Here is a 70747-nt window from a genome sequence, read left to right as displayed (position 1 = left end):
CCATAATACAGTTTCCCAAGCCCAACCAACTGTGTCAGCCAGGTGTCAGTGTGTGGTGGTTAATATATAACCTTGCAGTATGTGATGGTGGTGGCCTAGGCCTATCAAGCACAATCCAAGACTTTGAATATACAATAATGAATAGGGTGAATTCGGGAAAGAGTGGGACATTATATAAACTGTGACAGCTTAATCCTGACATGTTTATTTATTGGTCTGACAAGAGAACATCTAACCTATTATTACCCTTGCAGAGAAACCACATTATCAAAATCCCATCACTTTATTGGTGTGACATCATAGAGGAGGGCAGAGCAAGCTTCATCATAGAGGGGGGCAAAGCAAGCTTCAAACAGGAAACTCACCCCGCAAAGCACACAGTAAGATCAGTGACATAGCTTTTTTTCTGTTTTGATGTAAAGGTTATAAAATTGTCATAAATAATGCACTGTGCCAAATTGTGATGTAATATTATGTTTAAAGGTGGTACAAATAGAATTTCTCCACTATGTGGAAGCTAGGGGAATTGCAACAGCAATAGGCTACATTCAAAACAAATACACTTGAGCCTTTTACATTCAGTTTTGGTCCACCAGCTTCAAGCAGCTGTAAGAACTATATTTTTTGTTATTAAAAATATATTTCACAGTGATTTAGATCATACAATGATTCCCTACACACTATTCAGTGATTGTTTTCTCACATAAAATGAAATTGATCGAACAGTGTAGAATTTTAGCAACAGGAAATGAAAGAGCGATTTCTACATCCCTGGTTTCCACTAGATAATACGGCCAAATAGCTTTCCTATTTTGACAAAAGAAGCTGGCCCAGTGGGTGAAATTAATAGGCGAATATCACAGCCAATCACAACACTGGCAGGTAAGTAGTATTGTGAAACAAGGCCTTCCGGGTGGTGCAGTGGTTAAGGGTGCTGTACTGCAGCGCCAGCTGTGCCATCAGAGACCCTGGGTTCGCGCACAGGCTCTGTCGTAACCGGGATGTCGGGATGTCCGTTGGGTGACGCACAATTGGCCTAGCGTCATCTGGGTTAGGGAGGGCTTGGTCGGTAGGGATGTCTCATTGCACACCAGTGACTCCTGTGGCGGGCCGTGTGCAGTGCGCGCTAACCAAGGTTGCCAGGTGCACGGTGTTTCCTCCGACACATTGGTGCAGCTGGCTTCCGGGTTGGATGGTGCTGTGTTAAGAAGCAGTGCGGCTAGGTTGGGTTGTGTGTCGGAGGATGCATGACTTTCAACCTTCGTCTCTCCCGAGCCCGTACGGGAGTTGTAGCGATGAGACAAGATAGTAGCTACTACAACAATTGGACACTATGAAATTGGGGAGAAAAAGGGGTAAAATGGTTGGTAAAGCAACAACAAAAAAGAAGACAATTACAACACGTAAAGGTGCTACACATTCATTTTGTTGTTGCTGAATTTTTACATTGTTCTCCCATCTCCACATGGCAGATATATTAATGTCCATAATATATCTGCAGTAATAGTTGAGTAATCTCTTGGAGTTTGCCAAAAGACACCTATAGGGACTATAGAGACTATCTTGTCTCTCAGATCATGAAAACAAGATTCTCTGGTCTGATTAAACCAAGCACTCTTTGGCCTGAATGCCAAGCATCATGTCTGGAGGAAACCAGGCACCGCTCATCACCGGGCCAATACCATCCCTACAGTGGATCATGGTGGTGGAAGCATCATACTGTGGGGATGTTTTTCAGTGGCAGGGACTGGGAGAGGAGTCAGGATTGAGGGAAAGATGAACGGAGCAAAGTACAGAGAGGCCTTTGATGAAAACCTGGTCCAGAGTGCTCAGGACCTTTCACCTTCCAACAGGACAACGAGCCTAAGCACACAGCCAAGACAATGCAGGTATGGCTTCGGGACAAGTCTCTGAATGTCCATGAGTGGCTCATCCAGAACCCGCTCGAACATCTCTGGAGAGACCTGAAAATAGCTGTGCAGCAACATTCCCCATCTAACCTGACAGAGCTTGAGAGGATCTGCAGAGAAGAATGGGAGAAACTCCCCAAATACAGATGTGACAAGCTTGTAGCATCGTACCCAAAAAGACTCAAGGCTGTAATCGCTGCCAAAGGTGCTTCAACAAAGTACTGAGTAAAGGGTCTGAATACTTATGTAAAGGTGATTTCAAGTTTTTATTTTTAATACATTTGCAAAAATGTCTAAAAACCTGTTTTTGCTTTGTCATTATGGAGTATTGTGTGTAGATTCGTGAGGGATTATTATTTTTATTTTTTTGATGAAAATGTGGAAAAGGTCAAAGGGGCTGAATACGTTCCGAATGCACTGTATGTTGAATAGATGTCGAAAGAGGTTACAGAAGACGAAAATGCAAAAAGTGCCCACTTATTACGAATTCACCCTCAATGTTATTTTGGCTCAATGTCATATTATGTCTTGAAGAGAAGTAGCCTATATGGGATAATATAATATAGCCTTTTTAGACCACATTAAAGTGCTCCTTTCAAGTGGCTGTGCAAGCAAGACCGTATTCAAGTCTAATCATTTGACCTCTGCAAGGTTAGTACGTTTTCCATCAGCCATCATAACTGCTTATATTTTGTGTTAAGGTTTGATACATTTGTCAAATCAAATTGTATCGGTCACATACACATGGTTAGCAGATGTTATTGCCAGTGTAGCGAAATGGTTGTGCTTCTAGTTCTGACAGTGCAGTAATATCTAACATGTAATCTAACAATTCCTCAACAACTTCATAATACACACACATCTAAGTAAAGGAATGGAATAAGAATATATACATATAAATGTATGGATGAGCATTGACAGAGTGGCATAGGCAAGATGCAGTAGATGGTATAAAATACAGTATATGCATTACATATATACATTTATGTTTGTAAGGTCATGGTCAATGTTTTCCTGCATTGATTTTTACACAGTCCTGGGGTCCTGGTGGCTTAAAGAGACACTGGAGAAATGCTGAAGTGAAGTACACACCATAGTTTCACTGCACAGCTGTACATTCCTCAGCATGCAACAAGGTGCCAATAGATACTAATGACCAAACCACAGAACTGTCTCAGGGACAGAAATGCAGTGCACTGGGTTTGAAGCCAGAGTGTGAGAATACCATTAACGTGCTGCTGATATACAATAAGTGGAAAAGCAAAAACCATAGTCTTAGTTAGTTTATCATTCTGAATTGACAGCTTTTGATATATTTTTTTTTTGTGTAGCTTTACATCCTCCTCCAACTTGTCAACATTATGAGGGCATGCTACAATAATGTTCAAAACCTCACACACCTTTGAAGGACGTACTCAGGTTGGCATTTCAGAAATCAGTTCTGCAGCTTAACAAAGAGATTCATTCACAATGTATTCGTTTGGTCCGCCTGCAGGCTTTCCAAGAAAAAGAGTCTGAACTTGAACTTGAACTCATTCTTCTTGAGTATGTGCTGTGTGCATGTAAGTGCAATTTCAGCAACCAAATCATGATAACATTCCACAGCTGTTTGTAGGGAAACCTCAGTGGTTTTATATCTTAGTCTTTGCTGCCTATTTTCTGATCATTAAAGCTATAGACGGGTTGGTTGTTTAGCAACAAAACCAACTTGTGCGCAACTATGGTGAAAAACAGACGGGGTTGGCTTAGAATAGATTGTTGAAAACATATACTATATTTAGTCTCCAATGTTTATTGAAACCATAAAAACAATGAGCAATTGTTGTCTCTCAAAAACATTATTACAGTTGTTGGTTTGCTAGCTAGCAAATGTTTTGCCATATTAGCATAGAAGTGACAACAGTCAAAACACCTCAAAACAAGACATGGTATCAAGAACAAGCTAGAACTAGCTGAAATGAGCCATCTACGATTCCCCACATGGCAGCTTCTTGTCATTGTTGCCACTTATCCAGAATCACAACAACGCAGGAACTTCTGCCCCATTGAAACGCGCGCACCGTTTTCGTGACATTGTCAGCAAACCCATCTATAGCCCTCTCCCTTCCTTTACACGTAACATCATCCAGTCACTGATGAAATCGTACCATCAGAAATATTCACCCATATCTTAATAACCGCCGGAGGTCTTGGGGTTGTGATTTTGAAAGACTCATCCTTTGAACGAACGCAGCCACATGCTGCAGAACTGTATCTGTTTGATGTTTCTGGGGGTTCTGTGTGGATGTCCATCCATCATATTATTAACCAGGACTTGAATATGATTGAATAAGAAGGTTTGCTTTCTCAGGAACCAAACAAACTGTAACAGCCGTTGTTGGAAGAAGAGGAGGACCAAAGCGCAGCGTGGTATGTGTACATGATGTAAATATTTAATGAATCAAACTGAACACTGAAATACAAAACAACAAAGTGAAAGAACGAAACGACAAGGAACCAGTCCTGTCTGGTGAAGACACACAACAGAAAATAATCACCCACAACTCAAGGGTGAAAACAGGCTGCCTAAGTATGGTTCTCAATCAGGGACAACGATTGACAGCTGCCTCTGATTGAGAACCATGCCAGGCCAAACACAGAAATCCCAAATCATAGAAAAAATAACATAGACTGCCCACCCCAACTCACGTCCTGACCATACTAAAACAAAGACAAAACAAAGGAACTATGGTCACGTGACATAAACGTGCCATAAACATATTTAATTTATTTTCCTTCGACCCCACAATGGTTGAAACAACATCAAAACTAACACAATGTATCTAGGCTTGGTACCTGAAATGCATCTTCTTGCTTCTCTTCCCCTTGTGTATGTGTGGTAGTTATAGCGATATTGTGATTATTATGTCAACACAAGGGTTTGTCAGAGCTGGCACACACTGGGTCTGATAGTACAACAGCTGTTCTCTGTCCTTTCACAGTCCAGGGCAGCGAGAGGGTGTGGAAGTAAAGACAAAGAGAAGCCATTTTCTGGATAGTGCAGCTGGTGTTGGCAGCAGGTTCCCTCAGCCTAACCGACAGGTTCCCTCAGCCAAGCGCCGTAGGGTAGTTTGAGTAGTGGTAGCTGACTCCCACATCTATTTACTTAAGAAAACATCAAGCAGTTGCACAATAGCCTAATCAAATCTAATCAAATGTTATTGGTCACATAGACATGGTTAGCAGTTGTTAATGCGAGTGTAGAGAAACACTTGTGCTTCTAGTTCCAACCTTGCAGTAATATCTAACAAGTAATCTAACAATTTCACAACAACTACCTTATACACACAAGTGTAAAGGAATGAATGAGAATATGTACATATAAATATATGGATGAGCGATGGCTGAACGGCATAGGCAAGATGCAGTCGATGGTATAGAGTACAGTATATACATATGAAATGAGTAATGTAGGGTATGTAAGCATTATATCAAGTTGCATTGTTTAAAGTGACTAGTGATACATTTATTACATCCAATTTTTAATTATTAAAGTGGCTAGAGATTTGAGTCAGTATGTTGGCAGCAGCCACTCAATGTTACTGATGGCTATTTAACAGTCTGATGGCCTTGAGATAGAAGCTGTTTTTCAGTCTCTCGGTCCCAGCTTTGATGCACCTGCACTGACCTCGCCTTCTGGATGATAACAGGGTGAACAGGCAGTGGCTCGTGTGGTTGTTGTCCTTGATGATCTTTTTAGCCTACCTGTGACATCGGGGGGTATAGGTGTCCTGGAGGGCAGATAGTTTGCCCCCAGTGATGCGTTGTGCAGACCTCACTATCCTTTGGAGAGCCTTACAGTTGTGGGCGGAGCAGTTGCAGTACCAGGTGGTAATACAGCCCGACAGGATGCTCTCGATTGTGCATCTGCAAAAGTTTGTGAGTGTTTTTGGTGACAAGCAAAATTTCTTCAGCCTTCTGAGGTTGAAGAGGCACTGTTGCTGTTGCGCCTTCTTCACCATGCTCTCTGTGTGGGTGGACCATTTCAGTTTGCCCGTGATGTGTACGCCGAGGAAGTTAAAACTTTCCACCTTCTCCACTGCTGTCCCTCTGCTGTTTCCTGAAGTCCACGATCATCTCCTTTGTTTTGTTTACGTCGAGTGTGAGGTTATTTTCCTGACAACACACTCTGAGGGCCCTCACCTGTAGGCCTTGTCGTCGTTGTTGTTGGTAATCAAGCCTACCACTGTAGTGTCGTCTGCAAACTTGATGATTGAGTTGGAGGTGTGCATGGCCATGCAGTCATAGGTGAACAGGGAGTATAGGAGCGGGCTGAGAATGCACCCTCGTGGGGATGTTGGTGATCAGCGGGGTGGAGATGTTGTTTCCTACCCTCACCACCTGGGGGCGGCTAGAGATGCCGTCTTGTCCCGCAGCCTTGTGAGGGTTAACATTTAAATGTTTTACTCACATTGGCTGCGGTGAAGGAGAGCCCACAGGGTTTGTTAGCGGGCCGTGTCAGTGGCACTGTAATGTCCTCAAAGCGAGCAATGAAGTTGTTTAGTTTGTCTGGGAGCACGACATCGGTGTCCTCAACGTGGCTGGTTTTCTTTTTGTAGTCCGTGATTGTTTGTAGACACTGCCACATACGTCTCGTGTCTGAGCCATTGAATTGCAACTCTACTTTGTCTCTTTACTAACGCTTAGCTTGTTTGATTGCCTTGCTACACTGTTTTACATTTTTTTTAACCTTTATTTAACTAGGTAAGTCAGTTAAGAACAAATTCTTATTTTCAATGACGGCCTAGGAACAGCGGGTTAACGGCCTTGTTCAGGGGCAGAATGACAGATTTGTGCCTTGTCAGCTCAGGGGTTTGAACTTGCAACCTTCCGGTTAACTAGTCCAACACTTTAACCACTAGGCTACCCTGCCACCCCTTTAGCCATGTTTCCGGGTTGCCTTGGCATGATTAAAAGCAGTGGTTCGCGCTTTCAGTTTTGCGCGAATGCTGCCATCAATCCACGGTTTCTGGTTGGGGAAGATTTTAATAGTCACCATGGATACAACATCACCGATGTACTTGCTCATAAACTCGCTCACCGAATCAGCACATACATCAATGTTGTTGTCCGATGCGATCCGGAACATATCCCAGTCCACGTGATCAAAGCAATCTTGAAGCGTGGCATCAGATTGGTCGGACCAGCGTTGAACAGACCTGAGCACGGGCGTTTCCTGTTTTAGCTCTGTCAATAGGCTGGGAGCAACAAAATGTAGTTGTGGTCAGATTTCCCGAAAGGAGGGAGAGGGAGGGCTTTGTATGCGTCGCGGAAGTTAGAGTAGCAATGATCCAGAATTTTGCCAGCCCGGGTCACGCATTCAATATGCTGATAAAATGTAGGGATTCTTGTTTTCAGATTAGCCTTGTTAAAATCCCTAGCTACAATAAATACAGCCTCAGGACAAGACAGAGGTGTGAAAACAATGCTTGTGGGGATGGGAAGTGGCATGCCAGTCTGCCTTATTGTCATGTGCCATGCTGTAATAGAAGACCAATGGTGCCAGTGGATTTATGGGGTGGCACAGGTATAATGGGTCTGGCTGGGATTGTGCAGTTGTCAGCCATCATTAAGGTCCACTCTAACACATACCTCTTCTAAATCACTGTCATCAGCCTTACAAGGTGCAGACAGCATAGACACTCTGGGGGCAGAGAGGAGGCTTTGTGTGGTTTTGGCATGGTCCAGTCTTCACTGGGAATTGTTTTTGTGTGATGTGAATACGTGGTGTCATGCAAGCAGCACAGCTACTCCTTTCCATAAAAACTTTGAGTAATCTCATCCACCATCTGGCTCTCCCTAGCAATTGAGCCTGACAACGAGGTTAGATTCATGGTGAAGGTGTTTGATGGTGAATGTTTTGTCTGGAGCTTAGTTTGCAACAGCCATTGAAGTATAAGAGTAAGAGGAATGGGGCCACAACCAGATTGCCCCAAATTATCCAGGTATAAAAAATGTAAAAAATAGCATGAGCAAAAATTTGCAGATTTCTGTTCAAGTGTTCTGTATCTGATAAATGACTGGAACGAATTGCAAAAATCTCTGAAGCTGGAGACTCACATCTCCCTCACTAGCTTTAAGCACCAGCTGTCAGAGCATTTTACAGATCACTGCACCTGTACTTAGCCTATCTGTAAACAGCCCATCTATCTACCTACCTCATCCCCATACTGGTATTTATTTATTTATTTTGCTCCTTTGCACCCCAGTATCTCTACCTGCACATTCATCTTCTGCCGATCTACCATTCCAGTGTTTAATTGCTATATTGTAATTACTTCGCCACCATGGCCTATTTATTTCCTTGACTTACCTCATTTGCATTCACTGTATATAGACTTTTTGTTTTCTTTTGTTCTACTGTATTATTGACTGTATGTACTCACTATGTACTCAAAAGCACTCACAAACTTCTACAGATGCACAATCGAGAGCATCCTGGCGGGCTGTATCACCGCCTGGTATGGCAACTGCACCGCCCTCAACCGTAAGGCTCTCCAGAGGGTAGTGAGGTCTGCACAACGCATCACCGGGGGCAAACTACCTGCCCTCCAGGACACCTACACCACCCGATGCTACAGGAAGGCCATAAAGATCATCAAGGACACCAACCACCCGAGCCACTGCCTGTTCACCCCGCTGCCATCCAGAAGGCGAGGTCAGTACAGGTGCATCAAAGCTGGGACCGAGAGACTGAAAAACAGCTTCTATCTCAAGGCCATCAGACTGTTAAACAGCCACCACTAACATTGAGTGGCTACTGCCAACACACTGTCAATGACACTGACTCTACTCCAGCCACTTTAATCATGGGAATTGATGGGAAATGATGTAAATATATCACTAGCCACTTTAAACAATGCTACCTTATATAATGTTACTTACCCTACATTGTTCATCTCATATGCATACGTTGATACTGTACTCTATATCATCGACTGCATCCTTATGTAATACATGTATCACTAGCCACTTTAACTATGCCACTTGGTTTACATACTTATCTCATATGTATATACTGTACTCGATATCATCTACTGTATCTTGCCTATGCTGCTCTGTACCATCACTCATTCATATATCCTTATGTACATATTCTTTATCCCCTTACACTGTGTATGACAGTAGTTTTTTTTGGAATTGTTAGTTAGATTACTTGCTCGTTATTACTGCATTGTCGGAACTAGAAGCACAAGCATTTCGCTACACTCGCATTAACATCTGCTAACCATGTGTATGTGACAAATAAAATTTGATTTGATTTGATTTTTGTTTATTACATGTGTAACTCTGTGTTGTTGTATGTGTCGAATTGCTACGCTTTATCTTGGCCAGGTCGCAGTTGCAAATGAGAACTTGTTCTCAACTAGCCTACCTGGTTAAATAAAGGTGAAATAAATCAAATAAAAAATAATGATTTTGTTCTGCCAGCACAATTTCTGGGTAGTGCTACACAGACTGTACCACAGACTCTGCCAAAACCTCAAACCACATACTGCAAAGGTTTCCTTCTTAAGTCTGTACTGTCATATGCCTGAGCTAGTGTTTATTGTTCATGGGCGACTGACAATTTCCAGATATTATTTCTGGGGCTCAGCCTAAGACACTGGGTGAAGTAAATATTTGACTTTGAATTAGATGCAATATTGTCACAGTGGTATTCCTTAGGTGCCTTAGACTCTCTTTTGCTATATTTTCCTCAGTTTGATCTTTCCTGTCCTGTATCTTTATAAGTATAAGTTCTCTCTCACTGATTCATACCAGTGGTAATGTAAGTGTATCATGCCGTGTGACTAAACGTCCACAGCCTGGAAATCCCTGTACACTCCCTGAGAAAAAAAACTACATCGAATGACTTTTTCTCAGAACCTTAAGGTTCTGTTTACTTACAGTGCTTGTAAATGAAGGATTAGTAAGGCAATGTTTGTAGTATTCGCCTGCTCTCTCCGACTCATCCCAGGTCTAGTAAGCTTTTGGGAAGAGAAAGATAGAGCACAGGGTCACAGCTACAGATTCAGCATTGAACATAATTCAGAGCGGTTGGGAAGACACATTTTGGTTGAATGCATTCAGTTGTGCAACTGGCTAGGTATCTCCTTTCTCTTCCCTTCCGTATATTATAGCAGTTTGAAGGGAATATGGATGTCTGCCAATGGGATTTTCCAGCAAAACATACTCCTTGAGTCTCTAAGGAATTCCAGAAGGACAGATACTTACCAAGTGAAAATCCAAGTGAACCAGAAAAAAATGTTGGACCTCTATTTGATATAGAGTACATGCAAAACAGTGTTACTAACTGATGATAAGCAATTTGTGAAGCAGAGGGTGAGATGGAATGTGGATCAGGTTGTAACATGATTGACTGGCCAATAACCTGTCTGTCTGTCTGTCTGTCTGTCTGTCTGTCTGTCTGTCTGTCTGTCTGTCTGTCTGTCTGTCTGTCTGTCTGTCTGTCTGTCTGTCTGTCTGTCTGTCTCTGTCTGCCTGTCTGCCTGTCTGCCTGCCTGCCTGCCTGCCTGCCTGTCTGTCTGTCTGTCTGTCTGTCTGTCTGTCTGTCTGTCTGTCTGTCTGTCTGTCTGTCTGTCTGTCTGTCTGTGTGTCTGTGTGTCTGTGTGTCTGTGTCTGTCTGTTCAGCTAAGTCTAGGGTATGGCAAAGTGGGGTGTGTTCCTCCAAGGAATTCTTTGGAAGTTGAAGCTCATTTACTGCATTTCTACACAATTAAAAAAAACGTTAAAAAGCTATTTGGAGAACAGCAAAAACAAACAAAAATGACCCCAGCCCTTAATTATCGCCACAGTATTAGGTTTGAAGGTCTGTAGAATGGCATATACTATGTCAACCACTACTCAACCTCACCATATGGTAAATTAACTAATTTAAATGTGGAATGGTGCATACAGAGAAACGTGAAAAAGATGCATAATACCCACTATCAAGTCACAACAAGGCTGACTTTAAATGCTGACATCCATAGGCAGTGCATTAGTTTCAACTTTGGGGAAGCAATTTTTTTCACCATAAAATTGCATGCATTTATCATGGCATTTACAGACTAATGTAAGATAGGCTAATGTGATGAGTAAATCACATAGTCATAATTTAGGATAATAATATAACTTCAATCACTGTTAGCAAAAAAGAGAGTTCTGAACAATTCTTGCCTGAGTGTGTAGCGAGATAGAGTAGGCCTAATCAGAGATGTTTCTTCTCCTTTCTTTGCATGGGAAAAATGTGGCCCTTTTGTAAACACATTTCATGCAATTCTAAGACACTTTATATGACTAGAGACATAAGCAACATATTTTTTAATACAACACAAATTAGTAGCCTACTCTGCTGACACTGACAAACAGATCAGTACAAATGACCTTGTCTTGCATACAACCATCTAATCTAGGCCTATGAAAAGGGGAGACACAATTTGTACAATATAACCTCTATCTAGCCTGGAGGAGGAAACTATTTCCTCCCCCCAATAATTCCAGTAGTACTGATCCAATGATAAAGACAGTGAATATGTGCACACTGTACAACCCATTATGCATCGTAGCAAACGTGCAATTGAACTGAACGCACCCCAGAACTGACTAACCAAGCATGGTTACTTTCTGAAGTCATAGAGTTAGACCGACAGTTTAAAGTAATACTGAAATTATTGTATTTCAGTTGGGGTTGGGATATTTTGACCACAGTGGAGGCTGGTGAGGGGAGGACAATGGAATGTCATCAAACACATGGAAACCACGTGTTTGATGTATTTGATACCATTCCACCTATTCCGCTCCAGCCATTACGACGAGCCCGTCCTCCCCAATTAAGTTGCCACCAACCTCCTGCCATTGACCAGATTATCAGGAAAGTTTTGGATGTATTTTCCCTTAAAAATTGACCAGAAACAACCCTAGAACCCATTGACCCGGATCCGCCCAATATGCAACACAAAGTTACGCCCTTGATTAGCAAAGGTATTAAAGTTACACAAGCGACTGTAGAAAAGTTAACTTAGAACAAACCAGGCTTCATTTTATCTATATCATGGAAGTTATTAAATGAGGTTTAAACAAATTGCCACTGAAAACGTTGCTTCTTGCCTTTACCTCAGTGGTGGCTCATTGCAGTCAAGCAAAAAAACTATTGAGATTTAAAGCTACAGCAATCATTTTTTTTGTAACAGGCTGTAAAAACTCAATAAAACTAGTCTAAAAAATAAGGAAAGTGTCTGTAAATTTCTGCTGTTTCAAACACATTGCTTTGCTATTACATTTTTTTATTGTAAGAGTGTTGGCTCAACGAAACAATTCTGTTTACATGTGCAGTATATGTGTAGTCGAGGGTAATTTTGCGAAAAGTCTAGTAAATGTGAAGACCCTCTTATTTGTGTTGGGTGGGTGGGAAGAATGTGCTCTGTCAGAAAATGTCAGTCTGGCATCTCGCCATGTCACTCAGACACATGCATGGTTCTGTCTGATTGGGTGCCCTATCTCTCTCCTCTCAGCCAACTCTCCCTAGATGTATCCTTCGTTTCCATTTATTATCACAGAGGTTGACTTTGGCTCTGACTTCATAACAGAAGAGCAAACTCAGAGATTATCTACAGATTCCCCAGGTGATGTTCTCCAATGTTCATTTATGTTGGAATGAGTACCTGGTTTTATGGTCTGGTCACACGCTGAGTTTGTTGTCTTGAACATCATAAACCTACTTTATTTCTCTCTGCTGTCTGCCCCCTCTCTCACTCCGTTTTTCTTTTCATCTCTTCGTTTATCTTTCTTCATTCTTGTTCGATTCCTCACAACGTCTGTCTTTCTCTCTCTATTTCGCTCTCTCCACCCTGTTTCTCTCTCGGCCTCCTTCTTCCTCCCTCTCTCTTTTGCCAGCTGGAATAATCTTGTTGTTTCCAGGAAACTGTCTAGGCCAATTTACATCCTTGTAAAACCAACGTCACCACATCTGTGCATCATTGAGTTCAGCGTGCAGAACAAACGTCTGGGGTGTCTCTTTACATCACAAATTAAACCAAACATGTCAAAACAATTGTTAATAGATGATGCTGAGTTCATTCTATACTTGAAGAGGCTATTTAAACCAAACTGCTCAAATAGTCTCTAATCAATTCAATAGTTTCACAACATATGGATATATTACTGCTTGTTGTGAGAGGCCAGTGACTATCCTTACAATATGTCTCATTATGTTAAGAGTAGGGTTGCAATATCCCGGGAACTTTCAATAATTTCTGTCGTTTTTCAGAAATCCTAGAGGGAGGCTACCGAATTTCATGCTTATTCCCTCCTGATTATAAATTATGGGAATTTATTGAAGGTTCCTGGAATTCTGCAACCGTAGTTATTACAAATTATAATATGGTGAGCTTACAAAAGTCAGTGACCTGTAAAACAAACAAAATGTCACTTGTTGACGTTCAAGTTTGGTTTCCTTCTGCACTCTCTGACCAGTAAGTGTGGGAGTGTGGTTTAATAAGTTCTTGTTCATCGTATAAACTTGCAACAGTCTCTGTCCTCCCTCTGACTGTGCTTTGGTCATCCCAGTTAGCACACATATACAGGAAGTCATAATTCATCCTGTCGCATTGTTTTCTTCCTATTAGTCATTTTGCATAATGAAAGGAAGCTCACCCACAGCATATGCTGTTGTTTAATTCAAGCTGCACCACAAATCTGTACTGCATTTTTGGCAAAGCACTGTTGTTAAAGTTTAGGATGTGCATATCACCAACTTACTAACTATTAGTCACTTGTGTGTTTGTATCTCAGTGGTGGCGAGACAGTGGTCTAGTTGAGATCTTAGACTTGACCTATATATAGTTGTTAGTCATCAAACGCCTGCCTGGTCATGGCAGTATGAGAGGAGGCCTGTGTGGTTGGACACATGGCTTAACTAGGATTGGAGCAGCCAAAGGGTGACCGCATGTGGATTTACTGGACGTGAATGCCATTAAGGACAATGAACCGGTACAGATGAAGTCGGAAGTATACATACACTTAGGTTGGAGTCATTACAACTTGTTTTTCAACCACTCCACAAATTTCTTGTTAACAAACTATAGTTTTGGCGAGTCTGTTAGGACATCTACTTTGTGCATGACACAAGTCATTTTTCCAACAATTGTTTAGAGTCAGATTATTTCACTTATAATTCACTGTATCACAACTTCAGTAGGTCAGAAGTTTGCATACACTAAGTTGACTGTGCACTTAAACAGCTTGGAAAATTCCAGAAAATGATGTCATGGCTTTAGAAGCTTCTGATAGGCTAATTGACATCATTGAGTCAATTGGAGGTGTACCTGTGGATGTATTTCAAGGCCATCCTTCAAACTCAGTGCCTCTTTGCTTGATATCATGGGAAAATCAAAAGAAATCAGCCAAGTCCTCAGAAAAACAATTGTAGACCTCCACAAGTCTGGTTCATTCTTGGGAGCAATTTCCAAATGCCTGAAGGTACCACGTTCATCTGTACAAACAATAGTACTTTGGTGCGAAAAGTGAAAATCAATCTCAGAACAACAGCAAAGGACCTTGTGAAGTGCTGGAGGAAACAGGTACAAAAGTATCTATATCCACAGTAAAACGAGTCCTATATCAACATAACCTGAAAGGCCACTCAGCAAGGAAGAATCCACTGCTCCAAAACTGCCATAAAAAAGACAGACTATGGTTTCCAACTGCACATGGGGACAAAGATCGTACTTTTTGGAGAAATGTCCTCAGGTCTGATGAAACGAAAATAGAACTGTTTGTCCATAATGACCATTGTTATGTTTGGAGGAAAAAGGGGGATACTTCCAAGCCGAAGAACACCATCCCAACCGTGAAGCACGGGGGTGGCAGCATCATTTTGTGGGGGTGCTTTGCTGCAGGAGGAACTGGTGCACTTCACAAAATAGTGGCGTCATGAGGAAGGTAAAATTATGTGGATATATTGAAGCAACATCTCAAGACATCAGTCAGAAGTTAAAGCTTGGTCGCAAATGGCTCTTCCAAATGGACAATGACCCCAAGCATACTTCCAAAGTTGTGGCAAAATGGCTTAAGGACAACAAAGTCGAGGTATTGGAGTGGCCATCACAAAGCCCTGACTTCACTCCTATAGAAAATTTGTGGGCAGAACTGAAAATGCATGTGCGACCAAAGAGGCCTTCAAACCTGATTCAGTTACACCAGCTCTGTCAGGAGGAATGGGCCAAAATTCACCCAACTTATTGTGGGAAGCTTATGGAAGGCTACCCAAAACGTTGGACCCATGTTAAACAATTTAAAGGCAACGCTACCCAATACTAATTGAGTGCATGTAAACTTCTGACTCACTGGGAATGTGATGAAAGAACTAAAAGCTGAAATAAATCTTTCTCTCTTCTATTATTCTGACATTTCACATTCTTAAAATAAAGTGGTGATCGTAACTGACCTAAGACTGACCTAAGGGAATTTTTACTAGGATTAAATGTCAGGAATTGTGAAAAACTGAGTTTAAGTGTATGTAAACTTCTGACTTCAACTGTATATGTACTGTTTTACAGAAAAATAATACACAAATCAGCAAAAGGCCTAGGGATGAAATGTCAGCTTTTTTAAAATTTTACCTTTTTTTTAACTAGGCAAGTCAGTTAAGAACAAATTCTTACTTACAATGATGGCCTACTGGGGAACAGTGGGTTAACTGCCTTGTTCAGGTGCAGAACGACACATTTTGACATTGTCAGCTCAGGGATTCGATCCAGCAACCTTTTGGTTACTTGCCCAACCACTAGGCTACCTGCCTCCCTTTAACGGAAAAAGTAAGTTCACCAATTTTCTTTGTAGACTTACTTTCACTCTATCTGTGATTGTAGTTGATCCCCAAAACAGGTTTATTTTTTTATATATTTTGTTTCATTACAGAAAAAATTGGGAGACACATTTTGCTGAGTCATCACATGCCATTGATTACATCGCATTATGAATGTGTCTAACGCATGTTAGAAAATGCTCCAAAACACTCCAAACCAAATAATATTACATCAGAATCCCATTCTGAATGATACACTGAGTGTTCAAAACATTAAGAACACCTGCTCTTCGGCGACTCCTCAGACTGTATGTGCAGCGTGCATTGGGTTTTGAATCAGATGAAAGCTATGATCCCTTATTGATGTCACTTGTTAAACCAACTTTCATTTGTGTAGGTTAAAGGGAGGAGATGGGTTAAAGAAGGATTTTGAGATATGGATTGTATATGTGTGCCATTCAGAGGGTGAATGGGCAAGACAATTTGTTTTGTCTTTGAACGGGATATGGTAGTAGGTGCCAGGCGCTCCGGCTTGTGTCAAGAACTGCAACAATGCTGGGTGTGTGGGTATCAAGAATATTCCACCACATCCAGCCAACTTGACACAACTTTGGGAAGCATTGGAGTCAACATGGGCCAATATTCCTGTTGAACGCTTTCGACAGATTGTAGAGTCCATGTGTGGACAAATTGAGGCTGTTCTGAAGGCAAAAGGGGGGATGCAATTCAGTATTACTAAGGTGTACCTAATGTGGATTCTGATGGGATTCTGATGTAATATGTTTTGGTGTGGTGTGTTTTTTCTTATTTTTATTTTTTTTGTAACAGTATTTTTATTGGAATTCCACAATTTTCACCCATATTAAGAGATACAACAACAGAGACAAAGCAAACAGCACCCACTTACACATATCTACGTGCATATATATACACATACATACATACATACATACACATACATATACCCATGCATATACACACACATACGCATACATACACGCACGCACAAACACACATATACACACCCATACATACGTACACCATTTTCCTCTTCCCGCTCGGTGCTTCTCTCACCCAATCACCATCATTGCGTCTCTCAATACATACATTTTAAACAAACTTACAAACAGAAATTAAACAAAAATGCTCAGTTTAAACCAAGAGGTTAGGTTCCACACATGGAACGTACAGTGTAGTTCTGAAATACATAGATCCCCGCCATTCTAAGAGAATCCTTGCAGCATAATAGCTGATACCTCAGGTTCTAGGTAATTTAGATAAGGTTCCCATACTTTGTAGAACTGGTCTGTTTTAGAATGCAATGTACATGTCAGATATTCCAGAGGCACCCATTCAAATAGTATCTTATGCCAATCTTTAATAGAAGGAACCTTATCACTAATCCACTGTAAAAGGATGTTTTTACTCGCTGCGAAGGTAAGGATGTTGTAAAGCCTCCTTTTACCGACAGAAGTAACATGCCTACTAGGGAGACCTAACAGTAAAGAAACTGGGTCCAATTCTAGACCAACCCCTAGGATCTTTTCAATTTCTTGCAGAACACCAGACCAGTATCTTTGTATTTTGGTACATGACCATAAACAATGTGTTAGGGTGCCTGTATCAGTTTTGCATTTAAGACACTGAGGGGAAGAGGAAGTGGGGCTAAAAGCCTGTCTGCGATTTGGGGATATATGCAATCTGTGTATTATTCTTAATTGGATTGCTCTAGTATGGTTACATATAGATATTGTTTTTGCATATCTCCAAATGTCCTCCCACATCTCTTCGTCAATAGTAACAGACAATTCTTTCTCCCACACTTGTTTCACCCTCTGTGTGTTGACAGCAGAAAAGGACCTTAAAGTATCATAAAACAGACTTACAGACATTTTCCTTTGTGGGAAAAAAAGCATTCTTTCAATGACAGACACATCAGGGTTACCAATTAAGGTGGTGCTCTTCAGAATATAATGTCTTACTTGTAGGAAGCGGAAAAAGTCCTGCTTTGGGAGTCGATATTTCTCGACCATCTGCTCAAATGACAACAAAAACTTATCAGCAAATAAGTCATTTAGCCTGCGTATGAGCTTATTAAGCCATAAGTTAAAGCCAGCATCCAGCAATCCTGGACTGAAATCTGGGTTGTTAAGAATTGGGGTAAGAGCAGAGGCTAGTTTGGACCTTCCCAGGAAGCGTTGAACTGACCTCCATACTTTGAGTGTGTTAAGTGTAACGGGATTATTGCAGTGATCTTCTACAGACTTGAAACTTCTGAAAAATAAAAGATCCTGTAAGGGGTATTTTGAAAGAGAAGTCTCAATGTCTAACCAAATAGAGGAGTCATCATTTGTGATCCAGTCAGAAATATAACAAAGGTGGGAACACCATTGATAGAACCTGATATTGGGCAGGTCCAAGCCGCCCATAGAACTTGGCAGCTGCAATATTGCCATCTTAAGTCTTGGCTTGCGTTTACTCCATATAAAGGAACTTAGCCATCCATTTACATCCTTTATTACCTTATTGGAGAGTAATACTGGGATCATTTGGATTGGGTAAAGTAGTCTAGGTAAAATGTTCATTTTCAAGAGGGATATTCTACCCAACCAAGAAATCGGGAGAGAGTTCCAGCGCTCCAGATCCTGTCTTATTGTATCAAACAAGGGAACAAAATTGGCTTCGTACATTAGCTGGAATTTAGGAGTTACAAATATACCCAGATACATGAAACCTGAGGGAGACCATTTAAAAGGGAAGGGGGGAGAAGTATTAGGTACAGAGTGTAGGCTACCAAGTGGCATAGCCTCTGACTTAGTAAGGTTAATCTTGTAGCCTGAGAATTTCGGTGAATGATTCAATAATATTAATAAGAGATGTAATTGAAGTCTCGGGACTAGAGATGAATATCAGGACATCATCAGCATACAAGCTTATTTTATGGTGAACATCACCAATGAGCAGCCCCTGTATAGCAGGCGTTACCCTGATGGCCTCGGCCAGTGGTTCCATAACGAGTGCAAAGAGGAGGGGGGATAAAGGACAGCCCTGTCTGGTACCTCTGTGTATAGAGAAGCTATTTGACCGTAGCCCATTAGTAAGGACAGCAGCCTGAGGATCATCATATAAAACTTTCACCCATTTTATAAAGTTGTCCCCCAGACCAAATTTATTTAGAGCAAATAATAGGTAAGACCACTCAACACGATCAAATGCTTTCTCAGCATCTAGGGAGAGCACAAGACCATCCACAGCACTTTGTTGGTAGGCTTGAATTACATTAAGAAGCCGCCTGACGTTGTTGCATGACTTACGGCCCCTAATGAAGCCAGTTTGGTCTCCTTTCACAATTAGTGGCAGTGAGTCCTCTAATCTTGTGGCTAGAATTTTAGCAAGCAATTTTCTATCCACATTCAGAAGGGAAATTGGTCTGTACGAGGAACAAGACTCTGGACATTTTCCCTTTTTGAGAATAAGTGAAATGTTGGCTTCTCTCAGCGTTTGAGGGAGTTGGTCATTTGAAAATGAGTGGTTAAACATATCACGCAATGGCTCAAGGATCAGGCCATGGAACTCTTTATAGAACTCACTACAAAACCCGTCTGGTCCTGGGGCCTTACCATTTTGCAGATTCTTAATTGCGAACATTATCTCTTCCTTGGTAATAGGGGCATTAAGGAGGGACCTCTGCTCTTCGGAGATAGTAGGGAGCTCAATCTTACAAAAGAAGTTCTCCATTAATTTTGGTGCATCCTTTGGCAGTTCTGAGGCATAAAGGTTTGTATAAAATTTCTTAAATGAGTCACTTATCAATTTATTTTCATATAAATGATTACCATCAGATTCAGTAATAGTAGCAATTGACTGAGAGTCAGCCCTCTTTTTAGCTAGGTATGCCAAGTCCCTTCCTGGCTTATCGCCAGGTTCATATAGCTTTTGCCTGCCAAATCTCATTTTCTTTTCAGCATCCTGTGTTAGGAGAGAGTCTAACGTTGATCTAATGACTGATATTTCCATTAATAGGGCAGGAGTGGGTGTTTTAATGTAGTCCTTCTCTTTAGTTCCTAATTCACCCTCTAACATTTTTTGCTTTTCCCGCTTTTTCCGTCTCTTAGTAGCTGTGTATGACATAATCAGACCCCTGGCATACGCTTTCCAGGTCTCCCAAAGGAGCGAGGGGTTATCTGTTGATTGAGAGTTAATAGAGAAAAATGCTTTAAACTCGGTTATAAAATATGATGTGAATGTATGGTCTTTAAGAATGGTTGTGTTCAACCTCCAATGTCTTGACCGATTGAATGCCCCGTTGAGTTTTATGTCCAGGATCACCTCAGCATGATCAGATATGACTATGCTTCCTATCCTAGCGGATAAAACAGACTGCAAAGACGTCCTGGGCATAAAAAATGATCTATTCTAGTCTGACATCCATGAGGTGCAGAGAAAAAAGTGAACTCTCTGTTGGAGGGATGAAAAGCTCTCCAGACATCCGCATACCCCAGATCATCACAAATAACTTTAAGTGACTTAGCTTGAGGAGAGAGTGAAGCTATACCACTGGGAAACCTATCAATAAGGGGGTTCAACAAGCAGTTAAAATCTCCTCCAACCACTGCAGTGTCTGAGTTTAATTCTGAAAAGTCTAGAAATGCCTTAGTGAGGAAATCAGGGGGGTGAGCAGGGGGGAAGTAAATATTCATTATGGAAATGTTCTGCCCTTGTAAAGTACCATTAATTATAACAAAGCGACCAAATTTATCTTTCACACAATTCAAGACCTTAAGTGGTAAGTTCTTTTTCACCAGAATTGCTACACCTCTACTTCTGGATGTAAATGATGAGAAAAACACTTGACCAAACCCTCCTTGTTGTAATTTCAGGTGCTCCTTATCATCCAAATGAGTTTCTTGCAACAGGGCAATATCAATATTTTCTTTTTTCAAAAAAGACAGTACTTTCTTCCTTTTAATGGGGTTATGGCTCCCTCTAATGTTCCACGTACATACACGCAGTCTGTTATCTGCCATTGTATCTTGACCATTCAATATCCAGACTGGATCCTACTGTAAAAGTGGGGTGGTACCTTTTTCCATGTGTTGAACTCTCCTCTATCTCACTGAGCATAAACAAAAAATATGAACCCTGAACTCGAACTATACTAAACCCAAAAATTAAACATGTAAAGATCCAAAGGGGGGTTTTCCCACTAGCTAACATGCAGGGGATTTCAACTCTCCAATGTAGACTCTTAAATCCGCATTGCCGCTCAATAGCCTCATCCTTTATATATATGGAAAAGAAAATCAATAGAAGAAGATTGAGGCTCTTCCACCTAAAACCAAGCCTGGGCACCAATATGGATTCACACATATCTCAGCCTGAGCTATAGCGGCTATTACTTTAGCAAGAAAAATAATAAAAGATACGAATATTACTGAGCCGGAGTACGTGAGGACTCACACCACTGTTTCATGATCAGATTCAACCAAAAATAAACAAAGTTATTCAATGCTGTGAAGGTGCAGCTTAAAGTTATTTACCCGAGAGAGTCAATAAACGCAGCAGCCTCTTCAGGTGTGTAGAGCTTTTTAGGTGATCCGTTGACCATAATCTTCAATGTGGCCGGGTACAACAGTGCGTAGTCCATCTTCATTCTCCTGAGTCGAGCCTTCGCCTCATCAAACGCTTTGCGTCTTCGTACAACCGCGGTGGAATAATCATTGAAGAATGAGACCCTTGGACCTTTATGTTGACTACCATCAGAGCCGATGTTTCTAGCCGCATCCATGACGCGCTGCTTGTCGGTAAAGTTGTGGAACTTTATAACCACCGGCTGTGGGCGCTGATTGGGACCGGGTATCGGTGCTTGAGAGCGATGGGCTCTGTCCAGCTTCACACGACCAGCCTTAGTGTCCATTTGTAGGTAGCCAGGGATCCATTCCTCAAAGAATTTTACTGAACGTGTCCCTTCAGAATTTTCCGGGAGTCCCACAACACAAATATTGCATCTGCGTCCTCGATTATCCAAGTCGTCAATGTGCTCCGCCATTTCGCGCACCTGTTTCTCAAGTCCTTTTATCGTAGCAGTCCATAGATGTAGTTGAAGTTTCCACTGCAGCAATTCTTCCTTCCGCCTCAACAACACGTTTCACAACGCTCTGTATTTCAGCTGAATGGCCTGCTATTGCTTCCAAGACCATTCTTATCTTAGCATCGATCACTTTAGTAATGTTATCAGTCATCTTTTGAATCATCAGGTCCATTGTGCCTGGATCCGCAATGGTGTTAGCTTCGCTAACGTTAGCTAGCTCCTCATGCACATCCACATGGGTGGTGGTTTTGGTCGACTTCTTAGTAGTTCTATTGGGCATGTTGTCGGAGATTTTTGCGAAATAGTCGTCAAGACTCATTATATGGTAACTTATTTAGCCAATTCTACCACTTTTTCAAGCCAAGAGATTAATGTAAGAATATAAATTCACGAATGCCACGAGAGCTCGCTGAAACACCGTGTTCTCTCTACGGCGCCATTTTGTCCCCCGGTGTGGTGTGTTTTATATTATGCTTCAGGCATATTTGCATATTGCATTATAGTCGATGGCAAGTATTGCTGAGTAATTAACCGACATGTCGGAGAGAAGAGACAGAAGAATGTGCGATCGAGAGGGATAGAGAGCAATTGCTTCGTGTGGTATCTCTTCCTGAAAAGACATGATCTAAGATTGGTAATTGGTATTCAGCTGTCATAAAAGTATGCCTTATTTACTTTAAAGAACTACTAAAATAGTGATTTTGTCAGACAGTATAAGGCAGCAGTTCTATAGAGATGAGGTGATGACTTGGAATGAAATAAGTCATCAAATTGGTCTAAAACAAATGTAATATACACAACTGAAATATTTTATTAAAGTAATGTGGATAAATGATGGTTAATAAGTGATAAGCAGTAACGGGCAGTCACCCCCATCATGGGACATACCAGTCAAAATTTTGGACACACCTACTCATTCCAGGATTTTTCTTTATTTTTACTATTTTCTACATTGTAGAATAATAGTGAAGAAATAACCTTTATTTAACTAGGCAAGTCAGTTAATAACAAATTCTTATTTTCAATGACGGCCTAGTAACAGTGCCTGTTCAGGAGCAGAACGACAGATGTGTACCTTGTCAGCTCGGGGGTTTGAACTTGCAACCTTCCGGTTACTAGACCAAAGCTCTAACCACTAGGCTACTCTTCCACCCCATGGAATCATGTAGTAACCAAAAGAGTTTTAAACAAATCAAGATATATTTTATATTTGAGATTCTTCAAAAGTAGCCACCCTTTGCCTTGATGACAGCATTGCACACGCTTGGCATTCTCTCAACCAGCTTCATGAGGTAGTCACCTGGAATGCGTTTCAATTAACAGGTGGGCCTTGTTAAAAGTTCATTTGTGGAATTTCTGTCCTTCTTAATGAATTTGTGGCAATCAGTTGTGTTGTGACAAGGTAGGGGTGGAATACAGAATTTTGCCCTATTTGGTAAAAGACCAGGTCCATATTATGGCAAGAACAGCTCAAATAAGTAAAGACAAATGACAGTCCATCATTACTTTAAGACACTTTAAGACAGGTCAGTCAATCCTGAAAATGTCAAGAACTTTGAAAGTTTCTTCAAGTGCAGTCGCAAAAACTATCAAGCCCTATGATGAAATGGCTCTCATGAGGATCGCCACAGGAAGACCGAGAGTTAGTTCTGCTACAGATGATATGTTTATTAGAGTTACCAGCCTTAGAAATTGCAGCCCAAATAAATGCTTCACACAGTTCCAGTAGCAGACATCTCAACCTCAACTGTTCAGATGAGACAGCGTGAGTCAGGCCTTCATGGTCGAATCACTGCAAAGAAACCACTTCTAAAGGACACCAATAATAAGAAGAGACTTGCTTGTGCCAAGAAACACGAGCAATGAACATTAGACTGGTGTAAATCGGTCCTTTGGTCTGAATTTGAGATTTTTGGTTCCAACCACTGTGTCTTTGTGAGACGCAGAGTAGGTGAATGGATGGTCTCTGCATGTGTAGTTCCCACCGTGAAGCATGGAGGAGGAGGTCTGACGGTGATTTTCTGGTGACACTGTCAGTGATTTATTAATTCAAGGCACACTTAACCAGCATGGCTGCCACAGCATTTTGCAGCGATACACCATCCCATCTGGTTGGCGCTTAGTGGGACTATCATTTGTATTTCAAAAGGACAATGACCCATTGATCATCCTTGATGTTTCTTCAACTTGATTGGAGTGTACCTGTGGTAAATTCAATTGATTGGATTTGGAAAGGCACACACCTGTCTATATAAGGTTCCACAGTTGACAGTGCATGTCAGAGCAAAAATCAAGCCACGAGGTTGAATGAATTGTCCATAGAGCTCTGAGACAGGATTGTGTCGAGGCACAGATATGGGGAAGGGTACAAAAAAAATTCTGCCGCATTGAAGGACCCCAAGAACACAGTGAGATGCTCAAGCACTGAGATGCTGCGCCACTCGGGAGCCCAGGTGTGCCAAGCTTGTAGCGTCATACCCAAGAAGACTTGAGGCTGTAATCGCTGCAAAAAGTGCTTCAACAAAGTACTGAGTAAAGGGTCTGAATACTTGTGATACTAAGGTGATTTCAGTTTTATATTTGTAATACATTTGCAAAAATTTGTACTTTTTTTCTCCTTTGTCATTATGGGGTATTGTGTGTAGATTGAGGAATAACAACAATTTAATCCATTTTAGAATAAGCCTGTAATGTAACTAAATGTGGCAAAAGTCAAGGGGTCTGAATACTTTCTGAATTGTTTGTGTGTGTGTGTACATAGTTGGCTACTAAATAAACTTTACAATGGCACTGACTTCAAAATACATTCGCAAGAAAAACTTAGTTTTGATACAGCCTACTGCTGAAAAGAGGAGACTAATCTTTTCTTGATTTAGTAGCCTACTGTAACCTATAATATACAGTGGCTATAGAAAGTCTACACCCCTGTTGATTTCTTCACATTTTATTGTTAAAAATTGGGATTAAAATGGATTTGTCATTTTTGTCAACAATCTACACAAAATACTCTGTGAAAGAGGAAGATTTTGTATTTTTTTAATACATTTTTTGGTAGCAACTCCGGTGTAGATTTGGCTTTGTGTTGTAGGTTATTATCCTGCTGAAAGGTGATTTCCCCTCCCAGTGTCTGGCGTAAAGCAGACTGAAGCAGGTTTTCCTCTAGGATTTTGCCTGTGCTTAGCTCCCTCCCGTTTGATTGTTTTATCCTAAAACCTGCCGTCTTTGTTGATGTCACCCATACAGTACCATGATGCAGCCACCACTATGCTTGAAAATAAGGAGGCAGTTACTTAGTGATGCGTTGTGTTGGATTTGCCACAAACATAAGGCTTTGTATTCAGGCAAAAAATATATTCCTTTGCAGTCTTACTTTAGTGCCTTGTTGCATACATATGCATGTTTTGGAATATTTCCTGTATATTTTTTATTCTTTTCACTCTGTCATTTAGGTCATTGTAGAGTCACTACAATGTTGTTGATCCATTCTCCATTTTCTCCTCTCACAGCCATTGAACTCTGTGGCTGTTTTAAATTCACCAATGGCCTCATGTTGACATCCATAAGCAGTTTCCTTCCTGTCCTGCAGCTCAGTTCAGGGCGACTGCATCTTTGATGTGTCTGTGTGGTTTAATACATCATCCACATCATAATTACTCATTTGACCATGCTTAAAGATATGTTCAATGTCTGATTTGTTGTTGTTACCCATCTACTAATCACTGCTTTTCTTTGAGGCTTTCAAAAAGCTCCCTGGTCTTTGTAGTTGAATCTTTGTGAAATTCAATACTTGACTGAGGGACCTTACAGAGGTTGTATGTATGGAGGACAGAGGAAGGGGGGTAGTCATTTAAAAATGTCAACCTCTATTATTTCACACAGTGAGTCCATATAACTTCTGTGATATGTTAAGCAAATGTTTACTCCTGAACTTATTTAGGCTTGCCATAACAAAGGGGTTGAATACTTTGACTCAAAACATTTCAGCTTTTACTAAATAGATGTCGATAGCATTGGTTTAAGTGACAGGCTAATTTTAGTCACAGGCTGCTGCAGGGCTGGCAGCATCTCCAGATATTGGCTACATAGTGTCAACTACCTCAGGACAAGTACCTCATCCCCAGAAATACCTTGGTTAAATGGTAAAGCAATGCAAGCAGTAAATAAACCTAACAAACTGAATGCATTTTGTTAATCCAATTCCTGTGATGCTGATCAACTTATGAATATCCAAATATCTAAATTTGATCAGATATCATCATAGAAATGTAAAATGGGTATCTTTCGATTTCAATAATAACCAACCTAATGAGCAAAATAATGACAAAAGCCTAGATGTTATTCTTGTTTGTAACATGTCATAGGGGTAGGAATTGGGGCCCACTTCCCTACAGGCATAAAAGTATACAAAACACTGCCAATTATTTTCTCAAAAGACACAGAACTAGCCTGGTCCCAGAACGGTTTGAGCTTTTGCCTAATCAATTACTGTTATAACAGGGAATTCGATGAATGCCCCGAGTGTACAGGGTTAGCGTTGATTTAATTCGATTTGGAACCGGGTGACCCGTTCTGGCCGTCGGCGAAATCGGCTCAAAACAAATGTGACGTTGGTTAAGCACATGGAGTAATGCGTAGGATTCTGTGTTTTCACATGCAAAAGTGATTGATTTAGATAAAAATGCTTCATCTGCCTTCACAATGAAAACTGGTTTGAAAATTCAAACATATTTTAAGGGCGAGATGATGTATGTTTCTAAACGATGCATCATGACGCCTTGTTGAAAACATGACCGAGCTGCACAGATTACTGTTCGATTTGAGATAGGCACTCCTCCCTCACCGATTTTGCCCGTTCACTTCACGGGCCATAGCCAGGTGCACATAAACAAACTCCCTCATTGGCAAACCATTTTAGTTTGGTATATTTGGCATATTTCACACTTCCAGAAAATCTGCATATATATATATATTTTTTATTTATTTAAATTTTACCCCTTTTTCATGGTATCCAATTGTTTTAGTAGCTACTATCTTGTCTCATCGCTACAACTCCCGTACGGGCTCGGGAGAGACGAAGGTTGAAAGTCATGCGTCCTCCGATACACAACCCAACCAAGCCGCACTGCTTTAACACAGCGCGCATCCAACCCGGAAGCCAGCCGCACCAATGTGTCGGAGGAAACACTGTGCACCTGGCAACCTTGGTTAGCGCGCACTGCGCCCGGCCCACCACAGGAGTCGCTGGTGCGCGATGAGACAAGGACATCCCGGCCAAGCCCTCCCTAACCCGGACGACGCTAGGGCCAATTGTGCGTCGCCCCATGGACCTCCCGGTCGCGGCCGGTTACAACAGAGCCGAAAATCTGCATATCTGATCTTCTTTGATTTTGCAGCATATTAAACCGAAACGTTGGTGTCTCTGATACTGGCAATTAATAACCAACTTTCTTACAATGTTGCAAGAAAATATCGCTGCTGTGATGTACTGTATGTAATCGGACAAGCACTACTCCAGCTAGTGGGTCTCTTAAATTTTGCTGATGCCAAAAGTCAACACTTATTATGGAGTAGAATAGTTATTTTTTTCATTGACTGCTGACAACTTTCAGATATGAATCATATCAAAGATAATACTGTAGCACCCATTTACAGAGTAAGAATGAAGAGTTGCAAAAAAAAGAAAAAAAAACAATACTTATCCAACAGCTCCACCTTGTGGTAGAAACATAAACTACAGCTACAAGCAATTATTATGACACCCAGGAAATGGCTCAACTAATGACACATTTTAATCCAAGTGTTCATACAAAAATCAAACAAACTGTCACATTGACTTTTACATGGCTTTGGCTTAAGTAGCACTAATACATACACAATATCACTTTTTACGACTGATTCCCTATCCTGGTCCTAAATGTATCTTTGCATGTACCAATTCAACCTAAACCTGTATGAACTAAAAGGAAACACAGTTTTAAAACAAATCCATTGTCTTAAAAGGCACTGTGGAACCTCCTGATATCCCAATTTAAACTTTAAAACAAGACTAAACTGGTGTTACGGTCCTGTAGTTACAAGGAAAGTATCATTTAGGTTCTTTGAGATGAGATTCACCCTAAAATGTTCAGCAGCGGAAAGATATGTGATGTAGCCAAAGACCACAATCATTCTCAGAGTGTGTGTGTGTCGTGCTCTTACTCCACTGTATAACCATGACTAAAGGGGTTCCTGGTTACTTTCCTTCAAATCTGTGGTCCTTCATGTGGTCCTCGTCTACTAGGCTCCTGGGGGTGTCCATTAGGCTCCTGGTCGTGTCCATTGGCCACCGTACGTTGCTCTGTATGAAGGAGCTGGCTGGGCAGTGGACACAGGCATGGGTCTTACCCTTAACTGCTTTTAGCAACACTGGTGCACTGACACACTAGCATTGCTGGGAATTGGGTTGCTAAAAAACAGAACAGGCGGGGGGGAGGGGGAGCAAGAAGTTTTTTTATTTTTATTATTACAAAAAAAAACACAAGGAAGGGGTAACTGAAGTATTAGAACATGAAGGACAAACAATACAGCAACAAGACACTATCAAACATGTCTCAGTCTTTCCGCAACAGAGCAAGAAGTTAAATCAAATTCAATTTCAACTAACTCTGCCGGTGGTCTGGACAGTTGGGGAACTTGAGAAAAATTATATAAAAGGTATTATTTAACAGACTTTCCACATACTTTGATATTTTGTCTCAAATTCCACTCGCTATAAGGACCAACCGTCAAGACCACCGGCAGAGTAAGTTGAAAAATAATTTTATTAACTTCTGGCCTGCGGACTGTTCAGTTTTTGCAACCCAACTCCCAGCAATGCTTGTGTGCCAATGTACCAGTGTTGCTAAAAGCAGCTATCTTGGCCTCTCTCTCACTGCTGATTCATCTTAGCTGCTTCTGCCTTGATGAGTGAGATCAGCTCCTGGTTAATCAGAAACACAAAACGAAGACCTGCAATCTGGAGAGACAAATGACTTGTTGTGACATTCATGTATTAGTAGCGGTGGTTGTTATAGATCAGGTATTGTGAAGTAAAAAGCATGACAGGCAGACAGAATTCAATCTCAACTATGTAGTTTGTTGTTTATAAAAACAATTAGGCCCCTTTAAAACGTTTCTTTATCTCACGCTTCTTGCACCAGCTACCGTATAATACATCCTGCCATTTAAATCTTCCAGAAGTTTCCACAAACCTCCACTACAGAGTTGTTGTTGAGTTTCCACTTGTTTCCCGACAGGACTGGTCTGCCGTCTATGTAGATGGGCCTGCGGCCCTCGTTGGCTATGAAGAAGTCCCCGTTGTTCTTCAGTTTAATTATCCCTGTACATTAGACAAACAGTTACAAACACACAATGAAAAACTAGATCAAGTCCCGATATGGGGCCATAATATTACTATATGATAGATGTTTATCAGAAAACAGTCATTTCATCAGGGTCTAATTTCACTATGGATAAGTGAGGACAGGGCAAGCACTGCCCTCTAGAGCCGAGATAATACAGGTTCTTCAGCATCAGACCCAGGGATAACAGATATGGGGCTGCATCCAAAATGGCATCCTATTCCCTATTTAGTGCACTACCATAGGGTGCCATTTCAGTCACAGCCAATGTTAAATGATGTCCATGTCATGGTGCTGATAAGGGAGTCACCTTGTTTCCTGGAGATCTTCCAGGCAGGTCCTTCCAGAGACAGATCCACATCTATTTGCTTGTCCTTGGTGGCTCTGCCCAGGGTGATCTAGAGGAAGTCAGATTAGCATCATAAAATATATAAAACATTTTCATATTTTCACATTTCATAAGCATACATTTCCATATAATGAACCTGCTCCACAGTCATCTTACTATGGTCCTAATATAATTTGGTAATGTACTGTAAATTCAATCTGAAATGAGCTGCTCACCTCTCGTGACCTCATAAGGTAGCGAACCATTCGGCCTCTCAGAGCTGCCAGCGTCTGGTTGTCAAAGTCTGGAGAGTTCATACCTGAGAACACAACATAAACCCCCTGCAAGACTGGCTTCTTACACACACACGGGCAGGCACACATTCTCACACACTCTCACCTGTGATGCTGTCCACCAGGACCTGCCAGCGTGGTAGCTCCTGCTCCAGCTGCCTTATCTCCTTCTTCTGATGGCGGTCAGATATCATCAGCTCTGAAAGTGGGGACAGAATGAGGAAGGGCAGCAGGAAAGAGAATGAGGAAGATGACAGACTTCTAAGCCAACCAACATGCATGCATTAAGGAACATGCATTCAGGTGCTTTGAATTTGATCAATGAAGCACCTTCTTAGATATAACCTTGCACATTACTGACAGATAAAAGGGAGTCTGTTTGAGTAACTCACCATGCTCCAGCACCTCATCTCTGCTCTCCCTGGGTAACAAGACAGAGAAACTGATTAGAATGACGAGGAGAGGAGGAGCTCTAAATTTTAACTCAGGGAAACTGGAAATGAATTGTGGTCAGAATGTTGACCGCTTCTCTTACTTTAGCTTAGCATCATCCACCAGCTGCTCAGCATCAGAGAAGTTGAGGACTTGGTCACCTTTAGGGAAAGGTTGGACTGCAAAAGAGAATCAATCCATACAATAAGGCATCATATACAGGGGGACTGATGGGCACTGTCAACTCACTTAGTTTTAGTTTGCAACAGTGGAACAAATCAGTGACATGTGCCGAATACAACAGGTAGACCTTACAGTGAAATGCTTACTTAAAAGCACTTAACTTTTTAATTTATTTTTTAAGCATTGTTGGTTAAGTAAAAAAAAATAGAAAAACAATTAATTAAAACAGCAGCAGTAAAAGAACAAGCAAAGCTATATACAGGGGGTACCGGTATAGAGTCAATGTGCGGGGTCACCGGATAGTTGAGGTAATTGAGGTAATATGTTCATGTAGATAGAGTTAAAGCGACTATGCATAGAATATTAACAGAGAGTAGCAGCAGTGTAAAAGAGGGGTCTGGGTAGCCCTTGATTAGCTGTTCAAAGGTCTTATGTCTTGGGGGTAGAAACCTTTTGGACCGAGACTGGGAGCTCCGGTACCACGTGCCGTAGCAGAGAGAACAGTCTATGACTCGGGTGGCTGGAGTCTTTTTAGGGCCTTCCTCTGACACCGCCTGATATGGAGTTCCTGGATGGCAGGAAGCTTGGCCCCAGTGATGTACTAGGCCGTTCGCACTACCCTCTGTAGTGCCTTGTGGTTGGTGGCCGAGCAATTGCCATACCAGGCAGTGATGCAACCAGTCAGAATGCTCTCGTTGTGCAGCTGTAGAACCTTTTGAGGATCTGAGGAGCCATGCCAAATCTTCTCAGTCTCCCGAGGGGGAATAGGTTTTGTCGAGCCCTCTTCACGACTGTCTTAGTGTGTTTGGACCATGACAGTATGTTGGTGATGTAGACACCAAGGAACTTGAAGCTGTCAACCTGTTCCACTACAGCCCGTCGATTAGAATGGGGGAGTGCTCGGTCCTCCTTTTCCTGTAGTCCACAATCATCTCATTTGTCTTGATCACGTTGCGGGAGAGGTTGTTGTCCTGGCACCACACGACCAGGTCTCTGACCTCCTCCCTATAGGCTGTCTCATCTTTATCGGTGATCAGGCCTACCACTGCTGTGTCGTCTGCAAACTTGATGGTGTTGGAGTCATGCCTTGCCATGCAGTCATGAGTGAATAGGGAGTACAAGAGAGGACTGAGCACGCACCCATGAGGGGCCCCCATGTTGAGGATCAGCGTGGCGGATGTGTTGTTCCCTACCCTTATCAGTGGTGGACAGCTCATCAGGAAGTCCAGGATCCAGTCACAGAGGGAGGTGTTAAGTCCCAGGGTCCTTAGCTTAGTGATGAGCTTTTAGGGCACTATGGTGTTGGATCCTGAGCTGTAGTCAATGAATAGCATTCTCAAATAGGTGTTCCTTTTGTCCAGATGGGAAAGAGCAGTGTGGAGTGCAATAGAGATTGCATCATATGTGGACCTGTTGGGGCGGTATGCAAATTGGAGTGGGTCTAGGGGTTCTGGGATAATGGTGTTGATGTGAGCCATGACCAGCCTTTCAAAGCACTTCACGGCTACAGACGCGAGTGCGACGGGTCAGTAGTCATTTAGGCAGGTTACCTTAATGTTATTGGGCACAGGGACTATTGTGTTCTGCTTGAAACAGGTTGGTTTTACAGACTCAGTCAGGGACAGGTTGAAAATGTCAGTGAAGACACTTGCCAGTTGGTCAGCGCATGCTCGGAGTACACGTCCTGGTAATCCATCTGGCCCTGCTGCCTTGTGAATGTTGATCTGTTTAAAGGTCTTACACACATTGGCTAAGGAAAGCGTAATCACACAATCGCCTGGAACGGCTGGTGCGCTCATGCATGTTTCAGTGTTACTTGTCTCAAAGCGAACATAGAAGTCATTTAACTCGTCTGATAGGTTTGTGTCACTGGGCAGCGCGTGGCTGTGCTTCCCTTTGTAGTCTGTAATAGTTTGCAAGCCCTGCCACATCCGACGAGCGTCGGAGCCGGTGTAGTACGAGTTGATCTTAGTCATGTATTGATGCTTTGCCTGTTTGATGGTTCGTCGGAGGGCGTAGACTAGTGGTTAGAGCGTTGGACTAGTAACCGGAAGGTTGCAAGTTCAAACCCCCGAGCTGACAAGGTACAAATCTGTTGTTCTGCCCCTGGACAGGCAGTTAACCCACTGTTCCTAGGCTGTCATTGAAAATAAGAATTTGTTCTTAACTGACTTGCCTAGTTAAATAAAGGTAAAATAAAAATAAATTAAAAAATAGCGGGAGTTCTTACTGGCTTCCGGGTTAGAGTCCCACTCCTTAAAAGCGGCAGCTCTACCCTTTAGCTCAGTGCGGATGTTGCCTGTAATCCATGGCTTCTGGTTGGGGTATGTATGTACGGTCACTGTGGGGACAACGTCATCGATGCACTTATTGATGAAGCCAGTGACTGATGTGGTGACGCCTCAATGCCATCAGAAGAATCCAGGAACATATTCCAGTCTGTGCTAGCAAAACAGTCCTGTAGCTTAGCATCTGCTTCACCTGACCAGTTTCGTATTGACCGAGTCACTGGTGCTTCCTGCTTTTGTTTTTGCTTGTAAGCAGGAATCAGGAGGTAGTTCAAAATTGAGAAATAATTCACGCCATGTATATCAAGTAATGGACTAACAGTGTAGCAGCATCCCAAATGGTACCCTATTCTGTATTAGTGCACTACTTTTGACCAGAGGCTATGGGAATAGGGTGGCATTTGGTACAAAGCATATGTAACGAACCAATAAGCCCATTTGAGTTTCTCACCACTCTGGTCCTCCAGCAGGTAGTACTGTTTGAGCAGCTGCCAGTGCACCAGCAGGCTCTTGGGTGTGCGGGAGGGGTAGAACACACTGGGGTGCTTACTCAGCAGCTCCTGGAACACCTCCAGCTTGGGCTGACTGCTCTGTTCATCAGAAAACACAAACATATTTAAACAAACCCGCACTCACTTCTTCAAACTGACACGCATATAGTGCCATCCATCCCATGTAAACATATGCAGCAAGAAAAGTATTTCACCAATGGGCAGGTCATTGCTTTTTCCAGCATCACTCCACTTATTTTATGGCAGAACCATATATACACATGTTTTATATATATATATATATATATAGAACCCATGTTTATAATCAATCTATATACACACACACATGTATACATCAGTCCACACCATCTGTATTTGGACAATGAAGCTAACATTTGAAATTAGGTTCTACAGTGAGCTCCCATAGTATTGGGAAAGTTACATTTTTTGTTGTAGTGCCTCAGTACTCCAGCATTTTGGATTTGAAATTATATATTGACTATGAGGTTAAAGTGCAGACTGTCAGCTTTAATGAGGGTATTTCCATCCATATCGGGTGAACCGTTTAGAAATTACAGCACTTTTTGTACATAGTCCCCCATTTTAGGGGACTAAAGGTATTGGGACAAATTCACTTGTGTATTAAAGTAATCAAAAGTTTAGTATTCGGTCACATATTCCTAGAAGGCAATGATTACGTCAAGCTTGTGATTCTACAAACTGGTTTGATATATTTCCTGTTTGTTTTGATTGTGTTTCAGATTATTTTGTGCCCAATAGAAATTAACTGTAAATAATGTATTGTCATTTGAGTCCCTTTTTTTTGTAAATAAGAATATAACATGTTTCTAAACACTTCTACATTAATGTGGATGCTAAAATGACTACAGATAATCCTGAATGAATCGTGGATGATGGGTGAAAAAGTTATATGCACAAATACCAAACTTCCCCCAAAAATGCCAACCTCCCTGTTATTGTATTGGTGAGAGGCTAGCATGTCTTGGGGGTATGATATTTGTGCAGCTGTAACTTTCTCACTCATTATTATTCACGATTCATTCAGGACTTACGTACTATGGGAAATACTAAACTTGACTACTTTAATGCACCCACCTGTAGCACGCACTCCAGCAGGTATATTTCACTGGTCATCCCTAAAGCTAATTCCACCTTTGGCCACCTTTCCTTCCAGTTCTCTGCTGCTAATGACTGGAACTGCAAAAATCGCTGAAGCTCACTAACTTCAAGCACCAGCTGTCAGAGCAGCTCACAGATCATTGCACCAGTACATAGCCCATCTGTAAATAGCCCATTTAACTACCTCATCCCCATACTGTATTTATTTATTTTGCTCCTTCGCACCCCAGTATCTCTACTTGCACATTCATCTTCTGCACAATTATCACTCCAGTGTTTAATTGCTATATCGTAATTACCTCGCCACTATGGACTATTTTATTGCCCTTATCTTACCTCATTTGCACACACAGCATATATACTTTTTTCCTACTGTATGTTTGTTTATTCCATGTGTAACTCTGTGTTGTTGTATGTGTCGAACTGATTTGCTTTATCTTGGCCAGGTCGCAGTTGTAAATGAGAACTTGAGAACTCTCAACTAGCCTACCTGGTTAAATAAGGGTGATAAAAAAATGCGCATAAGTGAACTTGTCCCAATACTTTTAGTTCCTTAAAATAGGGGGACTATGTAAATACAGCTCACCTGATATGGATGAAAATACCCTCAAACTAAAGCTGACAGTCTGCACTTTAACCCCATAGTCATTGTATCATTTCAAATTCAAAGTGCTGGAGTACAGAGCCAAAACAGAAAATGTGTCACTGGCCCAACACTTCTGGAACTCACTGTATACTCCAGCATAGTGGACATGAAATGATGCATTTCATACAAGACGACAGTACAGAATGTCACGTTTTATTTGAGGGTGTATCTGTTTTACCGTTTAGAAATGAAAGCACTTTATGCATCCCTTCCCCATTTGAAGAAGTCATATGTATTTGGACAAATTCACTTAATGTGTATTAAAGTAGTCAAATGTTTAGTATTTGGTCCCATACTCCTAGCACGCAATGACTAAGTCAAGCTTGGGACTCGTTGGATGCATTTGCAGTTTGTTTTGGTTATGTTTTGCCCAATAATAACATAATGGTGAATGATGACTGGAGTAATAAACGTGTTCAGAAATATCTATTCTTACTTAAAAGTGACACGACATTATTCAGTTCCGCTTGGGTAAAACATAGTCATTGTGGTGTAGTCATTGTGTGCAAGGAATATGGAACCAAATACTAAACTTTTGACTTCTTTAATACACTAGAAGTGAATTTGTACAAATACTTATGAATTCTTCAAACATGGCATATGTATGAAAATATCTAGAATTATTTTAATATATTTTTAAAAAATAATGCTTTTTTTTTTTAATTGCCTAATATGAAAAATGCTATATCAAATTCAAAATGCTGGAGTATAAAGCCAACTTAAAAATGTTTGCTTCACTGTCCAAATACATATCGTGTGGACTGTATATGGTTCTGGTTTTTGATGTTTATTCAACCATCTCTGAACTGTGTGTATGATTAAAAAGGTTGAGATGCAATAGAAAGCTCAATAACTCTATATTTGGGCATTGCTTTGTGACTGACTCCATATTTCGAGAGCAAGAACTGAGCCATCTTCACTTGATGTGACTTCATATTTCAAACACCATAGAAACCCCTCAGCCTCACTCACTGATGCAATCTTGGCCAGTAGAGCCTCCTCAGCCTGACCGAAGAGAGCTTTGCTCTGGATTGCAGCAATGGCCTCCGGATGAAGCTGCCTCATCGCCTGCCATGCCAACCTATAACAGAGACAGGGGTAGAACATTGTCACACATTATAGAGATTTTATTTGCCTTTACTTGACCAGTCAAATCAACAATATTTGGTTGTCTATTACAATAACAGTATTGAGGTTAATTAATAAGGGGGAACAACAAATTTGACAGTGGTGGTCAAATGTGCTGGACGGAACGAGAAAGACAAAGAGAGGAAGGAAAAGGATAGAAGGAAGTGGATAGTAGGAAATGGCCAGGGGTGTGTGGGTTGTGGTGGAGCTCTTACTTGGAGATGACGGGGTCATAGAGCAGAGAGTACCAGCGCTCCTGGATCTCCCTCAGGGTGAAACGACAGCTGAATTTCACTCCCAGATGAACAGAGGTGAGATCTGTCGTCTAACAGAGCACACACATAATACACACAGGCAGTTGTGCATTACCACATCATAAATCCATAGAAATATTATATGGATACATCATAAACACATTGAAAATTCATATTTTCCATTAATCAAGGTCAATGTTTACATAGTATATTACGCTGCCAAATTCCAATGGTTTATAGCACTGATGCTTCAGTTATATATCAATAGCCTCTCTCTACTGTCTTTAGGCCTATTACCTGTAGCACAGCGTTGATGAGCAGCAGGTCATCAGTGGGTTTCCAGCGGCCCAGGTCTTTAGTGATCTGGAGGGGCTGCTTGCTCTTCTTCACCCTCTTGGCGATGGGCGGGGGGGTGATCACCATAGTGAGGGGCGGCGTGAGGGCCGTGCTGGACTTGGACATCTGACATAGGGGATCATAGAAATGGGGAACCAATGAGGCATCTCCTTTGCCTTTTTCAGCATTTACTTTAGTAGGGATTTCATCAATGGTCAGACACCCTTAGTAGTTAGAGTCTAGAGACAAATAAAGAACTGACCATATAAACAGCACAATAGTCTGCAGGTTGCAGTTTGTCATGAGTCTTGTCCTTAAGGCAGAACTCAGCGATTTTTCCTTAGACAATCCAGCTGCAAAGTCAAAATTGGCTATATTGTAAAAACTCATGAAAATAAAAAAAACATAGCTTTTTGGTCTAAATGTAAGTTTAGGCATTAGGGATAGCAGTACGGTTAGGGTTAAGGTTTAAAATCATATTTTACGACTGTGGCTGTGCCAGCTAGTGACCACTCTGCAGAGCTGCCTCCAGAACAAGACTCATGAGAAACTGCAACCAGCAGAGTATTGTGCTGTTTATATGGTATATAATTTTTATGGTAAGTTCTGAAAAATGCTAACCTGCTAATAGTCTAGCCATTTAATCAAGAGTAATTCAACAACTACCGGTATCTCCCTCTCTACCTTTCTCAATATGAGCTACCCATAAAAACACCACCCTCTCTAGGATTCAATTCCACCTTCATACCTTCTTCTTCTCATTGGATGAGGGTTCGCTCCCAGAGCAGCGGATTGGCTCGATGACAGGTGGGCCCTTGACCCTGCTGGATGACTTGGCCAGGCTGCTCTCCACCAGTTCATCATCAAATTTCTTCCTTTTAATTGACCTAGGAGGAGAGGAACAGGTTAGATATCATATAGTAATCAAAGCTGCAACAGAGAGAACCCCTGAGCTTCCTTTCAGGCAGGCCTACTTCAAATTCAGAGGGTAGGTGATGCAGAATGAATGCTGTCCAATGGTCAGAAGTGTAGGCAGTTATTTTTAATCACTGAACTGTACATGTTGTTAGATGTTCATATTTCAGGTTAAAACTGATGGAAAGATTGAAGCTAAAAAAGTGCCTGCAGAGACAGATGAGTAACGTTCAAACCTTGAAGAGCTCCTGCGATTGGGCACAACACCACCACCCCCAACAAATGCCTGTGTTGCTGTTCTTTTGATATCTTTCATCCCTGTCGACTCCTCATCCTCTGAACGGCTCTGTGTCCCAGCTGCTCCCATCGGTGCCCCAACCACAGATGCAGCTGCAGCACCTGCCTGCATATCTATCCCCACAGAGACAAATCTCAATGTTAGACACTATGGATTATGATGACAACATAAATGGCAACAACTTGCAACAAAAAGCAGATAGACAACCAAGAGATGTGCATACCTTTTTCCATGATCTTGTTCACAGTCCAGAGATTTCGAATAAACGTTGAATAAAATAATGTTGCTACATTCGGCAGGTGTCACTCAGACAACGTATCTCAGGTGGCAATCTGAGACGAGAGAGAAAGGTATTAGTCAGAGATGGGCGGTAAATGGGAAGCATGTACTCGACAAATATGGAGATTCGACTAGCAAATATCGACATTTACTGAGGTATGTACATCCAAAAAAGATCCCGGTTATCACAAACCCTGCTTCCATGAATAGGTCGGAAGTCTACAACAGGTAGAGGTGCCGAATAGGCATTTTTTTCGGTTGCATGTAACTTTTTATTTACACATTTTTTGGAAGTACACACCGGCCGTGAAGGCAGTACATTACGATAGTTGCTCATTAAAACTCTATATTTTGTGAGTAACGAATGCATTTTGACATTATTAAGCTTGAAAAGCTGGTGAATGGCTGCTTATTGGGGCTGAAAGGAGATTCGCCATATCTACGTCTCCGTCCTGTAAGGCCAGATTCTGGTTCAAATGAAACTTGAGCTGGTGAATGTGAGTTTGAATCGGGGCTTCCTGGGAATAGATACTTAGGAAAGGTGTGCTATGTATGCTATTGCTAGCTAGTTTGATGTCGATACAGCAGTAACGTTAATGGTCTTCAACGCTAGGAACATTTCACATCATGGTTATCTAATGAAGCAGTCGCTTCGCTTATTCTTTTACTTACCTCGTCTCAGGCTGGTTTATCAGCCAACTAGATTCTATTCAGGTACGTTGAACTTCAAATAAATCAACACAATTGCTGTATGTTTCTGTTATATTCGAAATTAGCTAGCTAGTTACATTCATGCTAACAATAACAGAACGAAACACATTTCCGGTACGCACAGGAAATGTCGTTGGCCGTCTTCTTCAGTTCTCGTAACGTGCATTGTCGCCACCAACAGGACTGGCTCATTTACATCAGACTATCCCATTATATTGACCAGATACTCAAGTGGTCGCTCTAACAATGGAAATAAATGTCTTCAAAAATGGATGACAGTCCAAACACGTTATCCACTTTCCCTCGGGGCAATCCCTGTCGAAACCGGATGCAGATCGATTGCCATCTTAAGTGGAGGTCCAATTTACCAAAGGTATCCCCTCGGCCCTCAATTTAGCTCAGAGAGAGTGAAGAACTTTGGTCACTTGTGAGGTTGATATGACCCACGATTCAATGCAAACTGTAGTCACATGTCAAACTCTGGTGACCGTGAAGCTAGTCAAATATAATCAACAAGGCTGCATTTTCGGCAAGTCAGAAAAAAGTATGAAGCTAGCTTTTATATATATATATATATATATATATATATATATATACATACACACACACATTGATTTTAGCGTTGGCAAATCGGCTTAGTCTCGTGAGGAGCCTAAAAAATGGTGCAGATCTCGGTTCCTTATCGTTTACGTTCACTGCTCCTACGTCTTTGACTCAACCTACTACAGTTTATACTTTTATATAATCTTTGTTGTTTTGTCTTTGTCTATAGTTTCTCTTAATGCTAGGGGGTTACGAAACAATGTGAAGCCCAAGGCCTTGTTTTTATTTTCTAAACCATTTCGAATAGATTTTTGCTTTTTTCAAGAGTCTCACTCAATTTCGGCTGATGCCAACTTCTGGAGGTCACAGTGGGGCAATGATATTTGGCTTTCCCATGGATCTGAACGCTCCGCTGGTGTCACTACAATGAAAAATACCTTTGGTGGTAATATTCTACACTCGGAATGTGACCACTTTGGTTACTTTATTTGTCTTGTGATCAGTTACAATGACATTATGCTCATTACTGTAAACTTCTACGGGTACAACACCAAACATGAGAATGATGAGTTGCTTGAATCTATAGAGAAACATATACTTCATTGGTCATCTAAATTTCCCAATTTGTTATTATTGATAGGAGGGGACTTTAACATTACAATGGAGAATTAAACTGATAGATGGCCCCCAGGTAGGCCAACCAATCAGAATTTGGGTTTAATACATTTTATGGAAAAGTTTGATCTTACTGATATATGGAGAGAGAGGTTTCCGGCCGACAGATCATTCACTTGGAGTAACAAAACAGGTTCCAGACAATCCAGAATAGATTTGGTTGAATGGTTTATATCCAAATGTATTGATAGTGAGTGTGTTACTACAACTATTTGTACTACTCCCCTCAGACCATAGGGCTATTTACATTGATATCAAAATATTTACCCCTGATACTAACCTTGGTAGAGCATCCTACTGGAAGCTAAATAGCTCATTATTAAATAATGATATAGTTAAATTTGAGGTTAAACATCTGCTCTCACACTTTTGGGAAAGGGCTTGTGAAGAAAAATCTTATTGCAAGAATTGGGAGCTCTTTAAAATTGAGGTGTCCAAATACTTTAGAAAATATGGTAGTAATCTTGCTAAGACCAGAAGAGCTGAGGAGGAAAAGGTGATCATTAAGATAACTTCCCTTTCTCAGAGGTCCCCAGCCGACCTCTCGGGAGAGGAGAAGATGGAACTAATTAAGTTACAAAATAAACTGGATAATATATATAAATTAAAAGCAGAAGGAACCTTTATTAGATCTAGGAAAAAATGGATTGAGGAGGGAGAACATAATTCATCCTATTTCTTTAGACTTGAGAAATTTCAATCTAAAAATAACACTATCCATAAATTAAACATTGATGGTGTTATTACAGATGACCAAAAATTCATCGCTAAATACTGTAGCAATTTTTACAGAAAATTGTATAGCTCTACGTATTATCAGGAATCCACAGATATGTTTTTTAACTCACTGAATAATGTTCACTCTATCAGTGATATAGAATCTAAACAGTGTGATGAACCCATCAAAGTTGAAGAGATTATAGAGTCTATCAAACATCTAAAGAACAATAAATCACCAGGTGTTGGTGGAATTACATCAGAATTTTACAAATTATTTTCTGAACAAGTAGCTCCCTTCCTATTTGAAGTCTTTTTTAGAGAGTATTAAAAACAATGTTCTCCCTCCTACAATGAGTCAGGGGTTAATAACACTGATACCTAAGCCTAAAAAATAAGTGCTGCTCATCGATAACTGGCGTCCAATTTGTCTTCTTAAAAATTACTATAAGATATTAGCCTTCCTACTTGCAAAAATAATAAAATAAGTCCTGGATGCAATCATTGATGAAACACAGTCTGGCTCATGAGGAACAGACATTTCTATCAATGCCAGACTAGTATTAGACATACTTGACTACTCAGACCTAATAACTGAGGATAGCTTCATATTATTTTTTAGATTTTTATAAAGCATTTGACACAGTAGAGCATCAGTTTCTCTTCCACTCCTTTGAGAGACTTGACTTTGGGGATTTTTTTCTGTAAGGCTATTAAGACTCTCTATGCAAATGGTAACAGCTCTATCAAATTGAAATATGGCACCTCACCTAGATTTGAGTTAAAGTGAGGAATTAGGCAAGGTTATCCTATCTCTCCATACCTGTTTTTATTAATCACCCAACTTCTTGCAAATTCTTTAAATAATAGTCCTGTACAAGGTATTTCCATAGCTGGTAAAGTAATTATTATAAGCCAGCTAGCTGATGATACTACACTTTTTCTGAAAGACGCTAACCAAATTCCCATATCGATCAATGTGATACAATCCTTTTCCAGAGCTTCTGGTCTATATCTTAACATTAATAAATGTGAACTCATAGCTGTCAAATATTGTGTGACACCTTCATATTATGGTATTCCAGTAAAAGAAGAACTTACATATTTAGGCATAACCATTACAAAGGATCAGAAGTCTAGAGGCTTACTAAATTTTAACCCTCTTATTAAAAAAAACCCAGAAGAAGCTAAATCAATGGCTACAGAGGGACTTAACTTTCTGAGTCCTAATTACCAAGGGTCCTGAGTCCTAATAACCAAGGCCGAAGGTATCTCTAGACTAACATATGGTTCTCTATCTTTATATCTTGACAGTAAAATAAGCAAGGAAATAGACCAGATGCATTTCAACTTTCTTTAGAGAAACCGTACCCATTAAATTAAGAAAACTATTGTAATGAACACTTATGTAAGGGTTTTCCTGTGGTGAAGAAGAAGCAAAATGCAGCGTAGTGGTTATTCAAGTTCTTTAATAAAGGAACTAGACATGAAATAACTAACAAAACAATAAATGTGCAAAAACCTAAACAGTCCTATCTGGTGCAAACACAGAGACAGGAACAATCACCCACAAACACACAGTGAAACCCAGGCTACCTAAGTATGATTCTCAATCAGAGACAACTAATGACACCTGCCTCTGATTGAGAACGATACTAGGCCGAAACATAGAAATACCCAAAACCTAGAAAAACAAACATAGACTGCCCACCCAACTCACGCCCTGACCATACTAAATAAATGCAAAAGAAAGGAAATAAAGGTCAGAACGTGACAACTTATGATAATGGTGGACTGAATTTTCTGGACTTTCCTACTTTAAATAATACTTTTAAGATCAATTGGATAAAACAATTCCTAAGAAGACCCACTTCTATCTGGAATTTTCTTCCTCATCATGTCTTCTCTACTTTTGGTGGCCTTAATTTCATGTTGTTTTGCAATTATAATATTGACAAAGTTCCAGTGAAACTTTCTGCTTTTCATCGGCAGGTTTTCTTGTCATGGTCCTTAATTTATAAACACAATTTTTCTCCACACAGATATATATGGAATAATCGGGATATATTGTATAAAAAGACTTCTTTGTTTTTAGAATATTGGCAACTGGTAAATGCAGAGGGTCTTTTACTCAGTTATAAAGAATTCTTATCACTTTACAAGGTCCCCGTAACACCTAAAGATTTTTCAATTGTTTTAGCAACACCTGAGGGAATGGCATCTATGTTATTCAGGAACTTGTCAAGACCTGACCCTCAGAGCCTACCTTCTATTGACCCTGTTGACTCATCAGTAGGAAAGATTTGTTTCTCTTTTGGTCCATTCAACAACAGAGCGATACGACCCTTGTTTCAGCAGGATGTTGTATCTATACCTTATGTCATGCCTTATTGGAATGGATTTATTGATAATATCTGTTGGAAAAAAAGTTTGGATGTTGCCACACACATACCTACTAAACACAGTTAACAAAATTAAGGAAGTTTCCTTTAAAATGATTCATAAATATTATCCTGCCAACCACCTATATGAAGAAGTTTAAGGAAAACAGCAACTCAAATGGCTCCTTTTGTAATGACCACCCAGAAACAGTGTTGCTGTTACGGTTTTCTTCCGTCGAAGGAGAGTCGGACCAAAATGCAGCGTGGTAATTTTCATACATGTTTAATAATGATGAAAATCGAACAATACAAAAACAACAAACGGAAAGTGAAAACCTATACAGCCTATCTGGTGACAACAAAACACAGAGACAGGAACAATCACCCACGAAACACTCAAAGAATATGGCTGCCTAAATATGGTTCCCAATCAGAGACAACGATAATCACCTGCCTCTAATTGAGAACCAATTCAGACAGCCATAGACTATGCTAGAAAACCCCACTAAGCCACAATCCCAAAACCTACGAAAAACCCCCATACAAAACACAACACAAAATAAACCCATGTCACACCCTGGCCTGACCAAATAAATAAAGAAAACACAAAATACTAAGACCAGGGCGTGACAGTTGCATCTTTTTTGGCATTGTATGCATGTAAGAAAACTGCAAGACATCAGTAGGTTTATAATTTAACACATTTATGAAGATTTTACACTATTGTGGAGAGATGTACTGTTTGGATTCTTTACATACAATAGAAATAAGCTGAAACATTTGTATGTAATTCATTTCATTATTCTTTTGGCCAAATTTCATATACACAAATGTAAATTTACAAACAGAAAACCAAATTTTTGTACCCTACAAAAAGAAATTGAATTGTATTTTAAGACGGTTAAATGCTCTACTAACAAAAAAGCTGTTAGAATTGTAAGTATATGTATAGTATGTCCCTTAAGGTCCTTGTGTAATTGTAATGTGATATTGTACCCCCTAGCTCAATTGTCCATTGTTTGTAATCTATGTATGCTTATGTTCCCTCATGTGCTTTATGTATTGTTTTATTGTTAATTTTAAAAAATATATATATATATATAAAAAAAAGAGACTAGGGAGGAAGGAATCATTTTTAAATGGACTGCCCTTGCCCGGAAATTCGTCAATCGTTTATCCGTTTTCAGCCACCGGTAGCTTGTCGTTGCTTTATATGTGCTACAGTCAATTATGATTGTATGTCTACTTATATTAACTATATAATTATTAATATACACCTAATGTATGATAGCTAGCAAATTAATTTGCTAACTAACATTAGCCTGCCTAGCTACTTCTAAAGAAGGAAAATGTTATAGCACTCTTGACAACCTAACATGGTGACCAGACCGCACACGCCATCGCGCGCATGTTGATTTTGTCCACCCACACCAGACGCGATCAGGACACGCAGGTTGAAATATCAAAACAAACTCTGAACCAACTATATTAATTTAGTGACAGGTCAAAAAGCATTAAACATTCTTCTTCTTTGGACTTTATATGGCGGTTGGCATCAACTTTAAGGTGCACTACCAACTGGACTGGAGTGTGGACGTCAGTTTGTCTCAATCACCCATGTGGGTATATGCTACAAAAAACCAATGAGGAGATGGGAGCGGCGGAACTTGCAGCGTGTCAAGCGCCACAAATAGAACCAAGTTCGCAGACGCTGGTGAGCAGTGTGGGTTCAATGATTAAATAACATGTATACGTTTGTTTTTGCACCCACACTGCTCGCGCATGTCAGTGTGCGTTTGCATAGCCAGGCGCTAAAGTAGAACTTGGTTCTATTTGTGACGCTTGATGCGCTGCAAGTCCCACCTCTCCCATCACCTCATTGGATTTTAGGAGCATATACCCCTGTGGGTGATTGAAAGATGAACTAAGGTCCACAGTCCAGTTGGTAGTGGTAATGCACCTTAAAGTTGTTTGCCAACCTCCACATCAAGTCCGAAGAAGAAGAAGCCTGAAGGAGGAGCGATTACGAGAAACTAACTCAGTTTACCCTTTTATCTGTGAATTACTTGTCGGATTAGAAGATCTTGTGCATTTCAGGTAAAATAGCAACCCAGTGTTACGGTTTTCTAGGTGTGAAGGAGAGTCGGACCAAAATGCAGCGTGTAGATTGCGATCCATGTTTATTCAACAAACGTAACACGAATCTAAATACAAACACTATAAAACAAATAACGTACCGAAAACCAAAACAGTCTATACTTGCGTAAACTAACACAGAGACAGGACCAAATACACTAAGGACAATCACCCACGACAAACTCAAAGAATATGGCTGCCTAAATATGGTTCCCAATCAGAGACAACGATAAACACCTGCCTCTGATTGAGAACCACTCCAGACAGCCATAGACTTTGCTAGATAACCCCACTAGCTACAATCCCAATACATACACACCAAAACCCCAAGACAAAACACACCACAATACAAAAACCCCATGCCACACCCTGGCCTGACCCAATACATGAAGAAAACACAAAATACTTAGACCAGGGCGTGACACCCAGTGTTTATATCCCAGGACAAATTAGCTAGCAACAGCAAGCTAGCTAGCTAAATTGCCAGAAATGTTTATTGCTTTTCAGTCTGTCCCCAAATTAATATAGTTGGTTCAGAGTTCGTTTTGATATTTCAACCTGCGTTCCCTGATTGCGTCTGGTGTGGTTGGACAAAATCAGCATGCACGCAATGGCGCATGCGGACCCAAGCGAGTTTGTTGACCAAATTTGACACTTTGGAAAAAACTCCACCTGCTGGAGACAATAGATTTTTGGCCCAGTAATACCGCTCGATTCACCGTTTCCTCTCTGTTTACATAAGTGGATGGCCCCAAAATGTTTGCACAAAATGTTTGCACTATTTCAATGTGATTCTCTGTGATAAAAATACATGCTATGTGGTTCGAGTAGCTATGTGAACTCATAGGATATGTGCAATTAATGATGACTGGTGGTTTAGTCAAAACACAATTTTTTTCGCAGAGATACTCCTAATATCTCTGGTTTTACCCATAGAAATATAATTTTATGGTTTACCACAGAGGTTCTAAACTCAGAGGCCAACATTGCGAAACTTCCAGGAATGCTTGCGAAGGAGACTCGGTAGACCGGAGTTTGGGGTTTGAGAAGTCAATGAAAGAAATAAAAATTCTTCCTTAGTTGTTCATTTTCTCAAAATCTAAAGGCACAACCTAGATTTGACCCAGTCTTAAGTAGCTGAACATGTTATTACTCCAACTGTGTGAACGTGACAAACTGATATGTTGACATTATCATCAAAAACAACTTTACATCAAAGGGATGCCTTTGATTAGATGGCCTGCACATGTGAAGTTCGGTGCGAGATGACCTTTAGACCTGAAGATGTGATTCTAGGCATAAGCTAGCCAAGGTTGCCATGATATCGCGAAGCAGTTTCTACATATCTTCATACTTAACCATCTTTGATTTTACCAACAGATTCACAAAGGACTATTTATTTTATAGAACTTTATTTAAAAAATTAGGATGGACAATCACACCAATGAATTGGACAACTCTGAAAAAGCTAAATCAATCATCAAAATCTATCGTTTGTGCTACCAATTTCAGCTTTTGCTATTAACTTTCCACCTATACAATCATATACCACTGATGTACCCCACCTCCACATCCCCTTCAACACACCCTGCTATGTGGTCTGTTTACCAGACAACAGACAATATACAAACTATACCTCTGAGTCAGTATAGCCACCTACAGGCACAGACATGCTGCAGTCACCTGTTAAAGTCCAGCACAGACACCTAAGGCCCCCACCTCTGCTGCTGCCTCTGCCAGGCAGAGGGGGAAAAGAAGAGAAAAAAAGAGCCTATGAATCATTAACCATTTTGGAAACATTTCAGCTCTGACTGAATTTATATTATTGAACTATTACCTCCAATAGACCAACAGCCACTGGCTATAGATGTTTTTGTTCTGGCATTTCAATCCACCAAAACCACAACCACCCCTTTAGGCAGTCTTCAATATTAATTATAGGCCTATTCATGTATAATACATGAAAATGCACCATATGTTTACAGCTGTGTTGATAATGCATTGTTCTGTTCATAACCAGAACATTGGAGAGTTAAGCAAGATTAATTGCAGGTAAAGTGTGTTTGGTATTTTACTCAGAAAGAGATGCATACCCATCACAAGAACACATTACCTGAGTAGACCTCTTACTGATTCCTGTCAGTCAACCTTTGTTCCTGTGTGATTGGGGTCTTTTTGGACAGTCAGGGGTTTTGTAAAAAAAACTCACTTTCATCAGTCATCCACAGGGCAGCCAAAGATTAGATAGGAGGATGAGGGTTTTGTAGAATGTATGTGGGGGTAGAGCGGTTATGTGATGCATACTGTTGACCTGCAAACTTAGCACTAATATACAGGAGGTAGCACAATGAATGTCCCCACAGACACGTCTCACAGGAAGAGCGATACCCAGCAGCAGCATTCCCAGAATTACCTGCCTTCATGTCTAAATATTATCCCATCAGTTTGAACCACAGACAAGCTACAACCAGAATGCCTGACAGGAAAATATGCCCCAAGCTAGAGTGACTTTCACATTTCTAGGAAAACAGAAGACCATGCATACATGTATGACATTCTTTTAATGCGAACAATTACAAAATTATTTTTTAACCTTTTTATAATGTGTTATGCCAACAGAGAAAAAAGCATTTTGAAGCACCACATCATACAAGTCACGTCAGGTTCTAGATGTAGAAAAAGGCTAACACACAAATTCTTTTTTTGACGTAAGTGATACAAACAACTCACAGAGGATACATAGTTTTGTACAACTGAGTATGACTTCATATAAGATAAGAAGACTTTTAAAAAGACAAAAGTGTTTGTAAACAGAGTAACCCAGGTGGGAGGATATGAAGCACCATGTTAGTCCCACCAGCTGCCATTTTTCACTAAGACTCTAATGAGCACTATATAAGCACCATATGAGCACCATTCTGATAGAAACATCACAGTTTTGTCCAAATTAATAATAACCATGTACTTCTAAAGGCAGTACATGGCATATTTATAAGCATTTTATAGCATCTTCATCAGCAATGTGTAAACATTTAATAAATGCAACTGAAGTTTGGTTTGGCTTGGCCTCTGCCAATCTATGATTTAAATTAGAGAGGAATAAGTTGCTTTCTGTTTGTCTAAGCTAAGGAATGAGTTAGAACTGTTCTGGTTATGAACAGAACAATGCATTACCAACACAGCTGTAAACATAAGTTGCATTTTCTAGTAAAATACAGTACCTGTCAAAAGTTTGGACACACCTACTCCATTCAAGGGTTTTTCTTTATTTATTTTTTTACTATTTTCTAAATTGTAGAATAATAGTGAAGACATAAAAATAATGAAATTACACACATGGAATCACGTAGTAACCAAAAAAGTGTTCATCAAATCCAAATATATTTTATATTTGAGATTCTTCAAAGTAGCCACCTTTTGCCTTGATGACAGCTTTGCACACTCTTGGCATTCTCTCAATCAGCTTCACCTTCAATGCTTTGCCAATGGTCTTGAAGAAGTTCCCACATATGCTGAGCACTTGTTGGCTGCTTTTCCTTCACTCTGCGGTCCACCTCATCCCAAACCATCTCAATTGGGTTGAGGTCGGGTGATTGTGGAGGCCAGGTCATCTGATGAAGCACTCCATCACTCTCCTTCTTGGTGAAATATCCCTTACACAGCATGGAGGTGTGTTAGGTCATTGTCCTGTTGAAAAACAAGTGATCGTCCCACTAAGCGCAAACCAGATGGGATGGCGTATCGCTGCAGAATGCTGTGGTAGCCATGCTGGTTAAGTGTTCCTTGAATTCTAAATAAATCACTGACAGTGTCACCATCAAAGCACCCCCACACCATATCACCACCTCCTCCATGCTTCACGGTGGGAAACACACATGCCGAGATTATTCGTTCACCTATTCTGCGTCTCACAAAGACACGGCGGTTGGAACCAAAAGCTCAAATTTGGACTATTCAGACCAAAGGACAGATTTACACCGGTCTAATGTCCATTGCTCGTGTTTCTTGGCCCAAGCTAGTCTCTTCTTTTTATTGGTATCCTTTAGAAGTGGTTTCTTTGTAGCAATTCGACCATGAAGGCCTGATTCACACAGTCTCCTCTGAACAGTTGATGTTGAGATGTGTCTGCTACTGGAACTCTGTGAAGAATTTATTTGGGCTGCAATTTCTGAGGCTGGTAACTCTAATGAACATATCATCTGCAGCAGAGGTAACTCTAGGTCTTCCTTTCCTGTGGCGATCCTCATGAGAGCCAGTTTCATCATTGACTGCACTTCAAGAAACTTTCAAAGTTCTTGACATTTTCTGGATTGACTGACCTTCATGTCTTAAAGTAATGATGGACTGTCGTTTCTCTTTGCTTATTTGAGCTGTTCTTGCCATAGTATGGACTTGGTATTTTACCAAATAGGGCTATCTTCTGTATATCAACCCTACCGTGTCACAACCCAACTGATTGGATCAAACGCATTAAAATACATTCCACAAATTAACACCTGTTAATTGAAATGCATTTCAGGTGACTACCTCATGAACTGGTTCAGAGAATGCCAAGAGTGTGCAAAGCTGTTGTCAAGGTAAAGGGTGGCTACTTTGAAGAATCTCAAATATAACATTTGATTAACACTTTTTTGGGTACTACATTATTCCATATGTGTTATTTCATAGTGTTGATGTCTTCACTATTATTCTACAATGTAGAAAATAGTAAAACATTTTTTTTTACAAAAATACTCTTGAATGAGTAGGTGTGTCCAAATGTTTTACTGGTACTGTACACAAATAGGCCTATAATAAATTAATCTTGAAGACTGCCTAAGGGGGTGATTCTGGTTTTGGTGGACTGACCATTACATGCTATGATCAAGATGCATACTTGCAACTTAATTTAATAAAATCAGTAAAATTGCAATTCATGTCTAGTTAGATGAGAGGAACATAATGTAGTTATCAGAGATTCCACTGGGAATATCATTGGCTACTGGTAATATCAATGGCTACACCACAAGTAAGTATAAGTGATATTGCACTCATGAGCATTATTGAATAAAGCACAAAGTTTAAGTGGTGCAAGGATAATCAACCTGGTATTGAGATGGAAAATCACTTGTCATTAAAGTACTATGCCCACACCATCTGGGCTTTAGTTCTGAGGGTCTGAGGGCCTGGTCTGTGGGTTGAGGCCTGTAGGGTTTCAGCTTCAGTTGGGCCCTCTTTCTCCCCCAGTGCTCCCATTTGTCTCACTCTGAGAGACTGGGATTGTCAGTCACTGTCAAATGCACATAGCTAGTGTTCAGCATGTCATTGGCTCATCTCTCAATGAACTGCAGGTTGATCTCGCTCTCTGGCACCAGCAGTGTCCGGGTCATGGGTTTGACTGCTGCACCACTGCCTTCTGGATCGGGCTTCACATCAAACTGCATCAGAATCTGAGGGGACCAGGAGAGGGGTTGAGAAAATGAGAGCACGCCCCTCACATGTACAGTACTTGGAAGAATAGAAGTCCACTATGAGGATGAAAATGTACTGGGACTCAAAACGCTATGGAAATGATATGTCATTTACAGAGAACCTCACTGCCAAAGCCTAGCTGTAAAAGTGACCAAAGATCTACTCACTCGTGCCAGTGCCAGGTAGACCTCCAGCTCTGCGATGCGGCGGCCGATGCAGCTGCGTTTGCCCACGCCGAAGGGCACTGAGGCGTAAGGGTGGTGGCCTTTGTACCTGTTCAGCCAGCGATGGGGCTGGAATGTACCCGGGTTCGGGAAAAATGCTGCATTCCGGGATGTGGCGAAGTGGCAGAGGGTGATCAGAGTCTGGATAAGATAGAATTGTGAATTGGTAGGAATCAGTTAAAAAAAACTTGGTAAAATCCTTCCATTACATATGTTTGCCTTCTTCCCACCTTAATATCACATCAGATTGTTCAAAAAATTTGGACAAAGAAGCACACAACATCAAGTCAACACTTACGTTTTTGGGGAGGAGGTAGCCTCCGACCTGGATGTCTTTGTCAGCGATGACCCTGGCATTGGCCGCAACAACAGGATAAAGTCTGGAGAAGCCAAAACATAACAATGTCAGTGTGACTGATCAGTCTAATGATTGATCGATTGGTTGTAGTTGATTGAATCAGGGGTACATAGTTCATTCAAATTGGTAGTGGATGAAATGAGCTCCCCTTAATTACATAATGGGGAGCTATGAGCACTTACCTGAGCACCTCCTTCACCACAGCCTTCATGAGGGGCATGCGAGCCACGTCAACAGCCCCAGGCACCCTCCGACCCCCCATCACGGCCAGTACCTCCTCCCTCAGCGAGGCCTGCACCTCGGGGTGCCGAGATAGTTCATACAGGGACCAGGACATGGTGCTGGAGATCTGAACACACACAGGACACAACAGGTCAGTACGCCAGAAGGATCATTCACCATAAGGTCACTAGCAGTGGATGGAGAGGATAGTGAGCTCCTTACAGCTTAAGAAGAGGTAGTATGCTGTGATTTACTCAATGATATAGTATACTTTTGACTAGGAGTGAGAGGAAATGGAGATGTATGACTATTGGATATTTTATAAACTAATAGTAAAGAGCAGGCTCAAAGATAGAGCGATTAGGACAGAGAAGACAATGAGGAGGGAGAGATGCAAGAGGAAGAAGACATGAGAGTTTCTCTTCACCGTGTCCACCCCAGCCAGAAGCATCTCCGTGACGTTGCTGTACACCGTCTTCATGGGCAGCCCTGTGCGGGTCAGGAAGTAGGTCAGATATCGCCCCTCCACCTCCTCTCCCCGTGCCACCTTCTCCGCTTCCTCCTTCAGACGCTGGTCAATGTGACCTTTAGCTGCAAGGAGAGAGATCAGGAGTCAGATCAGAGTAAAAAATCTCAGATCTGGGTTCAAATACTCTTTTAAATATTTTAAATACTTTCAGCGTTTGCTTTAGCCTAATGAATGCCAGATGGGCGGGGCTTGCATTGGTTCCAAAGTACCAATCATCAATCAATTCCAGCTGAAGTATTTCAAATAGTTTTTGAACCCAGATCTGAAGGAGCTCTAGTCCAACTAAGGGAATCTGTATAGCTTGGAAAATAAAAAATAGACCTCTGGGAAAGCTTACTACAGGGATTACATGTGATGAATGGAAAGCAGCCACACACATTATGGGTCCTACTGAATGGGAACGATTTATAGCAAGTTACTAGAAATCGATCCGTAGAGGGTAACTAACCACTGGGGGCATCTAATAATTATAAGTAGGTCATTGAAGTTAAATAGATCTAATGTAAAAGGTGACATGTACTAAAACGTTGACAGAATTAAACCAAGGTGGAGCAATTTTATTTGTCACATGCTTTGTAAACAACAGTTGTAGACTAACAGTGACATGCTTACTTATGGGTCCTTCCCAACAATGCAGAGGGGGAAAAATATATATAATAGAATAATAATAACACAAGGAATAAATACACCATATGTAACAATAGTATGAGGCTATCAAAGATGGCAGCTCACCGAATTGGAAAATGTAGTCCCAGCATTGGCAGAAAGTGTCCCAGGGCATGGGGAACAGCTTGTGTAACCAGGCGGGCATAGCCATGGTGAGGAGTGTCATGACAAACATGGTGTTAATGGACTGGATGAAACACTCTGTCTCCGTGGGAACCACAGGGTCTAGGCAACCAATCTTGGACTCGAACAAGACTGAGGAGATCCCTGCAGAGAGGAAGACAGGCACAGGTCAAGGGTGAGAAGGGTTTGAAGGGCTTTCCGGAAGGGCTTTGTTTGTTTTCCCTCTGTAATACAGATCCAATCAAGCCTATTATAGACTTGTCAGAATACCCTATCCTACCATACACAAGTAAGTGGTGGTAATAGACAAAACTAGAAGACCACAATGCTAATTGACATTGATACAATAAAGTTGCTTCCTGATCTTGTGTCTTATTACAGGACTGATCTCAGATAACCTCACACCTGACCTCGGATGCTGAACTCATATTGGCTCATTCATCCCCCTCCTCTCCCCTGTAACTATTCCCCAGGTCGTTGCTGTAAATGAGAATGTGTTCTCAGTCAACTTACCTGGTAAAATAACGGATAAATAAAAATAAAATAAAAAAATATGCCACCGTGTAAATGTAAAAATAAAAACAAAGAGAACAGGTTGAGTGCAAATAGGTCTTACCTTCAAGGCCAAAGAGGTAGAACTCACTGCTGATGTTCGGGACGAGACCGCAGGGGTTCTGGTGCCTGCTGCGGCGGAGCTTAGCAATGAGGTCATCAACAACGGCATTTAGAGTGGTGTCGTAGGCCTCCACCGCCTTTGGATGTAGCATGTGCTTCCCCAGGAGAGTCCGCACCGCCTGCCACTCCTCCCCTTCACTGAAGAGAGTTAAGGTTAGCGTTGCAAAATTCCTAGAACTTTCAATAAATTCCATGGCTTTCCCGTAAAATTCCTGTAATAAGGAGGGAATAAGCAGGAAATCCGAATCCTCCAACCAGGTTTTTTGGAAAACCAGGAAATTTATTTAAAGTTCCCAGCGATTTTCAACCCTAAGTAAGGTAAACAGAAAATAATGTCATCAATGAGTTTGCACAGGAAACATCCAATAGTTTACATGTTTTATACAGGCTGAGCCAACTGTAACTGTAGGCTACTTGATTGAACTGGAATTGAACTGTGAGCATTTTCATATTCCTGCTCATTAGGTTATAACCCATAGGTAATAATAGATCATAGGCTGACATCTGTCTCTTTCCTGAGTCTCTGTCTGTGTCTGTCTGGCTTCTTGACCAATTAGTCCTTTGTCTTAAAGGGATACTTCAGGATTTTGGCAAACTCATGGATACCATTTATATGTCTCTGCATCCAGTATGAAGGAAGTTAGAGGTAGTTTCGCTAGCAAATGCTAACTAGTGTTAGCACAATGACTGGAAGTCGATACCATAGACTTCCATTCATTGCCCTAAACGCTAGTTAGCAGTTGTGCTAATGCCAGTTAGCAACTTCCTTCAAACTGCACACAGAGACATGGTATCCACAAGTTCATCAGACTCTAGGAAAGTAGATAAAGGGCTTCATTGCCAAAATCCTGACGTATCCCTTTAAGTGTTTGTTTCATCTCTGTTATTCTTTCCTGCTTCCTGTCAACAGCACATGAACCTGATGTCAGAACAGCTCAGATTAGCATGACAAGCATGGGAGGGGAGACAGCAGAGGAGGAGAGTGATGGTACCCACGCTGTGAGCAGTCCGTAGCCATGACCTCGTTGTTTCCTGTAGTCCTTCCAGGAGGAGAGGTCAGAGCGGATGGGGGTCTTGCCCTCCTGCCTCAGAACTTGCTCAATCAGGGCTGGCTCTGCCACGTGCACCGTCAGGATAGGGCCGAAGCTGGCCTTCCACATCGGCCCATAGCGCTTCACACCCTCAATCTGGGAGAAGACAACACATTAGTACACAACGCATATAGATGGCATGATTCACAGGAGATGGAACCATCCATAGAATTAGAAATAATCTATGTCTATGGATGTAGCATCAACATGTTGTGAGCAGACCTAGCTACAGTTCTATGACTGTACGTACATGACTGTACATACATACCCCAACCAGAAGCTATGGATTACATGCAACATCCACACTGAGCTATAGGGTAGAGCTGCCACTTTCAAGGAGTGGGACTCTAACCCGGAGGCATATAAGGAATCCCGCTTTGCCCTCCAACAAACCATCAAACAGGCAAAGAGTCAATACAGGATAAAGATTGAATCGTACTACACTGGCTCCGATGCTCGTCGGATGTGGCAGGGCTTGCAAACTATTACAGACTACTACACCTCCCTCTGCAACTGAATCCTGGACTTCCTGATGGGCCGCCCCCCAGGTGGCAAGGGTAGGCATCAACACATCTGCCACACTGATCATCAACACAGGGGCCCCTCAGGGGTGCGTGTGCTCAGTCCCCTCTTGTACTCCCTGTTCACACATGACTGCATGGCCAGGCACGACTCCAACACCATCATTAAGTTCGTAGGTGGCACAACAGTGGTTGGCCTGATCACAGACAAAGGTGAGGCAGCCTATAAGGAGGTCAGAGACCTGGCGGTGTGGTGTCAGGACAACAACCTCTCCCTCAACATGATCAAGAGAAAGGAGATGATTGTGGACCGTGCACGACCCCATTCTCATGGACGGGGCTGTAGTGGAGCAGGTTGAGAGCTTCAGGTTCCTTGGTGTCCACATCACCAACAAACTATCATGGTCCAAACACACCAAGACAGTCGTGAAGAGGGCACAAAAAAGATTGACTGAAAAGATTTGGCATGGGTCCTCAGATCCTCAAAAAGTTCTACAGCTGCACCATCGAGAGCATCCTGGCTGGTTGCATCACTGCCTGGTATGGAAACTGCTCGGGCCTTCGCCCACAAGGCACTACAGAGGGTAGTGCGTACGGCCCAGTACTACACTGGGGCCAAGCTTCCTGCCATCCAGGACCTCTATACCAGGTGGTGTCAGAGGAAGGCCCCTAAAAAAAAGACTCCAGCCACCCTAGTCATAGACTGTTCTCTACCGCACCGCAAGCGGTACCGCAAACTCTCGGTCCAAAAGGCTTCTTAACAGCTTCTACCCCCAAGCCATAAGAATCCTGAACAGCTAATCAAATGGTTACCCAGACTATTTGCATTGCCCCCCTTTTACACTGCTGCTGCTACTCTGTTTATTATCTATGCATAGTCACTTTAACTCTACCTACATGTACATATTACCTCAATTACCTCGACTAACTGGTGCCCCCGCACATTTACTCTGTACCGGTACCCCCTGTATATAGCCTTGCTATTGTTATTTTACTGCTGCTCTTTAATTTTATTTTTTATTTTTTACTAATTCATTTTTTACTTAACACGTATTTTTCTTAAAACTGCATTGTTGGTTAAGGGCCTGTAAGTAAGCATTTCACTAAGGTCTAAACCTGTTGTATTCGGCCCATGTTTTAAATTAAATTAAATTTCATTTTAAAACTGCTTGATGTAAAGTGTATGGACAACATCTGTAGAAATACTTTCAAAGCTTTGGGAGCACCCGTCAAGCTGTGATAGATAGCTTTGTGCTTTGCTCCTTGTGCTCCCCATCTACACCTATGAGGCAGCAGGTATTTCCCAAAGCACAGAAAAGTGCCCTAGTGGCCTACGGCACTTTCCTGCTCAATGCCCTATCAGTGTAAAAGAACTGATGTATGTATACCATTTATCTAACATAGTCTATGCATATGCAACTGCATGTCTGGTGCATTTAGGTCATCACAGTATAGCTTATGTTGGCCCTCTCATTGCTTTTTAATTGCTGGGCACTTACATTACACACTGGTGGTTAAGTTGTACAGTAGCCTACAAGTAAGGAGAGGCTGTGACAGTGTCTGCCCTACAAGACCATGCCACACCCAACAGCAATGCCATTACCTATCTATTACAAGACAATGTGTGATGACCAGTTAAATCTGCCAATGAAACATTCCTTACGGTATTGCTGTTTATCAGACATTATGAAACACTAATCCCATACATTCACGCGCCTGTCTTGCTTTAATAGAAAGAAAGTCGTGAATTAAAAAAAAAAATGGACAAGTCATCAAAATAATTTACCTGCAGCTCGTGGAGGCGGGACAGTCCCCGTTTGGCGAAGATGTCCCATACAAATTTGGCGACGGTGGGTCCCGGCATTTCCTCCAGAGTTTTCACCCTGTACGCCGCCTCTATTTTCTTCCGGCCAACTGAGCTCTCAGCCCAATTCTCCATCCACTTGATCAGCGGGGTCATACTGCGACCAGACACTTTGAGGGCTTGCTGCAGCATCCTTTTTGCTATATTCATGTACTGGTAGGGAAACACATGCAAGTCTATCGGGTATCGGTGCTCATCTTGCACCAAGGCACCAAGACACTATTTATATCGCTCGACCCATGTCGGACTGGGACCTGCGCGACATAGAGTTGTTAAGTTTCTCATTTGGGGCCAATTAAAGCGAATCCTGGCGTCGTCCCCACCCAGTGGCAAGGTTTGGACGCAGTAGGCGTGGACTATTTGGAAGGTGTGTCCAGATCGCAGAAGTCAGACTAACCCAAAGTAGCGCACACATGGAAGGTAAATCATATTATTTTCTGTATTTTTTTTCTGTATAAATAACAAACAGATAATTCATAATAAGATGTGTCGCCATAAATACAGCCTGGTCTCATACACTAGAAGTGGGACTTCCGGGACAATCAAATTAGTATGCTATATTATGTTTGGTATGGTTACATAAGACAGAAGGTTACTTAAGGTAAAAAACTAAAGGAGAGTGGTTGATTGGGATGGATGGATGAATAGGTGGGCGTATAACGTGAATGTCTAGCAACCCAAAGGTTGTATGTTTGAAACTCATCATGGACAAACTTAGCATTTGAGCAACTTTTCAGTTACTTACTACATTTGAGCAATCTTGCAACTACTTAGCATGTTAGCTAACCCTAACCTTAACCCTTTTAGCTAACCCGTACCCTAACCTTAACCCTTTAACCTAACTCCTAACCTTAACATTAGCCACAACCAATTGGATTTCGTAACATATTGTACATTTAGCAAATTTGTAACATTGTGTGGACCTCAAGAAGAGTAGCTGCTGTAATTCGTTACAAATCATATGAAATGGATGATGGACATCCACAAATTAATACATACCATATTAAATGTAACTTCTTACTAAATAGAGCTCAAATGTATGTACAGAATAATACAACATTCTCTGAGACCAGGTTGCAGCGGGTGTAGTTTACCATTTCAATGTATTCTACTCCTATTCTATTATGTTTATTTGGTGTGGATAAGTAATTCTACACTTGCATGAGTATGAAACAAACATGCAATATCAAAATCATATGTCAGGCCGAATATTCGGGGATTCTATAAGGGATATGCTTTGTTTCAATGGGGTTAATGTATTGTATTTCAGTGACTCTATAAAAACCCATGACACATTTTATAAAAATGATTGATCCTGACATTTTAGAATGCATTTCCCAGTCCTGTAGGTGTCGAGCAATACGTTTATCCAATTATTGGCGTCTGAATTCAAGGATTCGCTAAAACTGCGAATTATTTGCTCATAAAGGGTCTACTGAGAATGTATTGCAATAGACTACGTGGATTAGGCTACTTGCTGACTCGGGGTTTTCCTGTTGGGGCTCGCCTCCGCCATTGCGCGAGCACGAGAGAGAAAATCCTGACCCGCTTTCATTGAAGTGGATGCGTGCCAGGACGCAATGTGTGCGCCTCGCAACATGAAGTAATAGTGATTATAGGCCTACTTGGAATCTGGTTTGACGTTTGCTCTTATGCTTCTATAGTTCAAGCCAGAAAGCCCTTTCCCCGGATGCCATTTTCAGAGAATGACCGAACACTGAAATACCTACGAAGCTAACCAAGCCAAATACAGACACAGATTTGGTCTGCCTTCTTTAGATACTTTTTGTGGCTAATTTGCATGTCCACGCGACCAGTCAGAGGGAAATCATTAGATATCCTTGGGAAATTATTATTCTAGTAATTTACCTTCTATTTCCTCAAATTCTCAGATTTTCTTTTGCGTTTTTATTTTATTATATCTATTTTAATTATTGTGCACAAGACTGTAAAAACGTGATCGTATATAAATGTAAGCATGGTTTGAAATTATTCTATTTTAGTCAAATATTGTATTTGTTTGGGTTTCTTACAGTCAATTTGCAGTCTACAAAGTTTTTGCAGTTCTGTTCCGGCCCCCTGACCATCTGCTCAAGAAAAAGTAGGACCGTGGCTGAAGCTACACTACATGACCAAAAGTATGTGGAAACCTGCTCATCGAACATCTCATTCCAAAATCATGGGCATTAATATGGAGTTGGTCCCCCTTTTGCTGCTATAACAGCCTCCACTCTTCTAGGGAGGCTTTTCACTAGATATTGGAACATTGCTGCAGGGACTTGCTTCCATTCAGCCACGAGCATTAGTGAGGTCGGGCACTGATGTTGGGCAATTAGGCCTGGCTCGCAGTCGGCATTCCAATTCATCCCAAAGGTGTTTGATGGGGTTGAGGTCAGGGCTCTGTGCAGACCAGTCAAGTTATTCCACATCGAAAAACAGCCCCAGACCATTATTCCTCATCCACCAAACTTTACAGTTGACATTATGCATTCAGGCAGGTAGCGTTCTCCTGGCATCCGCCAAACACAGATTTGTCCGTCGGACTGCCAGATGGTGAAGCGTGATTCATCACTCCAGAGAACACGTTTCCACTACTCCAGAGTCCAATGGCGGCAAGCTTTGCACCACTCCAGCCAACGCTTGGCATTGATGTTGCTTACAGAGGCAGTTTGGAACTCGGTAGTGAGTGTTGCAACTGAGGACAGAAGATTTTTACTCGCTTAAGCATTCACGGTCCCGTTCTGTGAGCTTATGTGGCCTACCACTTCGTGGCTGAGCTGTTGTTGCTCCTAGACGTTTCCACTTCACAATAAGAACACTTACAGTTGACCGGGGCAGCTCTAGCAGGGCAGACATTTGTTGGAACGGTGGCATCCTATGATGGTGCCACATTGAAAGTCACTGAACTCTTCAGTAAGGCCATTCTACTGCCAATGTTTGTCTATGGAGATTGCATGGCTGTGTGCTCGTTTTATGCACCTGTCAGCAATGGGTGTGGCTGAAATAGCTGAATCCACTTATTTGAAGAGTGTAAAAGGAAAATCGAAAGTAATATGGATCGTCCCAGAGCCGCTTCTAGCCTTTAGTAGGCTATTTAGTATTTATTAGGTCCCCATTCCTTGAGTCCAAACAGGATTAAAACAATTACAACAAATCACAACAAAAAAACAGCCTACAATACCACATACACACATTATAACATTCTTATTCAATTATTATTAGAAATGTACAATACTACAATATTTCAATGGGTTTATTTGTAAACTGCGTGTGTTAGAGTGTGTGTGTGTGTCTCCTTTTAAATTTATTTTTAATTTATTAGGATGCCCATTAGCCAACGCCAAGGGCAACATAATGTTATACGTTTCTTCATAACACCTAAACTGACATCACAACAGACTGGCTCATTGGGGAGAAATAAGATCTAGCATTGGAAAAATAATGGGATTTGACATAGAACAAACATTAATTTCTTTGTACATGGGTGAAATACCTGATAACTTACACAATAAAGAAAAGTACCTCTTGAAGGTCCTACTGGCAGTCAGTAAAAAGGCTATTACTAGGAAATGGCTACAACAAAAAACTCCCACAGTGATACAATAGACATTGTAGAAGAAATATACCACATGGAGCGTATGACCTTTGCTTTAAGAACTCAACAGGAGAGAGGTCAAGAATACTGGGGAAAATGGGTTTCGTACTTGGAAAAGGTCTAATTCAAAGATCTTAATGTAACTAATATGATATGATGAAGGTATGAAGTGCACTGTAACTGCCAGATCTTTTTTTTTTGTTATTTTATTTGACTTTATTCGTACTTTGTGTTCCTATAATAAAAACAAAGTATTATTTTTTTTTTAAAATACTTTCCAATTGACATACATTTAAAAACATTAACATGTAGTGTGTGTGCATCTGTCAGTACCCATACATGTCAGTACATACACACAAGTAGGTCACATGGGGGAGAGGCATTGTGCTGTGAGGTGTTGCTTTATGTTTTTTTTTTTAAACCAGGTTTTGCACTGTGTAAGATGGAATGGAGTTCCATGCACCCATGGCTCTGTATAATACTGTACGTTTCCTTGAATTTGTTCTGGACCTTGGGACTGTGAAAAGACCCCTGGTGGCATGTCTGGTGGGGTAAGTGTGTGTGTCAGTGCTTTGTAAGTTGACTATGCAAACCATTTGGAATTTCCAACACATTGTTTCTTAGAAAAAGAAGTGATGCAGTCAGTCTTTCCTCAACCTTTAGCCAAGAGAGACTGGCATGAATATAATTAATATTAGTCCTCTGATTACAATGAAGAGCAAGATGTGTGGCTCTGTTCTGGGCCAGTCACAGTTTAACTAGGTCTTTCTTTGCAGCACTTGACCATATGACTGGACAATTATCAATATAAGATAAAACTAGAGCCTGGAAGGCTGGCTTTGTTGAGTGTGTGGTCAAAAAAGCAGAGCATCTCTTTATTACAGACAGACCTTTCTCCATCTTTACAACCATCTGTTTTGACCATGACAGTTTACAATCTAAGGTAACGCCAAGTCATTTAATCTCCTCAATTTGTTCAACAGCCACACCATTCATTATCAGATTAAGGTGAGGTCTAGAATTTGGGGAATTATTGGATGTGGATACGCAGACCCACTGTAAGGGTTTTCTTTAGGTGAAGTAGAAGCGGACCAAAATGCAGCGTGGTGGTTATTCATGTTCTTTAATTTATAAAGACACAACACATGAGATAACTAACAAAAACAACAAACGTGCGAAAACCTAAAACAGTCCTATCTGGTGCAAAACACAGAGACAGGAACAATCACCCACAAACACAGTGAAACCCAGGCTACCTAAATATGGTTCCCAATCAGAGACAATGACTAACACCTGCCTCTGATTGAGACCCATATCAGGCCAGACATAGAAATAGACAAACAAGACATCCAACATAGAATGCCCACTCAGATCACACCCTCACCAACCAAAACATAGAAACATACAAAGCAAACTATGGTCAGGGTGTGACAGTACCCCCCCCCCCAAGGTGCGGACTCCGGCCGCAAAACCTGAACCTATAGGGGAGGGTCTGGGTGGGCATCTGTCCGCGGTGGCGGCTCTGGTGCTGGACGTGGCCCCCACTTCACCGTAGTCTTAGTCCCCCACCTTGTCCGCTTCCGTGGCCTCGGCGACCCTACTTAATGACCCCACTGGACAGAGGGGCGGCTCGGGACAGAGGGGCGGCGGCTCGGGACAGAGGGGCGGCGGCTCGGGACAGAGGGGCGGCGGCTGAGGGGCTCTGGCGCCTCTGGGCTGAGGGGCTCTGGCGCCTCAGACTCCGGCAGCAGCGCCGGACAGGCGGGAGACTCCGGCAGCAGCGCCGGACAGGCGGGAGACTCCGGCAGCAGCGCCGGACAGGCGGGAGACTCCGGCAGCAGCGCCGGACAGGCGGGAGACTCCGGCAGCAGCGCCGGACAGGCGGGAGACTCCGGCAGCAGCGCCGGACAGGCGGGAGACTCCGGCAGCAGCGCCGGACAGGCGGGAGACTCCGGCAGCAGCGCCGGACAGGCGGGAGACTCCGGCAGCAGCGCCGGACAGGCGGGAGACTCCGGAAGCAGCGCCGGACAGGCGGGAGACTCCGGCAGCGCAGGACAGGCGGGAGACTCCGGCAGCAGCGCCCAGCAGCAAACTATGATTGATAATGTCAAAAGCTGCACTGAAGTCTAACAAAACAGCTCCCATAATGTTCTTTATATCAATTTCTTTCAGACAATCATCAGTCACTTTTGGGAGCCCTAAGCAAGATTTGGTTGCAATTTTACACATTTTGCCATGTGCATAGGATATCTGAGTGAGAGGGACTAACAAAATCAATGGGGACCCCTGGAGGTCAGGGCCCCTGATTACTCAGCCATGATTGCTCCAAATGTTTAGATAGCTGGCTAGACTAACTTACTTATCAATCTATAAAATTTTAGCTGACATGGGCTAATTGAGTAACTGTCAATGATTGACATGAGGAAAACTGCTGATGCACTACCAAATTTCAAAATTGAATCTTGTGTATTACACTATTCTAACTCCCCCAATTGAAGTTATTCGCCCCAGTATAAGACAATTGCCCTCATATTTGAGAGGCACTGGCGATTTCATAAAACAATTCAAAATTTGTGATGTTTACTTGGATATCTCTCATCGCCCTAGATGTTGAAAAATATGACAAAAGACTGGAGGAATTCAAGTTATTTTTGGAACAGAGAGGGGACACAACACATTCTACAGGTTTTTTGTTGAACCTGGCAACTATCCTCCTGTACGTATATATATATATATATATACACTGCTCAAAAAAATAAAGGGAACAATTAAACAACACAATGTAACTCCAAGTCAATCACACTTCAGTGAAATCAAACTGTCCACTTAGGAAGCAACACTGATTGACAATACATTTCACATGCTGTTGTGCAAATGGAATAGACAACAGGTGGAAATTATAGGCAATTAGCAAGACACCCCCAATAAAGGAGTGGTTCTGCAGGTGGTAACCACAGACCACATCTCAGTTCCTATGCTTCCTGGCTGATGTTTTGGTCACTTTTGAATGCTGGCGGTGCTTTCACTCTAGTGATAGCATGAGACGGAGTCTACAACCCACACAAGTGGCTCAGGTAGTGCAGCTCATCCAGGATGGCACATCAATGCGAGCTGTGGCAAGAAGGTTTGCTGTGTCTGTCAGCGTAGTGTCCAGAGCATGGAGGCACTACCAGGAGACAGGCCAGTACATCAGGAGACGTGGAGGAGGCCGTAGGAGGGCAACAACCCAGCAGCAGGACCGCTACCTCCGCCTTTGTGCAAGGAGGAGCAGGAGGAGCACTGCCAGAGCCCTGCAAAATGACCTCCAGCAGGCCACAAATGTGCATGTGTCTGCTCAAACGTTCAGAAACAGACTCCATGAGAGTGGTATGAGAGCCCGACGTCCACAAGTGGGGGTTGTGTCACAGCCCAACACCGTGCAGGCGTTTGGCATTTGCCAGAGAACACCAAGATTGGCAAATTCGCCATTGGCGCCCTGTGCTCTTCACAGATGAAAGTGCACATGTGACAGCGTGACAGTCTGGAGACGCCGTGGAGAACGTTCTGCTGCCTGCAACATCCTCCAGCATGACCAGTTTGGCGGTGGGTCAGTCATGGTGTGGGGTGGCATTTCTTTGGGGGGCCGCACAGCTCTCCATGTGCTTGCCAGAGGTAGCCTGACTGCCATTAGGTACCGAGATGAGATCCTCAGACCCCTTGTGAGACCATATGCTGGTGTGGTTGGCCCTGGGTTCCTCCTAATGCAAGACAATGCTAGACCTCATGTGGCTGGAGTGTGTCAGCAGTTCCTGCAAGAGGAAGGCATTGATGCTATGGACCGGCAGCAGCGCCGGACAGGCGGGAGCCCCTGTAAGGATGAGCCGGAGAGACAGCCTGGTGCGGGGGGCTGCCACTGGAGGGCTGGTGCGTGGAGGTGGTGACGGATAGACCGGACCGTGCAGGCGCACTGGAGCTCTTGAGCACAGAGCCTGCCCAACCTTACCCGGTTGGGCAAGGTCGCCCTGCCAGTGCGGCGAGGTGGAATAGCCCGCACTGGGCTATGCAGGCGAACCGGGGACACCGTGCGCCGGTTTATACCTTTCCGGAAACCTGCCTCACCCAATGTGATACGGAATCGCTATTATTTTTAATTTTTAGAACACACTCAAGAACCTCCAGAAGCTAACCAGCTAACTAGCTACAAGCTATTTAGTCATTGTTAACTTTTTTTCAACCTGGATAACACTCGCCAGTCCAGCTTCCCTGCCCCATCCACCGCTGCCCCCTGGACACTGATCTCTTGGCTACATAGCTGATGCACTCTGGACTGTCCATTAATCACGGTACTCCATTCTGCTTGTTTATGTTTTATCTGTCAGCCCCGTTGCCTAGTCAACGCCATTTTACCTGCTGTTGTTGTGCTAGCTGATTAGCTGTTGTCTCACCTACTGTTTTAGCTAGCTTTCCCAATTCAACACCTGTGATTACTGTATGCCTCGCTGTATGTCTCTCTCAAATGTCAATATGCCTTGTATACTGTTGCTCAGGTTAGTTATCATTGTTCTAGTTCACAATGGAGCCCCTAGTTCTACTCTTCATACCCCTGATAACTCCTTTGTCCCACCTCCCACACATGCGGTGACCTCACCCATTACAACCAGCATGTCCAGAGATACAACCTCTCTCATCATCACCCAGTGCCTGGGCTTACCTCCGCTGTACCCGCACCCCACCATACCCCTGTCTGCGCATTATGCCCTGAATATATTCTACCATGCCCAGAAACCTGCTCCTCTTATTCTCTGTCCCCAACGCTCTAGGCGACCAGTTTTGATAGCCTTTAGCCGCACCCTCATACTACTCCTTCTCTGTTCCGCGGGTGATGTGGAGGTAAACCCAGGCCCTGCATGTCCCCAGGCACCCTCATTTGTTGACTTCTGTGATCGAAAAAGCCTTGGTTTCATGCATGTCAACATCAGAAGCCTCCTCCCTAAGTTTGTTTTACTCACTGCTCTAGCACACTCTGCTAACCCTGATGTCCTTGCTGTGTCTGAATCCTGGCTCAGGAAGGCCACCAAAAATTCAGAGATTTCCATACCCAACTATAACATCTTCCGTCAAGATAGAACTGCCAAAGGGGGAGGAGTTGCAGTCTACTGCAGAGATAGCCTGCAAAGTAATGTCATACTTTCCAGGTCCATACCCAAACAGTTCGAACTACTAATTTTGAAAATTACTCTCTCCAGAAATAAGTCTCTCACTGTTGCCGCCTGCTACCGACCCCCTCAGCTCCCAGCTGTGCCCTGGACACCATTTGTGAATTGATCGCCCCCATCTAGCCTCAGAGTTTGTTCTGTTAGGTGACCTAAACTGGGATATGCTTAACACCCCGCCAGTCCTACAATCTAAGCTAGATGCCCTCAATCTCACACAAATCATCAAGGAACCCACCAGGTACAACCTTAACTCTGTAAACAAGGGCACCCTCATAGACGTCATCCTGACCAACTGGCCCTCCAAATACACCTCCGCTGTCTTCAACCAGGATCTCAGCGATCACTGCCTCATTGCCTGTATCCGCTACGGAGCCGCAGTCAAACGACCACCCCTCATCACTGTCAAACGCTCCCTAAAACACTTCTGTGAGCAGGCCTTTCTAATCGACCTGGCCCGGGTATCCTGGAAGGACATTGACCTCATCCCGTCAGTTGAGGATGCCTGGTCATTCTTTAAAAGTAACTTCCTCACCATTTTAGATAAGCATGCTCCATTCAAAAAATGCAGAACTAAGAACAGATATAGTCCTTGGTTCACCCCAGACGTGACTGCCCTCGACCAGCACAAAAACATCCTGTGGCGGACTGCAATAGCATCGAATAGTCCCCGTGATATGCAACTGTTCAGGGAAGTCCGGAACCAATACACGCAGTCAGTCAGGAAAGCTAAGGCCAGCTTCTTCAGGCAGAAGTTTGCATCCTGTAGCTCCAACTCCAAAAAGTTCTGGGACACTGTGAAGTCCATGGAGAACAAGAGCACCTCCTCCCAGCTGCCCACTGCACTGAGGCTAGGTAACACGGTCACCACCGATAAATCCATGATTATCGAAAACTTCAATAAGCATTTCTCAACGGCTGGCCATGCCTTCCGCCTGGCTACTCCAACCTCAGCCAACAGCTCCGCCCCCGGCAGCTCCTCGCCCAAGCCTCTCCAAGTTCTCCTTTACCCAAATCCAGATAGCAGATGTTCTGAAAGAGCTGCAAAACCTGGACCCGTACAAATCAGCTGGGCTTGACAATCTGGACCCCCTATTTCTGAAACTATCCGCCGCCATTGTCGCAACCCCTATTACCAGCCTGTTCAACCTCTCTTTCATATCGTCTGAGATCCCCAAGGATTGGAAAGCTGCCGCAGTCATCCCCCTTTTCAAAGGGGGAGACACCCTGGACCCAAACTGTTACAGACCTATATCCATCCTGCCCTGCCTATCTAAGGTCTTCGAAAGCCAAGTCAACAAACAGGTCACTGACCATCTCGAATCCCACCGTACCTTCTCCGCTGTGCAATCTGGTTTCCGAGCCGGTCACGGGTGCACCTCAGCCACACTCAAGGTACTAAACGATATCATAACCGTCATCGACAAAAGACAGTACTGTGCAGCCGTCTTCATTGACCTTGCCAAGGCTTTCGACTCTGTCAATCACCATATTCTTATCGGCAGACTCAGTAGCCTCGGTTTTTCGGATGACTGCCTTGCCTGGTTCACCAATTACTTTGCAGACAGAGTTCAGTGTGTCAAATCGGAGGGCATGCTGTCCGGTCCTCTGGCAGTCTCTATGGGGGTGCCACAGGGTTCAATTCTCGGGCCGACTCTTTTCTCTGTATATATCAATGATGTTGCTCTTGCTGCGGGCGATTCCCTGATCCACCTCTACGCAGACAACACCATTCTATATACTTTCGGCCCGTCATTGGACACTGTGCTATCTAACCTCCAAACAAGCTTCAATGCCATACAACACTCCTTCCGTGGCCTCCAACTGCTCTTAAACGCTAGTAAAACCAAATGCATGCTTTTCAACCGATCGCTGCCTGCACCCGCATGCCCGACTAGCATCACCACCCTGGATGGTTCCGACCTTGAATATGTGGACATCTATAAGTACCTAGGTGTCTGGCTAGACTGCAAACTCTCCTTCCAGACTCATATCAAACATCTCCAATCGAAAATCAAATCAAGAGTCGGCTTTCTATTCCGCAACAAAGCCTCCTTCACTCACGCCGCCAAGCTTACCCTAGTAAAACTGACTATCCTACCGATCCTCGACTTCGGCGATGTCATCTACAAAATGGCTTCCAACACTCTACTCAGCAAACTGGATGCAGTCTATCACAGTGCCATCCGTTTTGTCACTAAAGCACCTTATACCATCCACCACTGCGACTTGTATGCTCTAGTCGGCTGGCCCTCGTTACATATTCGTCGCCAGACCCACTGGCTCCAGGTCATCTACAAGTCCATGCTAGGTAAAGCTCCGCCTTATCTCAGTTCACTGGTCACGATGGCAACACCCATCCGTAGCACGCGCTCCAGCAGGTGTATCTCACTGATCATCCCTAAAGCAAACACCTCATTTGGCCGCCTTTCGTTCCAGTACTCTGCTGCCTGTGACTGGAACGAATTGCAAAAATCGCTGAAGTTGGAGACTTTTATCTCCCTCACCAACTTCAAACATCAGCTATCTGAGCAGCTAACCGATCGCTGCAGCTGTACATAGTCTATTGGTAAATAGCCCACCCATTTTCACCTACCTCATCCCCATACTGTTTTTATTTATTTACTTTTCTGCTCTTTTGCACACCAATATCTCTACCTGTACATGACCATCTGATCATTTATCACTCCAGCGTTAATCTGCAAAATTGTAATTATTCGCCTACCTCCTCATGCCTTTTGCACACATTGTATATAGACTCCCCCCTTTGTTTTCTACTGTGTTATTGACTTGTTAATTGTTTATTCCATGTGTAACTCTGTGTTGTCTGCTCACACTGCTATGCTTTATCTTGGCCAGGTCGCAGTTGCAAATGAGAACTTGTTCTCAACTAGCCTACCTGGTTAAATAAAGGTGAAATAAAAAAATAAAAAAATAAAAGTGCGCAAGGCTGGTGCCATGTAGCCGGCCCAAGGAGACCAGATCCGTAGAGCCGGCTTCATGGCACTTGGCTCGATGCCCACTCTAGCACGGCCGATACGCGGAGCTGGAATGTACCGCACCGGGCTATGCACCCGCACTGGGGACACCGTGCGCTTCACAGCATAACACGGTGCCTGCCCGGTCTCTCCAGCCCCCCGGTAAGCACAGGAAGTTGGCGCAGGTCTCCTACCTGGCTTCGCCACACTTCCTGTGTTCCCCCCACCCAATAAATTTTTGGGGCTGACTCTCGGGCTTCCTTGCCAGCCGTGTTCGCTGGACCAAAATGCAGCGTGGTGGTTATTCATGTTCTTTAATTTATAAAGACACAACACATGAGATAACTAACAAAAACAACAAACGTGCAAAAACCTAAACCAGTCCTATCTGGTGCAAAACACAGAGACAGGAACAATCACCCACAAACACACAGTGAAACCCAGGCTACCTAAATATGGTTCCCAATCAGAGACAATGACTAACACCTGCCTCTGATTGAGAACCATATCAGGCCAGACATAGAAATAGACAAACAAGACATCCAACATAGAATGCCCACTCAGATCACACCCTGACCAACCAAAACATAGAAACATACAAAGCAAACTATGGTCAGGGTGTGACACCCACGAGCCGATGCAGCCCCTCATGATTTCAGTTTTTTGTGGCCCCCAACCCCATCAAAGTCAACCATCCCTGGTCAATCATTACACCAAGCAGTTTAGTGTCCTCAACATGCTCAATTGCCACATTATTCATTACAAGATTTAGATGCGGTTTAGCAAATGATTTGGCCCAAATACAATGCTTTTATTTATTTTATATTTAGGTCCAGCTTATTAGTAGCCATCGATTATAAAACTGACTGCAGCTCTTTAAGTGTTAAGGGATTTCACTTGTTGTGGTAGCTGACATATAATGTTGAATCATCAGTGTACATAGGCTTTACTCAAGGCTAGTTGTGTAAGTAATAGGTAGTAATAGTAATAGGCTTCCATTCAAGATCACCCTCTGTGTGGCAGAGGATGTAGAGCCATAACACACCTGTTTTCTTCAGCAGCAAACTATGATTGATAATGTCAAAAGCTGCACTGAAGTCTAACAAAACAGCTCCCATAATGTTCTTTATATCAATTTCTTTCAGACAATCATCAGTCACTTTTGGGAGCCCTAAGCAAGATTTGGATGCAATTTTACACATTTTGCCATGTGCATAGGACATCTGAGTGAGAGGGACTAACAAAATCAATGGGGACCCCTGGAGGTCAGGGCCCCTGATTACTCAGCCATGATTGCTCCAAATGTTTAGATAGCTGGCTAGACTAACTTACTTATCAATCTATAAAATTTTAGCTGACATGGGCTAATTGAGTAACTGTCAGTGATTGACATGAGGAAAACTGCTGATGCACTACCAAATTTCAAAATTGAATCTTGTGTATTACACTATTCTAACTCCCCCAATTGAAGTTATTCGCCCCAGTATAAGACAATTGCCCTCATATTTGAGAGGCACTGGCGATTTCATAAAACAATTCAAAATTTGTGATGTTTACTTGGATATCTCTCATCGCCCTAGATGTTGAAAAATATGACAAAAGACTGGAGGAATTCAAGTTATTTTTGGAACAGAGAGGGGACACAACACATTCTACAGGTTTTTTGTTGAACCTGGCAACTATCCTCCTGTACGTATATATATATATATATACACTGCTCAAAAAAATAAAGGGAACAATTAAACAACACAATGTAACTCCAAGTCAATCACACTTCAGTGAAATCAAACTGTCCACTTAGGAAGCAACACTGATTGACAATACATTTCACATGCTGTTGTGCAAATGGAATAGACAACAGGTGGAAATTATAGGC

The 70747-nt window shown here is 42.2% G+C and overlaps 2 protein-coding genes across 3 annotated transcripts; both read right to left on the bottom strand.

Moving 5' to 3' along the window:
* Positions 1-27600: 27600 nt before the first annotated feature.
* LOC112216323 (microspherule protein 1) lies at positions 27601-39112 on the bottom strand. Of its 2 annotated transcripts, XM_024376239.2 has the most exons (16): positions 38892-39112; positions 38164-38272; positions 37879-38053; positions 37476-37614; positions 36689-36853; positions 36353-36462; positions 35982-36090; positions 33184-33322; positions 30365-30440; positions 30222-30250; positions 29936-30028; positions 29773-29855; positions 29519-29606; positions 29059-29186; positions 28702-28823; positions 27601-28274 (listed from the first exon to the last, which is right to left on the bottom strand). In XM_024376239.2, exons 2-15 carry the CDS (start codon positions 38171-38173, stop codon positions 28737-28739), a joined length of 1431 nt encoding a protein of 476 aa, XP_024232007.1. In that variant the 5' UTR covers positions 38174-38272; positions 38892-39112; the 3' UTR covers positions 27601-28274; positions 28702-28736. The 2 variants fall into 2 exon arrangements, with proteins under 2 accessions (XP_024232007.1, XP_024232001.1); XM_024376233.2 differs by having other exon boundaries at positions 27601-28823.
* Positions 39113-50097: 10985 nt separating this feature from the next.
* LOC112262073 (25-hydroxyvitamin D-1 alpha hydroxylase, mitochondrial-like) lies at positions 50098-57419 on the bottom strand. The gene is made up of 9 exons (XM_024437767.2): positions 57029-57419; positions 54627-54817; positions 53572-53768; positions 52899-53099; positions 52065-52228; positions 51598-51764; positions 51356-51437; positions 51001-51198; positions 50098-50811 (listed from the first exon to the last, which is right to left on the bottom strand). The coding sequence occupies exons 1-9, from the start codon at positions 57254-57256 to the stop codon at positions 50692-50694; spliced, it is 1548 nt and encodes a 515-aa protein (XP_024293535.1). The 5' UTR covers positions 57257-57419; the 3' UTR covers positions 50098-50691.
* Positions 57420-70747: the final 13328 nt, after the last annotated feature.

The sequence above is a fragment of the Oncorhynchus tshawytscha genome, linkage group LG02 (assembly GCF_018296145.1).
Source record: "Oncorhynchus tshawytscha isolate Ot180627B linkage group LG02, Otsh_v2.0, whole genome shotgun sequence".
Taxonomy (NCBI): Eukaryota; Metazoa; Chordata; class Actinopteri; order Salmoniformes; family Salmonidae; genus Oncorhynchus; species Oncorhynchus tshawytscha.
The sequence above is the reverse complement of the archived record's forward strand: the minus strand, read 5'-3'. Positions and strand labels throughout refer to the sequence as shown.

Bases quoted from the DNA above. Each gene is read 5' to 3' on its own strand.
- LOC112262073 (XM_024437767.2), bottom strand. From the start codon at position 57,256: ATGAATATAGCAAAAAGGATGCTGCAGCAAGCCCTCAAAGTGTCTGGT. The intron at 54,818-57,028 runs GTAAATTATTTT...GTCTTCTCCCAG, and splicing joins CCCGCCTCCACGAGCTGCAG to ATTGAGGGTGTGAAGCGCTA. The intron at 53,100-53,571 runs GTAAGACCTATT...TCCTCTCTGCAG, and splicing joins CTACCTCTTTGGCCTTGAAG to GGATCTCCTCAGTCTTGTTC.
- LOC112216323 (XM_024376233.2), bottom strand. The intron at 30,441-33,183 runs GTGAGAAACTCA...TCTCTTTTGCAG, and splicing joins CCTGCTGGAGGACCAGAGTG to TCCAACCTTTCCCTAAAGGT. The intron at 29,856-29,935 runs GTGAGAGTGTGT...TTGTGTTCTCAG, and splicing joins CCTGGTGGACAGCATCACAG to GTATGAACTCTCCAGACTTT.